General features: G+C 36.4%; 5 protein-coding genes across 5 annotated transcripts; 1 reads left to right on the top strand and 4 right to left on the bottom strand.

The window, feature by feature from the left end:
* Positions 1–46,690: 46,690 nt before the first annotated feature.
* LOC113326307 (EPIDERMAL PATTERNING FACTOR-like protein 2) lies at positions 46,691–47,209 on the top strand. Its single transcript, XM_026574059.1, has 2 exons — positions 46,691–46,781; positions 46,932–47,209. The coding sequence occupies exons 1-2, from the start codon at positions 46,691–46,693 to the stop codon at positions 47,207–47,209; spliced, it is 369 nt and encodes a 122-aa protein (XP_026429844.1).
* Positions 47,210–47,345: 136 nt separating this feature from the next.
* Positions 47,346–48,530, bottom strand: LOC113326306 (subtilisin-like protease SBT1.4). The gene is made up of 2 exons (XM_026574058.1): positions 47,924–48,530; positions 47,346–47,854 (listed from the first exon to the last, which is right to left on the bottom strand). Exons 1-2 carry the CDS (start codon positions 48,528–48,530, stop codon positions 47,346–47,348), a joined length of 1,116 nt encoding a protein of 371 aa, XP_026429843.1.
* A 42-nt stretch (positions 48,531–48,572) lies between these two features.
* Positions 48,573–49,433, bottom strand: LOC113326304 (subtilisin-like protease SBT1.4). Its single transcript, XM_026574057.1, has one exon. It carries the CDS (start codon positions 49,431–49,433, stop codon positions 48,573–48,575), a length of 861 nt encoding a protein of 286 aa, XP_026429842.1.
* A 7,283-nt stretch (positions 49,434–56,716) lies between these two features.
* LOC113326544 (mulatexin-like) lies at positions 56,717–57,903 on the bottom strand. Its single transcript, XM_026574252.1, has 2 exons — positions 57,787–57,903; positions 56,717–57,360 (listed from the first exon to the last, which is right to left on the bottom strand). The coding sequence occupies exons 1-2, from the start codon at positions 57,860–57,862 to the stop codon at positions 56,918–56,920; spliced, it is 519 nt and encodes a 172-aa protein (XP_026430037.1). The 5' UTR covers positions 57,863–57,903; the 3' UTR covers positions 56,717–56,917.
* A 1,808-nt stretch (positions 57,904–59,711) lies between these two features.
* Positions 59,712–64,249, bottom strand: LOC113326303 (subtilisin-like protease SBT1.4). The gene is made up of 4 exons (XM_026574056.1): positions 64,220–64,249; positions 60,848–61,874; positions 60,243–60,742; positions 59,712–59,774 (listed from the first exon to the last, which is right to left on the bottom strand). The coding sequence occupies exons 1-4, from the start codon at positions 64,247–64,249 to the stop codon at positions 59,712–59,714; spliced, it is 1,620 nt and encodes a 539-aa protein (XP_026429841.1).
* Between the last annotated feature and the right edge of the window lie 7,840 nt (positions 64,250–72,089).

Here is a 72,089-nt window from a genome sequence, read left to right as displayed (position 1 = left end):
TAATTGGTCTCAAAATCATCCCCAGTAAATGAGGAGTAAATTCTTCTTGAGGGATTTACTGTTTAGTCCAGAAAACCCGACCCGGGTTACTGGCTAGTCCAGCGCCAAAAAATATTTACTCCCTAATCCAAAAAAGTTTTGAAAAGAGTAAATTTACTCTACTAACCCTAGTATATAACATTACGTATAATAATACATATGTTACTACATATGTATACTAGTAGTAATTAGTAGTAACTAGTATGTAGTATGTAGTATGTAGTAATAACATATGTAAAATGTAATATACTAGTAGTAACTAGTATGTAGTATGTAGTAATAACATATGTAGTATGTAGTGTACTAGTAGTAACTAGTATACTAGTAGTAATATGTTATGTATTGATACTACATATTGATATGTAGTATGTTATGTATTGATACTACATATTGACATGTATGTTATATATTGATATGTAGTATGTTTGATATGTAGTATGTTATTTATTTATAATAACAATAGATTTTGTGCCTGAAGCACAATCAAAGTTGATTTTTACATGAGGCTGAGTAGGAGGGGACCAAACAGTCTCTGCAGAATCGATAAGGTCTTGCTCAAAGGGGACATCCGTAGCCTCTTGATAACTGATATCTCGGTTAAACCAATAAGAAGCCTCCTGTAGCATTTTATGCATACTCACTATTCCTTTGTTGAAAATAATATTGTTCCTGGTCTTTCAAATACTCCAAAATAAGGAGACTCCCAGTTTTAGCTTGAGTTACTCTCCACCTTCTGATAACCAGCTCTTTATGAAGTAATGAATTGGGAGGTTTAAGCTTTCTTCAATTCTAAGAGTTAAAGGAGAAGCAAATAGAAGATCTTGAGAGACGAGACAACAAAGAAATAAGTGTTCCAAGGTATCAATTGCACCATTGCACATTCTGCATTTTACATTAACTTCTCTGCAGTACTTCCTCATTCTACTCCCCACAGCGATGCCGTTGTTGAGCACTCTCCATACAAACAGGTGGATGTTAGGAGGGATGACTTTCACCTGCCAAAACTTCTTCTAAGAAAATTCTTCAACATTACCATTAATAGATGACGAAGGAGCTTTGTCACAAAGTGTCTTGATGAAGGATTTAGCCGAAAAGACTCCATTAGGGTGGTGCATCCATAGTAGCTTGTCCTCGCTTTCTTCTCCAACGTTGCTGGGTAAATGTATGTTCATGATTTTCTAAGCTTCATGAGAGGGAAATCATTGTTGCAGTTTGTTGATGTTCCACCTGGTGGGGTTATGAAGAGTGAGGTCACTTACCATTACTGGACTATCTGCAGTTTGAGAATTAAGAGTAGGTCTCTTATTATAGAGATTAGGTATCCAAGGATCATTCTTTATGTTAATCTTCACTCCATTACCAACATCCCAACAACATCCTTCTTTCATATCACTCCTGCACTCAAGCATGGCAGACCAAGTAGAAAGTGGACCTATATATCCTTCACTAGTAGCTGGGAAAAAGAAGTATATAGCTTTGATGCAAGTTGCAAGTTGCAAGATCCCTTGGCTAGGGGTGGGTCTAAGCTACTTCAGTTGAAAGAACATATAGGAAGAAGAATAAAAATCAAATGGTTAACATCTTGGTTAGCAACAATAAAAAGATCACAATTGACTGGAAAAAATTCAAGCAAAAAGTATAATATATTGGTTCGTTCAATAAAAAATAAAATGGTTAACATTTTGGTTCCTTAGAATTTAAGGAGGGATATATAATATATTCAAGCAAAAAGTATTGAGCCATTTATAGACCATAGAATTCAATTTTGCTTACATATGATGGGTAATCGCCTTACAAATAAGCCACAGTGCTTGTTCAAAAAATTCAAACCGTACCACTATTAGCAGCCATGGATAATCGACTTGCAAATATGGTGTATAGATGTATGTAATTAACCTTAACATCGGGTTTAATTGGTCTCAAAATCAGCCCCAGTAAATGTGGAGTAAATTCTTCTTGAGGGATTTAATGTTTAGTCCAGAAAACCCGACCCGGGTTACTGGTTAGTCCAGCGCTAAAAACTATTTACTCCCTAATCCAAAAAAGTTTTGCAAAGAGTAAATTTACTCTACTAACCCTAGTATATAACATTACGTATAATAATACATATGTAGTATACTTGTATACTAGTAGTAATTAGTAGTAACTAGTATGTAGTAATAACATATGTAGTATGTAATATACTAGTAGTAACTAGTATGTAGTATGTAGTAATAACATATGTAGTATGTAGTATACTAGTAGTAACTAGTATACTAGTATACTAGTAGTAATATGTTATGTATTGATACTACATATTGATATGTAGTATGTTATGAATTGATACTACATATTGACATGTAGTATGTTATATATTGATATGTAGTATATTTGATATGTAGTATGTTATATATTGATAATAACAATAGATTTTGTACCTGCAGCACAATCAAAGTTGATTTTTACATGTTGCTGAGTAGGAGGGGACCAAACAGTCTCTGCAGAATCGATAAGGTCTTGCTCAGTAGGGACATCCGTAGCCTCTTGATAACTGATATCTCGGTTAAACCAATAATAAGCCTCCTATAGCATTTTATGCATACTCACTATTCCTTTGTTGAAAATAATATTGTTCCTGGTCTTTCAAATACTCCAAAATAAGGAGACTCCCAGTTTTAGCTTGAGTTACTCTCCACCTTCTGATAACCAACTCTTTATGAAGTAATGAATTGGGAGGTTTAAGCTTTCTTCAATTCTAAGAGTTAAAGGAGAAGCAAATAGAAGATCTTGAGAGACGAGACAATAAAGAAATAAGTGTTCCAGGGTTTCAATTGCACCATTGCACATTCTGCATTCTACATTAACTTTTCTGCAGTACTTCCTCATTCTACTCCCCACAAGGATGCCATTGTTGAGCACTCTCCATACAAACAGGTCGATGTTAGGAGGGATGACTTTCACCTGCCAAAACTTCTTCTAAGAAAATTCTTCAACATTACCATTATTAGATGACGAAGGAGCTTTGTCACAAAGTGTCTAGATGAAGGATTTAGCCGAAAAGACTCCATTAGGGTGGTGCATCCATAGTAGCTTGTCCTCGCTTTCTTCTCCAACGTTGCTGGGTAAATGTATGTTCATGATTTTCTAAGCTTCATGAGAGGGAAATCATTGTTGCAGTTTGTTGATGTTCCACCTGGTGGGGTTATGAAGAGTGAGGTCAGTTACCATTACTGGACTATTTGCAGTTTGAGAATTAAGAGTAGGTCTCTTATTATGGAGATTAGGTATCCAAGGATCATTCTTTATGTTAATCTTCACTCCATTACCAACATCCCAACAACATCCTTCTTTCATATCACTCCTGCACTCAAGCATGGCAGACCAAGTAGAAAGTGAACCTATATATCCTTCACTAGTGGCTGGGAAAAAGAAGTATATAGCTTTGATGCAAGTTGCAAGTTGCAAGATCCCTTGGCTAGGGGTGGGTCTAAGCTACTTCATTTGAAAGAACATATAGGAAGAAGAATACAAATCAAATGGTTAACATCTTGTTTAGCAAGAATAAAAAGATCACAATTGACTGGAAAAAATTCAAGCAAAAATTATAATATATTGGTTCGTTCAATAAAAAATCAAATGGTTAACATTTTGGTTCCTTAGAATTTAAGGAGGGATATATAATATATTCAAGCAAAAAGTATTGAGCCATTTATAGACCATAGAATTCAATTTTGCTTACATATGATGGGTAATCGCCTTACAAATAAGCCACAGTGCTTGTTCAAAAAATTCAAACCGTACCACTATTAGCAGCCATGGATAATCGACTTGCAAATATGGTGTATAGATGTATGTAATTAACCTTAACATCGGGTTTAATTGGTCTCAAAATCAGCCCCAGTAAATGAGGAGTAAATTCTTCTTGAGGGATTTAATGTTTAGTCCAGAAAACCCGACCCGGGTTACTGGTTAGTCCAGCGCTAAAAACTATTTACTCCCTAATCCAAAAAAGTTTTGAAAAGAGTAAATTTACTCTACTAACCCTAGAATATAACATTACGTATAATAATACATATGTATACTAGTAGTATTTAGTAGTAACTAGTATGTAGTATGTAGTAATAACATATGTAAAATGTAATATACTAATAGTAACTAGTATGTAGTATGTAGTAATAACATATGTAGTATGTAGTGTACTAGTAGTAACTAGTATACTAGTAGTAATATGTTATGTATTGATACTACATACTGATATGTAGTATGTTATGTATTGATACTACATATTGACATGTAGTATGTTATATATTGATATGTAGTATGTTTGATATGTATTATGTTATATATTGATAATAACAATAGATTTTGTGCCTGCAGCACAATCAAAGTTGATTTTTACATGTGGTTGAGTAGGAGGGGACCAAACAGTCTCTGCAGAATCGATAAGGTCTTGCTCGGTAGGGACATCCGTAGCCTCTTGATAAATGATATCTCGGTTAAACCAATAAGAAGCCTCCTGTAGCATTTTATGCATACTCACTATTCCTTTGTTGAAAATAATATTGTTCCTGGTCTTTCAAATACTCCAAAATAAGGAGACTCACAGTTTTAGCTTGAGTTACTCTCCACCTTCTGATAACCAGCTCTTTATGAAGTAATGAATTGGGAGGTTTAAGCTTTCTTCAATTCTAAGAGTTAAAGGAAAAGAAAATAGAAGATCTTGAGAGACGAGACAATACAGAAATAAGTGTTCCAGGGTTTCAATTGCACCATTGCACATTCTGCATTCTAAATTAACTTCTCTGCAGTACTTCCTCATTCTACTCCCCACAGCGATGCCATTGTTGAGCACTCTCCATACAAACAGGTGGATGTTAGGAGGGATGACTTTCACCTGCCAAAACTTCTTCTAAGAAAATTCTTCAACATTACCATTATTAGATTACGTAGGAGCTTTGTCACAAAGTGTCTTGATGAAGGATTTAGCCGAAAAGACTCCATTAGGGTGGTGCATCCATAGTAGCTTGTCCTCGCTTTCTTCTCCAACGTTGCTGGGTAAATGTATGTTCATGATTTTCTCAGCTTCATGAGAGGGAAACCATTGTTGCAGTTTGTTGATGTTCCACCTGGTGGGGTTATGAAGAGTGAGGTCACTTACTATTACTGGACTATCTGCAGTTTGAGAATTAAGAGTAGGTCTCTTATTATGGAGATTAGGTATCCAGTGATCATTCTTTATGTTAATCTTCACTCCATTACCAACAGCCCAACAACATCCTTCTTTCATATCATTCCTGCACTCAAGCATGGCAGACCAAGTAGAAAGTGGACCTATATATCCTTCACTAGTGGCTGGGAAAAAGAAGTATATAGATTTGATGCAAGTTGCAAGATCCCTTGGCTAGGGGTGGGTCTAAGCTACTTCAGTTGAAAGAACACATAGGAAGAAGAATACAAATCAAATGGTTAACATCTTGTTTAGCAACAATAAAAAGATCACAATTGACTGGAAAAAATTCAAGCAAAAAGTATAATATATTGGTTCGTTCAATAAAAAATCAAATGGTTAACATTTTGGTTCCTTAGAATTTAAGGAGGGATATATAATATATTCAAGCAAAAAGTATTGAGCCATTTATAGACCATAGAATTCAATTTTGCTTACATATGATGGGTAATCGCCTTACAAATAAGCCACAGTGCTTGTTCAAAAAATTCAAACCGTACCACTATTAGCAGCCATGGATAATCGACTTGCAAATATGGTGTATAGATGTATGTAATTAACCTTAACATCGGGTTTAATTGGTCTCAAAATCAGCCCCAGTAAATGAGGAGTAAATTCTTCTTGAGGGATTTAATGTTTAGTCCAGAAAACCCGACCCGGGTTACTGGTTAGTCCAGCGCTAAAAACTATTTACTCCCTAATCCAAAAAAGTTTTGAAAAGAGTAAATTTACTCTACTAACCCTAGTATATAACATTACGTATAATAATACATATGTATACTAGTAGTAATTAGTAGTAACTAGTATGTAGTATGTAGTAATAACATATGTAGTATGTAGTGTACTAGTAGTAACTAGTATACTAGTAGTAATATGTTATGTATTGATACTACATATTGATATGTAGTATGTTATGTATTGATACTACATATTGACATGTAGTATGTTATATATTGATATGTAGTATGTTTGATATGTAGTATGTTATATATTGATAATAACAATAGATTTTGTGCCTGCAGCACAATCAAAGTTGATTTTTACATGTGGTTGAGTAGGAGGGGACCAAACAGTCTCTGCAGAATCGATAAGGTCTTGCTCGGTAGGGACATCCGTAGCCTCTTGATAAATGATATCTCGGTTAAACCAATAAGAAGCCTCCTGTAGCATTTTATGCATACTCACTATTCCTTTGTTGAAAATAATATTGTTCCTGGTCTTTCAAATACTCCAAAATAAGGAGACTCACAGTTTTAGCTTGAGTTACTCTCCACCTTCTGATAACCAGCTCTTTATGAAGTAATGAATTGGGAGGTTTAAGCTTTCTTCAATTCTAAGAGTTAAAGGAAAAGAAAATAGAAGATCTTGAGAGACGAGACAATAAAGAAATAAGTGTTCCAGGGTTTCAATTGCACCATTGCACATTCTGCATTCTAAATTAACTTCTCTGCAGTACTTCCTCATTCTACTCCCCACAGCGATGCCATTGTTGAGCACTCTCCATACAAACAGGTGGATGTTAGGAGGGATGACTTTCACCTGCCAAAACTTCTTCTAAGAAAATTCTTCAACATTACCATTATTAGATTACGTAGGAGCTTTGTCACAAAGTGTCTTGATGAAGGATTTAGCCGAAAAGACTCCATTAGGGTGGTGCATCCATAGTAGCTTGTCCTCGCTTTCTTCTCCAACGTTGCTGGGTAAATGTATGTTCATGATTTTCTCAGCTTCATGAGAGGGAAACCATTGTTGCAGTTTGTTGATGTTCCACCTGGTGGGGTTATGAAGAGTGAGGTCACTTACCATTACTGGACTATCTGCAGTTTGAGAATTAAGAGTAGGTCTCTTATTATGGAGATTAGGTATCCAGTGATCATTCTTTATGTTAATCTTCACTCCATTACCAACAGCCCAACAACATCCTTCTTTCATATCATTCCTGCACTCAAGCATGGCAGACCAAGTAGAAAGTGGACCTATATATCCTTCACTAGTGGCTGGGAAAAAGAAGTATATAGATTTGATGCAAGTTGCAAGATCCCTTGGCTAGGGGTGGGTCTAAGCTACTTCAGTTGAAAGAACACATAGGAAGAAGAATACAAATCAAATGGTTAAAATCTTGTTTAGCAACAATAAAAAGATCACAATTGACTGGAAAAAATTCAAGCAAAAAATATAATATATTGGTTCGTTCAATAAAAAATCAAATGGTTAACATTTTGGTTCCTTAGAATTTAAGGAGGGATATATAATATATTCAAGCAAAAAGTATTGAGCCATTTATAGACCATAGAATTCAATTTTGCTTACATATGATGGGTAATCGCCTTACAAATAAGCCACAGTGCTTGTTCAAAAAATTCAAACCGTACCACTATTAGCAGCCATGGATAATCGACTTGCAAATATGGTGTATAGATGTATGTAATTAACCTTAACATCGGGTTTAATAAGTCTCAAAATCAGCCCCAGTAAATGAGGAGTAAATTCTTCTTGAGGGATTTAATGTTTAGTCCAGAAAACCCGACCCGGGTTACTGGTTAGTCCAGCACTAAAAACTATTTACTCCCTAATCCAAAAAAGTTTTGAAAAGAGTAAATTTACTCTACTAACCCTAGTATATAAAATTACGTATAATAATACATATGTATACTAGTAGTAATTAGTAGTAACTAGTATGTAGTATGTAGTAATAACATATGTAAAATGTAATATACTAATAGTAACTAGTATGTAGTATGTAGTAATAACATATGTAGTATGTAGTGTACTAGTAGTAACTAGTATACTAGTAATAATATGTTATGTATTGATACTACATATTGATATGTAGTATGTTATGTATTGATACTACATATTGACATGTAGTATGTTATATATTGATATGTAGTATGTTTGATATGTAGTATGTTATATATTGATAATAACAATAGATTTTGTGCCTACAGCACAATCAAAGTTGATTTTTACATGTGGTTGAGTAGGAGGGGACCAAACAGTCTCTGCAGAATCGATAAGGTCTTGCTCGGTAGGGACATCCGTAGCCTCTTGATAAATGATATCTCGGTTAAACCAATAAGAAGCCTCCTGTAGCATTTTATGCATACTCACTATTCCTTTGTTGAAAATAATATTGTTCCTGGTCTTTCAAATACTCCAAAATAAGGAGACTCACAGTTTTAGCTTGAGTTACTCTCCACCTTCTGATAACCAGCTCTTTATGAAGTAATGAATTGGGAGGTTTAAGCTTTCTTCAATTCTAAGAGTTAAAGGAAAAGAAAATAGAAGATCTTGAGAGACGAGACAATAAAGAAATAAGTGTTCCAGGGTTTCAATTGCACCATTGCACATTCTGCATTCTAAATTAACTTCTCTGCAGTACTTCCTCATTCTACTCCCCACAGCGATGCCATTGTTGAGCACTCTCCATACAAACAGGTGGATGTTAGGAGGGATGACTTTCACCTGCCAAAACTTCTTCTAAGAAAATTCTTCAACATTACCATTATTAGATTACGTAGGAGCTTTGTCACAAAGTGTCTTGATGAAGGATTTAGCCGAAAAGACTCCATTAGGGTGGTGCATCCATAGTAGCTTGTCCTCGCTTTCTTCTCCAACGTTGCTGGGTAAATGTATGTTCATGATTTTCTCAGCTTCATGAGAGGGAAACCATTGTTGCAGTTTGTTGATATTCCACCTGGTGGGGTTATGAAGAGTGAGGTCACTTACCATTACTGGACTATCTGCAGTTTGAGAATTAAGAGTAGGTCTCTTATTATGGAGATTAGGTATCCAGTGATCATTCTTTATGTTAATCTTCACTCCATTACCAACAGCCCAACAACATCCTTCTTTCATATCATTCCTGCACTCAAGCATGGCAGACCAAGTAGAAAGTGGACCTATATATCCTTCACTAGTGGCTGGGAAAAAGAAGTATATAGATTTGATGCAAGTTGCAAGATCCCTTGGCTAGGGGTGGGTCTAAGCTACTTCAGTTGAAAGAACACATAGGAAGAAGAATACAAATCAAATGGTTAACATCTTGTTTAGCAACAATAAAAAGATCACAATTGACTGGAAAAAATTCAAGCAAAAAGTATAATATATTGGTTCGTTCAATAAAAAATCAAATGGTTAACATTTTGGTTCCTTAGAATTTAAGGAGGGATATATAATATATTCAAGCAAAAAGTATTGAGCCATTTATAGACCATAGAATTCAATTTTGCTTACATAGGATGGGTAATCGCCTTACAAATAAGCCACAGTGCTTGTTCAAAAAATTCAAACCGTACCACTATTAGCAGCCATGGATAATCGACTTGCAAATATGGTGTATAGATGTATGTAATTAAACTTAACATCGGGTTTAATTGGTCTCAAAATCAGCCCCAGTAAATGAGGAGTAAGTTCTTCTTGAGGGATTTACTGTTTAGTCCAGAAAACCCGACCCGGGTTACTGGCTAGTCCAACGCTAAAAACTATTTACTCCCTAATCCAAAAAAGTTTTGAAAAGAGTAAATTTACTCTACTAACCCTAATATATAACCTTACGTATAATAATACATAAGTTACTACATATTACATATGTAGTATACTTGTATACTAGTAGTAATTAGTAGTAACTAGTGTGTAGTATGTTGTAATAACATATGTAGTATGTAATATACTAGTAGTAACTAGTATGTAGTAATAACATATGAAGTATGTAGTATACTAGTAGTAACTAGTATACTAGTAGTAATATGTTATGTATTGATACTACATATTGATATGTAGTATGTTATGTATTGATACTACATATTGACATGTAGTATGTTATATATTGATATGTAGTATGTTTGATATGTAGTATGTTATATATTGATACTACATATTGATATGTAGTATGTTATATATTAATATGTAGTATAGTATACTAGTAGTATATACTAGTAGTAACTAGTATACTAGTAGTATACTAGTAGTAATTAGTAGTAACTAGTATATATGTAGTAATAACATTTGTAGTATGTAATATACTAGTAGTAACTAGTATGTAATATGTAGTATGTAGTATACTAGTAGTAACTAGTATACTAGTAGTAATATGTTATATATTGATACTACATATTGATATGTAATATGTTATGTAGTGATATTACATATTGACATGTAGTATGTTATATATTGATATGTAGTATGTTTGATATGTAGTATGTTATATATTGATACTACATATTGATATGTAGTATGTTATGTATTGATACTACATATCAAAAAAAAATTGTTATGTATTGATACTACATATTTTACTACTAGTACTAGTTACTACTAGTTTACTAGTATACTAGTTTAGTATAGTAAAGTAGTTACATAATTTACTAGTAACAATAAGATTTTTTTGTTACTACTAGTATAGTACATATTAATATGTAGTATCACCGTATTGATACTACTAGTATGTAGTAACATACTACTAGTAACATTTACATTTGCTGATACTAATTAGACCTGGAAGGGTGTTTTAAGAATTTATAAAATACACTTTATAGTCTCCAAGAAGTTTTTGGACTAGAGAGTAAATAATCTAGTCCAAAAACATGTTTTTGGACTAGCGAGTAAATCTTTTCCACGGATGAACTAGCCATTAACTGGGTCTGTTAGAACTGGACTAGCCAGTAATTCCTACATTCTTCTTAGGTGGCAGGAGTATATAGCCAGTGGTGCTTAACGAAGGGATATGTAATTAATTATCATTATAAATAAACCACCCTAAACTAATTACTAATGCAATAAATAGCAACAAATGGGAGGAGTTAGTGTGCGTGACTGTGATCGGATTTGGATCTGAGTCACCACATGGTGGCAAGTGCACCTGTATATATCCTTTGCTAGTCGCGCCTTTTTGTCTAAATGATGCTATATATATTACATATATTTCATTTTGTTCCTTGAATGAAAATCGTTTTGCTTGCTGGTAATTGTGTACCGCACTACTGAATTGCAAATTGCAATTTGCAAAAACATCTGCCCCTTCACACCTCTAGAGGACCATCCAACATCAGTTGCACTTAATATGGTGGAAAGTGGACCCGTGTATCCTTTGCTAGTGACTGGGAAAAAAATACATGGAATTTATTAGCTGTCATCAACTACGTAAACCCCTATATAAAGGACCGAGTAATCTTGCATTGGGGGTCTTTGGGAGAGCTTAGTCAAGTAATTTAGGAGAGAGGCTGGGCAAAGAACACATGGAAAATTCATATAGGAAAAAAGAAAAACATTGAAAACCAAAAAACAATATAATAAGACCAAGGAAAAGTTGCATAAAGTTTCTTATATGGACATACGATAATAGGCAGCAAAATCAACCAAGATTTTCCACGAAACATATATATAAATAGAACCCTATTATTAAGGCTTTAAGAGGGTGAGAATTTGGGGCTTAAAATGATAGTTAAAACCACATCATGGATAGGGGGACCTAATCCATGTGAAAAGTCCAATTTATCCTTACACATAAATAAATCAAAATCACACTATTCATTAAAAAAATATTAATTATCTTCTCCTTCTACTTCATCAAATGTGATAAAAATGATAATCATGATGATCATAGAAAAAAAACTAAAACTATTATCTTCTCATTCTTCTTGTTTGAAAATCATGATGAAGATGATAATCATGATATCACCATGATAATGATGATCACAAAAATATTATCTTCTCCTCCTTCTCTTCTCATTCATAAATCAGGACAAAAATGATGATCAAAATTTCATCATGATGAAAATGATGTTCCTAAAAAGAAAAATAAAGGAAACCCATTATTTATTTTTGCTTGTAAATGACTAAGAAATCTGATTCGATTAAAATACGGGTAAAAAAAAATAGTTTTTGTAGCTGTTTACGGCTGGGAGTTTTTGCTATTACGGGTAAAAAAATAGAATTTCTAGCCTTCGAATAGATATACGGTTGGGAAGATTTTATTTCCCAGCCGTAATTAGTTGTTCACGGTTAGTGAGGTCTGTTTTTGGCTAAATTTTTCCATTCGTGGTAGTACAATCGTCCGGGTTTCCCAGCCGAAATTATCAGTCACGGCTAGGAAAAACTAGCCGTAACTTGTTCTGATAATAAGAAAAAAATCGCATGTTGAGCACAGTCAGATATTCCAAGCCGTAACATGAGTTTCGGCTAGGAAAAATGTTAGGAAAAATGTTAGGAAAACCTCACCGTAATTTTAACCTAGACGTAATACAGACATAGGTGATCCCGAAAGAGCTTACGAATTGAAGTTCTTTATTTCCCAGCCGTAAACTGTTGTTTACGGTTTAGAATCCTTCTATTCCTAACCGTAAACACTATTCACTGTTAGATCGAGTATTATATCCCAGTCGTAATTGTTGAAAAATCCAGATTTTGATCCTGATTTTGGAGGATTTGAATCAACAAAACTGAGATTGGGAGAGGTTTACAAGGCTTTTTTGACTATTTCTATGATGTTTTTCATTGGTTTTTCCAAAGTATTCAAAAAAAGTACTTCAAAATTATCCATCTCCATCTTCTAAATAAAAAGAAAAAAACTTGATTTTAAAAAACTTTAGTCGGATAATTAGTTTAGTTAATCATTCACTAATCATAATTAATTTAATTGATCATGATTAACACTAATTAAATCGAGAAAAAAATTAGGTATATATAAAATAGGATGATAAGGGGTAATAAGAATTACTATTTCATGACTCCATAAGCCCCCAAACTCCCACCCTTTTAAAGCCCCAATAATAGGGTTATATAAATATATTCGTTTGTTGTATATTTATACATATCAATAGGACTGGACAAATACTTTTACAATGACTAATTTTCTTACAAGTATATGGTTTCCTAACTTAACTCTATGAGACAAACCTCTTAAGTTGTTATACTTAGGACACAAGTACTTGGTTTCCCAAACCAGCTATATTTCCTAATCTAGACCTTGACCGACCTACCGACAATTGTCTCCATAGGATCATGCATTCATGCATGAGACGATCAATAGAAAAAATCACCTCCATATTGCAAGGTCGATTGAGCCATCATTGGATGCCTACGCATCCTCATTAGGAATCAAACCCGATTTAGTTCTCTCAATGGCCTTGCTAGAAGGCCTCCACCAGGTTTCTAAGAACCTCTACCCAAAAAGGGACTCTTACCAAACGGGAAGGTTGTCGATCAATTTCAAACAATGTCAAAACTTGATCCCAGATACTACTTTAGTCAACATATCAGCTGGATTGTTGTTGGTATCGATCTTCACAAGTATAATGTCTTGTTCTTCAAGAATTTCTCTCACAAATTGAAATCTTACGTCTATATGTTTGGTTCTAGCATGATGCACTATTCTTCTCCAAACAAATTGCACTTAGACTATCACAATGCACAAGAAGTTGGTCTCGTACAACTCATAAGTCATCTAGCAAACCTTGTAACCATATAACCTCTTTAAATGCCTCAGTGACTGCCACATACTCAACCTCCATAGTTGAAAGCGCCACCAAAGACTGCAAGATTGATCTCCAACTAACTGGTGCCCCTGATATGGTAAATACATACCTTGTAGTTGAAAGTCTCTTGTCCAAATCACTAAGACAGTCAGAATCCACATACCCAACACACAATTAATTTTTAATTCTATCCTTCATAAATTCCAAGCCAACATCAATTATACCATAAAGATACCTTAAAATCCATTTCAAAGCTTGCCAATGTCCCTCACCAGGACGATGCATATAACGGCAGACCATACTAACAACATGTGAAATGTCCAACCTCGTACATACCATTGTCTTGTAGACTGCTTCAGCATGTACAACGATCTCTTCAGTTTACAAACAATCTTATTTTCCAGCAAATTTGAACCCCCTCGGCTAATACATATAGATATCCTCTTATATATCATCATGCAAGAACACCGTCTTAATATCTAGCTGAGCCAGGACTAAATCATATTATGCTACCAAGGCCAATAAAATATGGATTGATGAGTGTTTTACCACCGGAGAGAACACCTCGTTGTAGTCAATCCCTTATCTTTGGGCATAATCTTTTTCAACTAACCTTTCTTTGTAGCGCACTTGATTCACCGAAGATCTTTCTTTCTTAGCATATACCACTTTGTACCAATGGCCTTCTTACCATTCGGAAGCTTTGTAAGAACTCATGTGTCATTCTTGTAAAAAGACTTCATCTCGTACTGCATTGCACATTCCAAATCTTTACACTCTGCACTACGTACAACTTATAAATAGGAAGTTGGAGTACCATCTTCAACAACTGGTAATGCATAAGAAACATAATCATCCATCCAACAAGTCTTCCTGATTGATATTCTCGGTTTGATGGTTGTTATGGTCTCCGTGACCGTAGCTTTTGTATCTTCTACTGAGTCTTGTTCTTCTTCCTTAATAGTGTCACTATCGTTTTGAACTTCAGTAGCTACTTCTCTTGCAGATTCAATGTCTTCAGCAGTATTCTGAACATATACAGACTTAGCTGGAAGTGGTGGAGTTGCATCAATCTCCACCTGTTGCAAAGGCTCACTAGTACTGGTGCTTCTGTTATCCACCTTCCGAGAACCCCAAAACTTTACCATAGATATAGACATCTCTACAAATAATCTACCATATGTTTTTATTTTCCAAAATTTACTGGTGGGAATAATCACCTCCATTTTTACCAATTTTGAATCGTGTTTTACTTAACACTCTATTCCATAGCTCTTTTTCATAGAGAATGTTGCTGGAGCTCTGCACAAAACTCACTCAATAATTGGACTGAGAAATGTTACCTGAGTTAATACATGGATTGGGCAGACACTTATTAGTCATAGTCATGCTCTATGACGGGAAATTTGGTTGATGTTTCTTCCGTCCTTCAAAAAACTTATATGTACCCAAGTGGACGAATCCGAGAGATCAAATACGTATGAGGAGTGTTCATGGCGAAGGCTAACGAAGTATTCGTAAAGTATTTTTCCCACTACGAGATATATACTCATTTAACGAGATAAGGGAACGTGTAAAGTTCTGATGAAGGATTAAAGAGACTGTACGAGAGGGTAGTTGAGCATTTAATGAACGATCAGAAGAGTCAAACTAATTATCAAAAGACTGACAACCTTCTTGACAAAGTATAACCAGGCGAGATAATAAGCGAAGATAAACCCCAAAGTAAGCGAAGAAGATTGATGAGAAAATAATATTTAGTGAAGAAGATTAATTATTGTCCAAGAAAAGGGTTTTGTAGCGAAGATTAATTTTCGAGCACAAATCGGGTTTCGCCGGCGAAGTCACAAGTTTTATTAGCTTTCATCCATTCCTACGAGGTCGAAAAACTTTATGAGATGTAATCCATTATCTAATCTGTATATAAGGGAGAAAAAAATAATGGAGTGCAGATTGAGTTCTTGAAATAACATTATGTGTGGAGGATTTGGAGAGGGTCCGAGAGTTTAGATTTGTATTTTAATTATTCTCTTGTAGTCTCTTACCATTCTATTGAAGTTGTTAAGGAAATATGTGTTTGTTACTTTGATGAACATTTTATATATACCATGGTACGGATTTGTGTTCGTTACTTGAAATAACATTATATATATACTATGATTCGGATTTGTGTCTCTAGATCTTGGTTATTGATTGTATTTGTTCTTTGGGCATATATATTGTTAAGGAAACATGTGTTTGTTACTTTGATGAACATTTTATATATATTATGGTACGGATTTGTGTTCGTTACTTGAAATAACATTATATATATACCATGGTTCGGATTTGTGTCTCTAGATCTTGGTTATTGGTTGTATCTGTTCTTTGGGCATATATAGTTGTAGGAATATAGATGTAGGATTTCATACATCTATAGTCAATTTTAATAGAAGAATGCTAGCTATTTAGAGTTTGATTTCCTTTTTTAAATATACATGGATAATGGGTTGATGTGTAAAAAGAAGTTTTTATTATTAACCTGCATATGTACTTTTCCATTCTATTTTATTTTAGCAATATTGGCTATAAGTTTGAAAACTTATGCAATTTTATTTTTGTATGCAAAAACTCTTAACTAATCGCTCGAAAGGACAATCTAAAAATCCTGTTCTCCTATTTTCTTACTCAGTGGGCCAAAAAGTATCCCCATGCTAATTTCTAAAACATGTGGAACCCGCCGTCATGTGAAAGGGCCGTTTTTAAATAGTATTTCTTATCGGATATGAACCATAAAGATACTTGGGTCTTCATGCCAGGGGATGCTATTGCTAATTTGAAACATTGCTAGTTTATATCCAATGTGATCGACTATTGTCTACATTTGGAGATGCTAATGTCCAACACCCGGTTTGAATTTGGTGGAGATGCTGTCATATTATGGCCGGTAAGAATGCTATTTCACCTCTTATCCTCCTGATGTCTTACCTGCTCTGTAATGGATGACAGGGTGAGTAGTTATTATGTTTGAAAGTAAGAATGTAACGTCCAATCGATGACAAATGGCTGTAACGTGCAAAAACAATAAGGTACAGCAAGTAGCACAGAAATCGGTAACCGTTTGTTTGTTTATGTGATCACCATTCTGGCAATTGGCCAGTCAAAGCTAGTAAGTTCCTCTATTTTTTTCTGGTATTTCTAAGAGACTTTTATAAACCAACTTAAAAAGTCAGTTCATCAGTTTCCAAAAAGTCATAAAAGGTTGGAAATCCACATACATGCATATAGTTTTCAAACTGTTGCTTCACTTCCCCCGATAGGGTAAGACTTTGAAACCTCAAGTTATAGTCCTATTGGTGAAGAATCAAACCCTATCTGTTACCTGTTTTGGATATTGTCTCTTTACTGTTGACATTGCCTAACATTGTCTCAGTATCTCACATCAACTTTCCTCATTTTACTAGTACTTTTTTTCTTTGTATATATATATACTGTATTTGGGTAGTACTAGTGTCTATAGTTCATCTATGTTCTTCCTCCTCATTTCACTACTTCTTTCTATTCAGATTGATGGCAAGTGAAAGCAACAGACTTTGGGCAGTTTGTATGGCAACTATCATCTGTGTCCTTTCATTACTACTGTCTAAACTAAGTAAGCAACATTTTATTTTTATTTTCGAAGTATAAAAGAAACTTTAAATGTATTTATTAGAAATTAATTTCATTTATATTCATGCCAAAATTGAATTTATGAAAGTGGTTTATCTATTTCTGGTTGGTTTCATGTATTAGTGCACATTTTTACTTGATGATCTTTATACAGATGGGTTAGCCGGGGAGGAAAGGAAACTGATGATGTTGGGTTCAAGGCCTCCTCAATGTGTTAATAAGTGCTTTAGTTGCAGGCCTTGTACTGCAACTTTGGTGATTCCTCCGCATCATAGTGAGTCAAAGAGTATTCGGTCTAATTTAATGGCTTCATCCCCATCATCCTTATTATTATCTAAACAAGATGATGATACTTATTATCTTCTCTCATGGAAATGTAGATGTAAAAATAAAATATATCAACCTTAATTATGATTTGTTAATAAGAAAATAGTACTTTTTGATTTGATTTTATCCGTTTGGGACTCTATAATGGAATGGAATCATAATGAATTGCTAAAAATGAGAATTACAATTTATTAAACGTTATATTCTGTGGATGGAAAATATTTCAGCAAGTTATCAAGAGAGAGCTGTTGCAGTTAATCAGAATTGAAAAAAGTATGGTCCTAAAATACTTAGTCCTTTTGAAAATCGTACAGCATACCGTTCAGTACTCATCCTTTACCTTACAAAAGAAAAGGTATATACAAACACAAGAACAAGAACAGAATGGTGCTTCTGATCTGCTCTTTCATTCAAGTGGTCCGATCCATCAAACTCATACATATTAGTCGACAGTCTTAGGAACCACAGCTAGTTAAAAGCACTGAAGGAAAAAAAAAAACATGTTTTTGGGCAAACGAAACTTTTTTAAAGCATACAAAATGATTGAACTAATTAGGGTGGAGTGATAAGGGGTATCTAAAAATGGGTAAATTACTTAGTTACCCTCGATTAATTTATTAATATAATTATTTTGAAAAAAGTTAATATTTTTATTTTTTTAATTTTCTTTTTTAATTTTTTTTTATAAATATTTTTTTCTCGTATTTTATAAAAAAGTTTTAGAAAAAATCAAAAAAATAATAGCGATTAAACAAAGCTTTTGGTTGGTAACCTAGCAACAAGCTAGGCTCCAACACCTCTTTGAATAGCAACACCTAATCTATGAAAAATAAAATTGTCAAAACCACTACTAGCATCATTGCTAACTAAACAATTTTTCAGACGCTTGAAAAAACACAAAGTATCTTCACCAAGTTCCCCTAAAGTAGAAAAGGCTAGGACACCCAAATCATGGCCATGTGAAACACACTTGTCCAAATATTTAGTGTGCTTACGTGAAACAACACTAGATATAGCCTTTCCCGGGACAAAAGATCTAACACCTTCGCCAGTGTAGGGTGATACTTCTGTGACATCCATACAAACACCTTGTCCATTCTCCCAGTTGAGCACGAGAATATTATTTTTTAAAGAGTATTCTTTATGTCTTTTAGGGTTATAAACACAATAATTTATTACTCCCTCCGTTCCACTTAAGATGATGTTTTTGGAGATTTCACGTAGATTAAGAAATGGAGAGAGATATGAAGATATTCCGTCTATATCTTTAAGAAAAGTCTTCAAACATTAATTGTTATTAGTGCATTAAAAAAAAACTTATAGTTCCAAGACAAAATTTTAGGATGTTATTGGTAGTTTTATGTAAATATATGAAAACCTTCAAGTATTGTGGAACAAAAAAATAACCCTAAAACATCATATAAAATGGAACAGAGGGAGTATTATTTTTTGTACAAAAATCAAGTAAGCTTTGTCAATCAAGTAGAATTGAACAAAATAAATACTTTTATAAGAAGAAACCCGAGGAGGATCAAAAAGTTATTTTTCAAGAAAAAATTTATAACATGTAAGCATTTTTTATCAAATAAACCAGATAACAACTATTTATATATTTTTTATTTAGTAAAATGAATTGGTATTAAAATGCAAAGGGTTGTTAAAAGGATTGATGACATAATCTTAAAGATATTGTCATTAATCCAAGTTTGATTTAGCTTATGTTGTTTTGGTTTGGGTCATCAAAAATAAAATAATATAACACCATAAAACAATTTGACAAGCAACATTTAATTTCAGTAATTACTTTTAAAATAACCGCATTTTAGTTCAACTTTAAAAAATATTTATATCAAACTTCTAGGTTCATAAGTTCTTATACGTGGAATTTATTCTAACAAGATTTTGAAACTTTCTATATGTTTTTATTAAATATTTACTATAACTCTATGTTAGTCTCATGCCGTGCTGTTACGATACGAGTTATTTCTAGTAATATAATGTGACCATACATGCAACTGTCTAAATACTACGTACTAAATCGAATAACATAGGTAATATAGGGTGCAAAAAACGTCTTCACCAGTGTGGTCAATCTTGACTGAGATGGTCGAGCTCCAACCTTATGGTTTGATGAGATTTTTGCTAAAAAAAATGAATTAAAAAATATTTTTATCATAGGGAAAGCCGGTTTGTTTAATGGGGAGAATTTTGAGGGAAAAGCTAATATTCCAGAACTGTCTATACGGGTGACTATTTAATGACATCGAGGCTTTATAAATTATTTATATGACCAAATTATCCTCTAGCCAAGATCGCATCTACACGGGAATTTTAGCCATCATTTCCAAGTTACTCGTGCTTCACAGAAAAATAATAATATTGGAGTACATTTCTAAATCGAGTCGGTACTCATCTTGAATTGCCAGGTACTCAATTAATCAACATTCACAAACCCCCACTTAAAAGTTGATCAACAGGAGAATTAGATTATTTGCATCTTCTTAATGGATTTGTGTATAGCATAGCACAACTCCGGGGAGGAATCAATAAATACAATGACATATAGCTAGAAGTTAAGAGTTATTATTACACTGACAAATAACTAGAACTTAAGAGTTATTGACATACAAATGTCATATAGCTAGAAGTTATATATATATATATATATATATATGAAAGTTTGTCCATCCATTATAATTACTTGTCAATCCCATTCTAGGTGGTAAACTGACAAATCTGTTAATATATCAGTCTGCTGTTTGTTATTGGCTGATTAAAAGATATGTTTGTAATGATTTTTGTTAGTGGAGAAGTGGGAACTTTCTTAGGTTCTTTTCACTCTCTGTTTTCATTAACTTAGAAGATGATAATAGTTTCTTTTTCTTTACTTGGTCAATATAAGACCCAAACAAAGAATTACATGTGAACTACTCTTGTCCATACAACTTCTACTACAAACTAAAACATATGTGATCCAGTGTCATGATAATAAATCTCTGGAGCATGACATTACTGGAACATTACATTAACTCTTGGGAAATTTACTCCTAGTAGTTCACGGAAATGTTGAAATTTACTTTTGGGAAGTGTCTTGGTGAATATGTCCGCCAATTGGTCTTCCGTATTGCAATACTTGAATTTTATCTCACCATCTACAACCGCTTCTCGAATGAAATGGTACTTGAGTTTAATGTGCCTTGCTCTACAATGCTCCACCGAATTCTTGGACATAGCTATTGCTGATTTGTTGTCACAAAAAATTGTGGTGCTTTCTTCTTGCTTCTCTTGAATGTCTTCCATGATTCATCTTAGCCATACAACATGATATGTAGTTATTGATGCCGAAATGTACTCCGCTTCCGCCGTGGATTGAGCTACGGTTTCTTGCTTCTTCGATGCTCATGTTAATATACCCGAACCAAGAGAAAAAGCATACCCCGATGTACTCTTCATGTGATCAATACATCCTCCCAAGTCGCTATCACAATAGCCAACTAATTTGGCATCCAAGTTTCTTGTAGATGACTAGGTGAACTCATGAACCTAGAAAGCATACTTGAAGCAAACATGATGTCGGGTCTTGTATGTGTAAGATACAACAAGTTTCCAATAAGACCTCTATAGTAAGTCTCATCAACCTTTCTTCCTCCATCATCTTTCTTGAGTTTCTCATTCACTAAAATTGGTTTGATGTGGGGTTACAACCAAGCATACCAAATTTCTTCAACACCTTTTCGGCATACTTGATTTGAGAAATGAACACTGCATCTTCACTTTGGTGAACTTCAATACCAAGGAAGTACTTGAGCAAACCCATGTCGCTCATCTCATATTTCGTCATCATTTCTCTCTTGAATTGCTCAATCATATGGGCATCATTACCCGTAAATATAAGATCATCAATATACAAAGCAACGATGAGAATAGACGTACCTTGTGTCTTCACATATAGTGTAGGCTCACTTTTGATTTTGTTGAAATTTTGCCTTTTGAAGTATCTATCTATCTCACTATACCAAGCTCTTGGTGCTTGCTTAAGGCCATACAAATCTTTCTTCAATTTGTACACCTTATCTTCTTCTCCTTCCACCATAAAACCTTGTGGTTGTTCTACATAGGCTTCTTCATGGAGTTCTGCATTCAAAAATGCCGATTTGACATCAAGTTTATAAAGTAACCAACCTTTTTGAGATGCCATAGCAATCACGGCTATAACGGTGTCAAGACGAGCAACCAGTGCAAAAGTCTCATTGTAGTCGATGTCGGGTTGTTGTGAGTATCTCTTTGCCACCAACCTTGCTTTGTTCCTTTGAACCGATCCGTCCGCATTGTACTTCACCTTGTAGATCCACTTAACAACAATGACTTCTTTGTCACTTGGCCTTGCTACTTTCTCCCATGTATCATTCTCGCCAATGACAAAAAATTCTTCTTCCATAGCTTTTATCCAAATCGGTTCTTTTGATGCTTCTTCAAAATTTTCCGGTTCAACCGCACAAAAGTTATCTTTCATACACTTCACTCAACTTTCTCATCTTCTTTGGTGGTGATGTTGATGATGTTGATGCACTAGTACTTGGAGACATACTTAGAGATGCTCCTTGTCTTGTATTTGGTGGTGTTTGAGGTAGTTCTTCCTCATTTTCTTCACCTTCTTAAACTTCATTTGTTGCTGAATTTTCTTATTCTTCATCAACAATAATGGTTCTCTTCTCAATTTTACCTTGTTACCAATTCCATGGAGCTCCTTCATCAAATAACACATCACGGCTTGTAATCATTATGCTGCTCTTAAAGCTATACAACTTATAACCTTTTGATTGGAGGCTATAGCCAAGGATTATACACTTCTCACTTGATTCACCAAGCTTCGTTATCTTCACCTTTGGAATTTGAGAATAACACATACTACCAAAAACTTTAAGATGTCTTACCGATGGTTTTCTTCCACCCCATGCTTCAATTGGAGTTTTTTCCCATACGACTTTTGTTGGACACCTATTCATCAAGTAGAAGGCGGTGTTTACGGATTCGACCCAAAAAACTTTAGGCATACCCTTCTCATGAAGCATGGACTTCACCATATCTATCACGGTTTGGTTCTTTCTCTCGGAAACACCATTTTGTTGAGGAGTATAACCCACGGTTAGTTGCCTTTCCAAGCCTTCATCTTCAAAAAATTTATCAAAATCTTTGTTGTTGTATTCTTTGCCTCTATCACTTCTCAAAACTTTGATGTAGTGACCACTTTGCTTTTCAACAAGGCTCTTGAACTTCTTGAAGATGCTAAAAACTTCGTATTGTTGCCTCATGAAGTACACCCAAGTCATACAACTAAAATCATCAATAAATAAGATAAAGTATCTATTACCTTCATGAGTTGGTGTCTTCATTGGTCCACACACATCGGTATGTACCAAACCAAGAAGTTCTTTTGCTCTCCATGCTACACCTTTTGGGAATGGTTGGCGATGTTGTTTCCCAAGTGCACAACCTTCACATACTCCATTCATGTGTTTGATATGTTGTGGAATTCCTTGCACCATATTCTTTTTGGAAAGCACCTTGAGACTACTGAAATTCAAATACCTAAGTCTTTTATTCCATAACCATGTTTCATCAATGGTTTCCATCCTCAATGCAACATTCGTTTGCTTTTCAAACACAATTGGAAAGCTTCTATTCTTCACCATCTTGATACTCTTCATCACTTGTCTCTTGTTCTTGTTCTTCTTGTCATAAATGGTACAATATCCATCTTCAAAATGAACCGCATACCCAAGCTCCACAAGTTTCCCAACACTAAGCAAATTTTGTGCCAAATCGGAAACATATAACACATCTCTAATGTATTTTGCTCCATTGATAGTTTGCACGAAAATTGTACCTCTTCCGTTAGCTTGAACCATGTTTCCATCCCCCATCTTCACTAGAGAATTTATGGATGTATCCATATCAACAAACAAGCTTTTCACACCGGACATATGAGTTGTACAACCACTATCCACAAACCACACTTCACTTTTGGAAGTCTCCACAACACTTTGACAAGAATAAAACAAATTTTGTTTTTCTTCTTTCTCTTCCACTCTACCGGCTTGTTCATCTCCTTTGTATCTACAATCCTCCTACAAATCTCCATACTTCTTGCAATGATGACATTGAGGTTTCCCTTTGTTCCAAAAATTCTTCTCCAAATGACCATTCTTCTTGCAAAAATTGCATTTTGGCACTTGTTGAGAATCACTCTTTGTGTAGTTGTTGGAATTAGCTCTTTCTTTCTTCCATTTTCCATTTCCTTTGAAGTTAGATGAAGCATCACCCTTGTACTCATTTTTCTTCTTTGAGTTCAAGTTCATCTTTGATTGAAATGCACTTTCAATCGACTTCTCGGCGTGTCGAGACACCCTTTCTTCATAGACTTTCAATTGAGCCCATAACTCTTGCGACTCCAATGTAGAAAGATCTTTTATTGCTTCCAAAACCGCCACAATGGGTTCAAATTTTTCCGGTAAGCAATTTAAAATCTTCTCACAAATTCTTTTTTCTTCTAGCTTTTCACCACACATCAATATTTGATTAACAATTTCAATGACTCTAGAAGAAAACTCATTCAATGTTTCATTATCTTTCATATGTAGATTTTCAAAATCTCTTCTATATGATTGAAGTTTCAACTCTCTTACCTTCTTGTTTCCTCCATACTACTTTTGAAGAATATCCCAAGCTTCTTTAGCTTTAGGAAAATGAATTTCTCTTGGTAGAATAGTGTCTCCAACTCCTTGTTGAATGTACATGGATGCTTTAGCATTCTTCTTCCTACTCTCCTTAAGTGTATCCTCTTTTTCTTATTCTAGAGTTGATGTATCTTCAATTTCATCATACCCATTTTGAACAATCTCACAAACATCTTGAGACATGAATAAGGTCTTCATCTTGATGGACCAAAAATCATAATTTTCTCCATGAAAAATTGGGATTGAAGGTTGTTGAATATAAAGGTTTGAGTTGCTAGAACTTGCCATTGATTGGGTTGATGATTGATTGAAGAAATTGGGTTTTTTCTTTTCTAGATCTAGTTTTTGAGAACTTTGAATCTTGCTGATTTTTTGATTGATAGGGTATTGATTGAATTTTTTTCTACTACCAAGATCAGATTCGATTGATCTTGGCTCTGATGCCAACTGTTGTTTGTTTTGGGTGATTAAAAGATATGTTTGTGATGATTTTTGTTAATGGAGAAGTGGGAACTCTCTTAGATTTTTCTCACTCTTTGTTTTCATTAACTTAGAAGATGATAATAATTTCTCTTTCTTTACTTGGTCAATATAAGACCCAAGCAAAGAATTACACGTGGACTATTCTTGTCCATACAACTACTACTGGAAACTAAAACAAATGCGATCCACAATAAATTTCTTGAGCATGACATTACTGGAACATTACATTAACTCTCAACACAGTCCCATTGGACTTTCGCTTACAAGAGGGAATTCGAAAACAACCGATAGATCAAGATCAAATCACCGGCATTTTTTTGATACCAACACCAATTCATCAATAAAAAATAATACGGATTCAAACCAACTAAAATGAGTAGATGGTGCCTAGCCACTTTTATTGAACAAAAAATACAAATTCAAGCAAACAAACTAAATTTAAACAGACACCGAGGTAAAACAGAAATAGGTGGTCCAAACTATATATCGACCCAATACATATTGGTAAATAATCTTAGTCGGCCACAGCTTATTCAAATCACTGAATGCAAAATAATAACAACACTTAACGATAGTAATTAATCACTAGGCTGACTAGTCAAACAACTTAATCAAGCTGCCGCCGTACTCACCAGACAACAACATTCGCAAGTCACATAAGTAGGAGATATTATGCATCCTACGGAGGTCCCCGGCAAATTTTCCCAAGCTGTACATACTGAACTACAATATTCTTCGCAGAAACCGCAATCACGGGCACCGTAGGTTCTATAAATATCCCCGGCATTACATTTGTTCTTAGGAGGTGGAGGTGGTGATGGGGGTGGAGGTGAAGGTGGAGGAGGAAGTGGTGGAAGACGTGGAGGACTGGGTGATGGTGGAGGTGGTAGCCTGCAGCAACAATCGCAGTCGTAAAACACACATTTCTCTAGACACTGTTTCACTTCTCGTCTTGCATTTATTTTCACAACCTTTTATACATTTGCGGCAGCCGCTCAAGGAAGACTTAGCAGGAGCTAGGAATGATAGGTCTGTATCGCCGTCTTGGCATTTACTCGTTATAACAGGCAATGGTGGTGGGTGAGGTGCACCACAGCAACCTAGGCATACCGTTCTCCTTTGTGGTGAGTGATCAAGGTCCCACCAGTTGCACTTAATCTTCGACACTGTTCTGCCTTTTGAGTTGCATAAGGTTTGGATATTACCGGGGCACTGCTTGCATGCCATTCCACCGTCTTGAATCGTGTGTGTCTTATTAACTCCCACAGAAACTTCGGCTGAAGGATCGCAGGAAAATGATGCTGAAGGTGAAGGTTGTGGAGGTGGAGGAGGGGATGGTGATGGTGGTGGAGGTGAAGGTGGTGGTGGGGATGGTGATGGCGGTGGAGGTGAAGGTGGTGGTGGGGATGGTGATGGTGGTGGAGGGGGTAACCTGCAGCAACAATAGCAGCCATAATAATAGGTGCCCTTAGGCTCAGCAGTAGAAAGGAACCGACATGTTTCCCTAATCACGGTTCCGTTTCTTGCGTCACAATTAGTTTTACAACCCTTTTGGCATACACCACAGTTCGAACCAGAGGTCATAGGAGATCCGAATGTTACATCTACATCGCCGGCATCACATTTGGCCGTTATAACTGGCAGTGGGGGTGGATGGGGTGCTCCACAACAACCTACACACACCGTTGTCCTCTGATTCCGACCGAGGTCCCACCAGTTACAGTCGATCTTAGATACGGGTCTTCCTTTCGAGTTACATAAGGTTTGGATATTACTCCAGCAATCCCTGCATAACTCTCCCGTATCTCCAACTGTTGTCTTGTTTCCTCCCACACAGGGACGGAGCTACGTAGAGTTTAGGGATGCCCCCCCCCTGTTTTTTCGTAAATTCATTAAGGATCCTTTAAAAATTTTACTAATTAACAGAAAAATCTCTTAGTCAGCCCCCCCTAAATATGTGTTTTTGTAAATTAGCCTCCCTTGAAAAAGAATTCTGACTCCGTCCCTGCTCCCACATAAACCTCCGTTGAAAGATCACATGACAAAGCTGCTGCCGCCAACGATGGCATCTCTACATAATGACAAAAATATAATTAGTAGAACAAACATTGAACGCTCTTACAAAACAAGAAGAGAAAATAAGAAAAAGGAACATAGAATACTGCTACTACTCACGTATCATCAATGAAAATCCTACTATGCCGAAAAACAAAAATGTGAAATATGTTTTGGTAAACTCCATCATGATCACTACAGGTGAGTTTCTTTCAAAAGTTGTGTGTTTATGGAGATTGAGATCGTATGTGTTTTTATAGCAAAAAAACTCTAGATCTACCTTACATTCATGATATAGATAAATCTATGCAGCAATATACTGTCCTACTAAATCAATCAACAGTCCCCGTCTATGAATCATCCGTCCCCGTAACATATAGGAAACTCATTTATTTGGACCCAACTCAACTAGCTAGATTATTATCTTTCCGAAAGGATTATCTTATCGTGAAAGAGATCGATTGGCGGAACCCATCAACTAGCCTTATAGTGGGTCTCAACTTCCTTGACAGAACACATGGGGAGTTGAAAACTGCCATTATTTTCCCTACCCGAAAGAAAGCACAAAGTTGATTGAATGTTTACTCTACTCTACTAATGCAGCATGTGTTTCTCGTTGGAATAGACTACAAGATAATAAAATTACGTCGGAAAACGCTCTCCCGGCCTAAAGAGTTTGACGTGTTAATTTTACGCGAATGGTCTTGGTGATTGCATTGTGTTTGCGGCTACGACGGGGTGAGGGGTGTCCTCTCGGAGAATTTCTTTTCTTTTTTGTATAATTTGAAAACCTAATTCAGATTTATTTGAATTTGAATAGACGTCTTTGTGAATAGCTACCATTGGTACCTGTTGCAATAACAAATCATAATTAAGGTTGATATATTTTATTTCCACATTTACATTTCCATGATAGAAGATAATAATGATCATTATCATCAATATTTTGTTCCGATATTAAGGATGAAGGCGATGACTCCATTAAATTATAATGAATACTCTTTGTGTCATGTACCTGGATGTACAATGACAGGATAATTACTTGATTCAAAGAATCAAGTTTCTCTGTTCTTGTGAACCGCCTAAAATCGACTAAACGATTCAATTTGATTATAATTTGGTTAAGATTTTCATTACAGACTCTAGCCTTACAAAGCTAGGTTTCCCAAGCTAATCAAACGTCCATCATGCCACCACACGGTTACATCTCAGCCATCAATAACTCTAATTAACTACTAACTATAATTATAACTACTAACAAGAATATGATATGGGATATCCTCTTCTAACCATAGCAGGTATATGACATTCCCCACTTCTTGGAAACATTCTTGTCCTCAAGGATGGGAACTGAGCTGCCAAGTCTTCTAACCATAACAGGTACATCTTGGAAGCCAGATGTGGGTGCACCTTACACAATGAGAGGACGCAACTGGTTCACCATTTTGTTGACTTCAAAAACAGACGCTGCATCCTTAGGCTGTACAATAACTGTCATAAAGTTCTGCACCGCATCTGTAAGTACTATGAAAAAAGGGGCAGCTGAAACAGTAACCGGAAATGGTGCAGTCCTATGTAATTGTCCACCCTGGCCAGGAAACTGATCTTCGATAGTTGCACAAGAACTAGCACCATTGTCAACAGAATGAATGCCGCCCATCCATCAGCCTAGTACCACAATCCATCAAACGGCCATCCAAAAATGCCCTCTCTGCCAAAAATCTGACAACTAGATAACGCCAAACTCACCTTTAAATGCTTACATACAGCAATATAAATCTCCACTTCACCTGCGGGTACTATAAGAAAAGTATGAGCACAAATTTCCTTGAGAAACGATCTCGGTGGAAACCCATTTAAACTTCCAGCTAGACCACGGATATGCACTAGTATACAACCAAGCTGGATGTCAGTATTTGTTGCAAACTGCCAGCTCAAAAAGACTACCGACAGCAACATATGTGGTATTTGAATCACAGTGTGCATGAGCTTTCGTCCCATCATCCTGATAAGCCCACGAACGATATAGCGATACTGCACCTCAGGATCATTGTAAAACCACAACACAAGATGAGAATGAATACCAGGTTGCGACTGACAGACCCCATGATAGGTTACAGTTATAGCACTAGATGAAATGACATCGAGGATGTATATAGAGCATTGGCAATGAACTGTAATCACCGCATGGATTAAGAGAAAAAAATATTGAGCTCCCCTTCTACCAGGCAGTTGATCAGACCAATGATGTGCCTTTCTAATTCTCCCCACTGTTGTCCACATAAGTGTCAATAGAAGAACTAGCACCATTCGTGTATGAAAATTTCACCGATAACATACCACCAACACCACTATCACCACAGTCACCAGTTGTAACAAATACCAGCAGATATGAATTCATAAACAACAGTTCAGATTGATACCCGTACATAAGAGTTAGTCGCTGAACAAGCACTTGATTATGAAGAATGAGAGAACAAGTATCTTTCTGGTAATTAGAAGAACTTACAGCAAACCAAAAGCAAACCCACAATTGTTCAAATTCTTTGCCACGGTCATATACTAATCGAGTATAAACAAAATGCAGAGTAAAGCAACTCCGGAGAACAAACTGCATTATCCAGTTAAACCTGGTGACGTGGTTCAGCAACAACATTTTAAAAAATAATGCATGTATTTGCCTAATAGCATCCATCCCAGTCAACATACATAGTACAAATCTATTTCTCTCTGGCATAGTAGCAAGCAGATTCATCTCATCATTAAATTCGAAATTATTAACGCATAAAGGATCAATTGAATGATTACCCCTAATATCTGATTCAGACCCAAAGCTAAGAATCAGTCGCAGAAGGTTACCTCGATCAAAAAGTCTACGAGCAGAAACGAAGTCAAGGAAGAGATATTGATCAGCTATTAAATTGTAACTTAGCCTATCCAGCTGAAGTGGCAAGAGAAAATCATCTCCAATTTCACTACCCTTAACATATACATGTATCCTTGAATGTATAGACGAAGATTCAGATTGGTACTCTAAGCTTGTAATTGACGGAGAAATCAATTTCCCATTATAAGTAAGCATTAGAATTGATCTATCAAGACCCTTACCACGATCGAATAAGGAACAGGTATAAACAAAATAAGTATATAAACAAACAACACCAACATTCCAGCTCCACAAAACAGTCTCAAGCATTCTATCCAACAAAATTGTCTCGCTCTCTGACATTTGAACAAATACCTTCCTCTTACCATGAGTATCAACATATTTAACACATACAAGAGCAATCGAATTGATAAACCAAAATTCTGAATTATATCCCATGCTAAGAAGGAACTGAAGAATTATATCCCATGCTAAGAAGGAACTGAAGAATGAATTGAGTGTAAGAAATTGATGAAATGGCAGCACACTTACCCCGATCGAATAACAAGCGAGGATCAGCAAGTCGGACGAGATGTTTATGAATTGTGTGCTCACAACATACATTATCCAGTAGAAGCATTTTAACAAATAGCTGCCAGGTGATACTCCAAACACTACCATTAGTCAACATACCAACAATTTGATCTCTTAATCAGGAGTCTGGCCAGTACCCATTATTGGAATTCCGCTCATGTACAGAATATCTATCAAATTCGTCCTTTAAAATGGAGTAAACATATAGAGCAAAAGAACATGAAGTACCTGAATTAAAACCAAATTCATAAATTCCAGGTAAGTAAGAAAAACGTTTAGTGAGTTTGAAATATTTTCCACGATCAAACAATAACCGAGTATAAGCAGGAAGAAGAGCAAAACGATTCTTACTAAGTACTTTGTTGTTACCACTGACGAACTCCTTCGAGATTTGGAGTTTTTCGCAACTACCTTCATTACTCATAACTTTTGTAGTTTGAAAATTCACCTCATCAGGTAAATCTTCCTCTTCATCGAAGAAAAACGAAGGAATGAGCAATTTGCAATCGAGACAATCATCATCTTCTTCGGTTTCAACAAAGAGAAATTTAGGAATCAACTCCAAATCGATAGAATCATCTTCGTCGTCAATATCAGTAGGAACGGATTCGATTTCCTCATACGGAGAGACTATGAAATCACCAATTGAATTAGCAGAGTCTTCAATGTTTGGTGTCGATCTTAAAAACCCATGTGAACCATTAATTAAATCAGTCTTAGCTCCAGAAATTGAATCGGGATCCAAAGTTGAATCTGGAGTAGCATCTGGAATAGAACTTGGAGTAATAACTCGACTGAATTTAGGTACATATTCGTCAATGAAACCCTCCTCCTTCGTAGCTTCCGTATTCACAACTCGATGAACTTGACGGAATGCTAATGGTGGTATTTTAATTTCATCCCACCTAAACCTGGTGAAGTTGATTTGAGACTCTATTTGCCAAAGATTATAGTTTCGACTGAATGAACGTTTCTCGTTAAGAAGAACTTCATCAAAAATTCTCGGGTTTGAGAACTTCGGCAGTTCGCGGACTTGGCTCACGCCATTCTTCCGGTTCTCTTGATAAACAAAGTTCGCAAACTTTGGTTCAAGGAATAGGACTTATACATAAATGTGTTTCCACAACAATGCTTTTGTCCACCATTGGTTATGTAATCTAAACTCTCATTTCAATCTTTGAAACATTCTGAGAGGATGTTATATTGTTGTTACAACATTTCTCGTCAAAGCAATTTTCAAGATGATTGAAACATATCATGACTTTCGTCACATGGTAAAGATTAACTTGATCGAAGCGAAAAACTTACCAACACATATTTCGAGATATATATAGGAGAGGTATACTCGGCTCGAAATACCAAATTTGTATAATCAAAGTCTATATATATAGCATACGACTTCTTGTCTCAAAGAGTAGGAGATAGAGTAGATATAATTTTGAGTGATAGATAATTTCAAGTCTTCACATACCTTTTTGCGAGAAGTTCCACCGGTTCTTTGAGTAGTTCTTCTACTTGTATGATGAATCGCCATGAAGTCCTTGAGCTCAACTACACTTTCTATCCTAGTCCGAGACTTAGCTATAATAGACTAGAAATCAAGACTTATATTTTTTATCACTAACATTGACAAACATGCTTGAGATAGCAACGCATGCGACTTCGACCGAGCAATGCTCTAACACAATCAATGTTAGCTTGGTAACAAAACATTCAATATTCACCGTTAGATGAAAACCTGATTTAGATTCAAGCTAATATATTTCAACCGTTAGATCGAAAAACCTAGATTTTTACACACAAATGAAATGTACAATTTTAGGTTTGTGGAACCGTACCCAAACATGTACATTTGTTGGTTCAATAGTAGTTACCAAATGGTTATCCATATGAGCACTTTCATATCAACCAATCTCTTCTTCACCATAACTAGTTCAAATGACTCAAATGAACTAGTTAGAGAGTTGTTCAATTACAAGGAAATCTTATGTAACTACACAAGAAAAAATTAAAGCAAAAACGATTTGATTCACTCGAATCGGTTTATGAACTTTATAGCCACGGCTTGCAAACTTGCATTCCTTAGTTTATATAAAGTAGATATAGTAGATATACTTTGGAGTGATAGATAAGTTCAAGTCTCCACATACCTTTTAGTCGATGAAGATCCACCGGTTCCTTGAGTAGTCCTTCGGCTTGTATGATGATCTCCATGGAGTTCTTGATCTCAACTACACTTTCTATCCTAGTCTGAGACCTTAGCTGTAGTAGACTAGAAATCAAGACTTATAGTTTTGATCACTAACATTGACAAACATGCTTGAGATAGCAGCGCATGCGAGGTCGACCGAGCAATGCTCTAACAATCTCACCCTTTGTCAATTTTAGTGAAACTATTAATACATATGGAATAAAAAAATAAATACATAAACTTTTGTAGCTCCTATTCTACATGCCTAATCTTGAACATTACTCGAAACCTTCGTCACTTCCAAGTACTCCAATGATCCCAAAGGTTGTAAGTTTAGCATCATCGTTGTTGAAAATCCGTAGCTATAACAATGAGTAAACAAAGTTCTCGATCATAGTTATACAGTGTCCTAGTATCATTACACAATATCAAAGTCGAAGCTAAATGCATTCATCAAGGAGTTTATAAAGATACAAGATAACCCCTATAATATTCCACAGCCGCACTCCCCAAAAAGATTTGGCAATTAAACACAAGTTCAAAAGAACTATCCCCCATTTGATGTCATTCCCGAAAGAACAACAAGAGCGACCTTAATTTCGAAAGAAAAAAAAGTATTTCTTTGGACATAACAAATCACATACGAGTATGAATTTGAATCCAGGAATACTTAATTAAATTAACCAAAAGAGAACCTATGATTAATTTAATCGGAAGTGCTCAACATAAGTGATCTTATGGAGACTCAAAAAATGCTCAATTAGATTAATCGCAAGAGAACCCAATATACTCGGAATACACAACCAAATTAACCACAACAAGTGATGATTTTGATTGTCATGATCGACATAAGATAACTTACGGAGCAACAACTAAATTAATCAAGTATAACCAATTCAATTGGGTATGCTCAATATTTAAGGGTTCTCATGGAGCAACAACTAAGTTAATCATAAGGAAATAATCAACTCAATTGTTAGTGCTCAACACAAGAAAACTTACGGAGCCTCACAATAATACCTAAAATATTATGGATCAGGAAAGATCAATATTGTGGAATACACAAGGATTCATTCTATTTTTCATCGCTATTTGCACAATGACATACAATAGACATAATCCTTGTAAACAAAGATTTTAACCTATCTACTATCAATATATGACATAATAGGCTTAACTTTTGTAATTGTCAAAAGTCCATTCATTCTTTTATCAATACGTGAATATCGACTTACGAAAGACTTTACTTTTGACAAGGTATGGGACAATCATAGTTCACGGACGCAAACACACATAATATAAAAAACATTGCAATATATAAAACCATAAAGATTAATACTGCAAAAATCATCTTCCAATTTTTTTTTTAGAATTTAAACAAATAAACCTAAAAACATGAAGATGAAAACGTTGGACATAGCTATGTGTAAACACAATAATGGCTATTCCAAACTCTGGTTATTCTTCTAAATAAAACAAGAAAATAGAAGATTTACTAGGAAAATAAAATCAACAATCTAAAAAAAAAAAAGACTCATATGCCAAAGCCGAGCACGAACTGAAGTCAAATAGACGGTTCCAGATCCTCATGAGTCTTGAGGTCTTTGAGCTTGTGAATGACAACATCCTCTGCAACTTTGGAGAGAATATCCTAAGTGGGAAGTTCTTTAACACGGGTTTTCATGCGAACAAGGTCAGAATTAATCTTTTTCAACTCAGTTCTTACCACATCAAGACACTTCATTGTATCAACAAGTTGCTGCTTTGCATCCTCGAAGTTTTTTAGGAAATCAAGAACAACATCAGACGAAATCTCTTCAACCTCCTCAATATCCGAATTGGAATCAGGAGATTGAGGAAAAGATCCTTCAACTTCAACAAAGGTACCCTTCTCTTTACCGAATTCGAAATATACCACATTATCAACGAAGTCTTTAGGTAAATCCCAAGAACAGGGAGGAAACTCCATTGATAACAGGAAACCTAGAGTGAGAATATCCAACTCAATAGGATAGGTATATAAACACGTTTCGAGAGACTTAGGGTTTACAAGATTGGTTTTTGAGAGAATCCCAAAAACCGTACGTGTACCCGTAAGAAGAGGGTCCATAAAGTTTCTCCCAAAAATTATTTGGAAACAATACTTTGTTGATCGAGAAAAGTCCATTCTTTTATTTTTCAAAAAAATTTGAAGGCATAAAGCCAAAAAAAATAAAACACTAAACAAGGACAGACTTACAACAAATACTTATGTGAAGGTGCTTTCTGACGATCCATCTAAGGACCATAAGAGATTAGCTAGATAATCAGAGACACCTTTCAAATAAGTATACCTAATCATTTCTCACTTATCTAGGATTTCACAAGTGAGATTTCAACCTTGTGATTATTTGACACAAGTATGAGCCATTAGCTCATTAAATGAAAATTGCACTTGGTTATCTACGAAATGTTGGAGGAAAACCATTATGACGAGCAGGGTAATCATAAAATTTTCCCTTACAAAAATATGACTCAGAGAATTGATTCTTACCTGAAGGAAATCAGATTCTTCCTGATACCCTTGTTATATCAAATGCATTATTAAATCCCCTTTTAAAGATGGAAAGATTCTGATCTTCTGACATTTGTTCTGAGTCAGAACATTTAAGGAACTCGTAGAACTAACTTTCCTGGTAGGATACATAAGGTGAGTACTGAAACCAATTGGTTTAGACATATGAAAGTCAGTTATTCCTTTGAGTATTATGTCAAAGGTGGGTTGAAGATGAACAAGAGAATTGTTACTCAATCTAGAGTTTCTCAATTTCCTGATGGGTCCTTTTGAATCACAAAAAGGACATACTTTCTGAATGTTAGAAAGTACTAATTTAAAATTCTATGCAGATTTCCTCATTTCATGTGATGTGCACCATTTCCTCAGTCACAGTAGTTAGAGAGTTGTTCAATTTCAAGGAAATCTTATCTAACTACACAAGTCACAATTGAAGCAAAAACGATTTGATTCACCCGAATCGATTTATGAACTTTATAGCCACGTTTTTCAAACTTGCATTCCTTAGTTTATATAAACATGAGTTCACAAACAATCGCCTTTAGATATAACCTAACTCAAGTTCGCGGACTGGGTTCGCGGACTTAAGTTCCCGGAAGGAGTTCTCAAACTCCAGCAGATATTCTCGGGTCGAGAACTTCCGCCAGTTCGCAGACTGGGTTCGCGGACTGAGTTCACGGCTCTATTTCCGGTTCTCTTGATCAACAAAGTTCGCAAACTTCGGTTCAAGGAATAAGGACTTATACATATATGTGTTTCCACAACAATGTTTATATCCACCATTGGTCATATAATCTAAACTCTCATTTCAATCATTAAAACATTCTTCTATAATGTTATGATAGTCGTTAGACATAAAGAATCGACTATCGTCATCAAAGCCATTTTCAAAGTGATTGAAACATAACATGAATTTCTTCACTAGGTAAAGATAAGTTTGGACAAAGTGAAAGCTTACCAACACATATTTCTAGAAATAGATAGGCGAGATAAACTTGGCTCGAAATAGCAAATGTGTATAATCGAAGTCTATATAGCACAACGACTTTTGTCTCAAGATAGGAGATAGAGTAGATATACTTTTGAGTGATAGATAAGTTGAAGTCTCCAAATACCTTTTAGTCGATGAAGATCCACCGGTTCCTGGAGTAGATCTTCTTCTTATATGATGATCTCCATGGAGTTCTTGAGCTCAACTACACTTTTTATCCTAGTCCGAGACCTTAGCTATAGTAGACTAGAAATAAAGACTTATAGTTTTCATCACTAACATTGACAAACATGCTTGAGATATCAACGCATGCGAGGTCGACCGAGCAATGCTCTAATACAAAGTACAATATCCATGGATTCAACAGGGCGGTGACTGGTAGGCCCGAAGGGGTGTATAAAATTAAGCGCAAGAAAACGGGGGCCTACAGTAATACCGCAAGTGCACGGTCGTCGGTTGTAGCTCGTGCAAGTACGGGTCGATCCACAGAGATCGGGTGTGTTTTGGAAGTGATTTAGCTAATTGGGTTCCTAGATTTGCTTTGGGCTTAGAAGCCTTTTGGCTTAAATTGGGCTTGAGTACTAATGGGTTTGTTCACAATAAAATGAACTGAGCTTGGGCTCAGTTAGTCTTTGAAATGCAAATGGGCTTAGGCCTTAAACTTAGGCTTTTGATTAAGCCTGAATTGGATTGGGCCTTAATAATGAACTTGGGCTTTGGTTTTGGTCTTCTGATGAGCCCAAGTTGTGCTCTGGGCTTTTGGTTTTAGAAACTGGGCTTGGTTACTGAGGACTGGGTCTTAGGCTTCACTGAAGTGAATTGGGCTCAGTTGGATTGGCCTTTGCTTGGCTGCAGGAGCAGCAAGTTCTGCACAGCAGCTGCAGGAGAAGAAGTGGCAGCAGCTTGGCAGCAGGCTTGGCAGCAACAACAGCAGCAGCAGCTTGGCAGAAGCCTTGGCAGAGGCAAAGAAGCAGCAGGCACCAGTAGCAGCAGTAGGGCAGCTGCACAGCAGGTAGTAGCAGCAGCAGGAGCAAGAGCTGCACAGCAAGGCCAAAAGCAACAGCAAAAGGAGAAGTGCTGCAGGGCAAGTGCAACAGCAACAGCAGCACAAGGAGTGGTAAACAGTGGCTCTAGGCCAAATTGGAAGCAAACCAGAGAAGCAACAGAGTTGCAGGGCAGGGAAGAAACAACAAGGCAAAAGCAATGGAAGAACTAAACAGCAAAAACAAAACAAAAGCAAAACAAAACAAGAATGAACCAAGGCCTAAGTCCAAGGGCAGGGGTGATAAAGAAACTGAAATGAAGCAAGGCTAGGCTAAGGCAAGAATACAGGCAATCATAAATAGAATGGGAAGAAAACTAGCTTGCTATGAGCACTAGTTTCTCCCAATGCTCAATCAGCACATTGCATACAAGCATACACAAGGAATGGAAAGAAAATCAGCTTGCTATAAGCACTGATTTCTTCCATTGCACAATTAGTTCAAAGCTTCACAGATGTATCTAGCCTAGCATTCCTTCAAATGTAACAGCACATTAAACACAACAGTGAACATGTAACAAACATCAACAGGAATGAAATGGGAATCAAAACATGAAATTAAACAAGCACATAACAAGATACATTTAACAGGATACTAACATGACAGGACATAAGCATAACAGGAATTAAACACAACATGAACTGAAATTGAGCTGTAACTGAAAATTGAAAATTAACAGAACTTGGAAGTTCTGGATGTAGGCTAATCCAAACATACATAACAATTAACACAAACATTAACAATAAACACAAACATAACAATTAACAGGACATTAAAATTAAACCTACTCAGACCCAAATTGGGGGTTAACTTGGCTAACCCAAGAACACCTTCTACACATAATACATATCCCCTATTTATACCCAGGACACCCAATTAGGGTTTACAAACCAAATCCCTAAATTTCCCCCAAAAACAGTAAAACTAGGGTTTTAAATTCATCTCACCAATCATGATGAAAGTTGTTTCTGACTTCGACCCACGTTGCTACATCTCCTTCTAGCCTTCCTGCACGCTTCGAATTCGTCTATAGACTCACTTATTTTACTGATTTCTCACCTAGGGTTTCAGAGAAAGGAATGGTGAGAAATCAGTGAAATAAGGGGCTAGAGAGAGGGGGAAAAAGGGAGGGTAGGTGATGGTGGTAGATATGGCGACGTTTGGTGGCTGTGGCAGGTATGGAAGTAGCAGGTGGAGGTGATGGTGGCGGTATGGGTGTTTCTGCAGAGGGTATGGAGGAGGAGAGGTCGATGGAAGAAGGGGAAGGGGATGTTTGGCGATGGGTATAGGGTTCGATGGCTAAGGTGTTGAGCGGGTGTATCAAGATGGGTGTACCGCGAGCTGAAACCGCTGGATATGGAGATGGTAGGTGGATCGGACGGCTAAGAAAGAAGCAGCTTGTATCGACCGTAGGATGTAAAATACAACGAAGTATACGGTGCGAGATTAGGTTAGGTGTTGTAGTGTTGAGCGGAATCATCGGGATTTGATGCACAGGCATAGGAGCGACCGTAGGATGCTGAAATGCTTCGATCTGACGGCTGAAATCCGAGACGGGCTTGGATATAGAAAATGGGTTTGGGTGAGGATTTTGGGCCTTGGGTATGCCAAGCCCATATCTTCTTTAAGAACAATTCTTCCTTCTTGAGCCCATTCCTAGCTTTTTGGTCTTCCGCACGTCACTCTTCGCGGCTTCCTTGCGTAATTCCTCCTGGCTTTTCACTACTTTTCTGCTCTTTTTGCTCCCAACTCATCCAATCTTTATTTATTACCTAAAAATGCAAAATTAAGTAAGAAAAATATTTATTCTTGAAAACAATGAAAATACAGAATATGGGATAAAATGTAGAATTAATGCACAAAAGATGAGTTAAATGCCAAGAAAAATATATAGAAATATGCACTTTTTTTTTTTTTTTGAGAACAAGGAAACACTTTTGATACATATACAAAAGGAAACAAAAATTACATGACACTTTGCAAGAGGTAGCCCTTTTTGATGCACCCAGTTAAATTCGATGGTTGTCTTTCTTAATGTAACCTCCACCTTCTATCCCAACCAACCAAAGAACAAGCTAGTCAAGTTTCGTTCAGTATTCTAAAGTGATTGGCAATCGTAACTTCCTATCAAACACCTTGAAGATCGAGGCCATACATGTATTGGTAGATCGTGCGCGTGCAAATTTCTTATCACTATGTGAATTGTGCTAGAATCAGGGTGCCTAAATATCTAGACTAAGACTCCTAATAAAAATACATATTTGCACAAGAGTCAACATTTCAAGGTAAATGAGCTCCATTTTTATGATTTTTTTTTTTTTTAATTTTTTTTTTTGAATTTTGATTTTAATTTTTTTGGAATTTTTCAATTTTTTCAAAAAGAAGAAGGAGTTCGTTTTCAATTATGGCATATTATCGTATCTACTCTATACCCCCAAACCTAAACTAAACATTGTCCTCAATGTTTCAAAATATGGAAAGAATTAAAATGCAACATATGGAAAGGGACATGCTGAGTAGAGTAAAAGGAGAGAGAATACCCGATTTCGGCGAAAGCAGAATTAAAACTCCGTTATTCAAGGCAAAAATCCAACATATTTCAGCCGAGATCATATTGGATTAGCAAAATATATACAAAGGAAAAAAGGGTTTTTAAAAAATTTTATCTACTGGATTATATACAAAAAATTCACCATACACAAAATCTAAAGAGTTGAGGATCAACCCAAAAGACAAAGTGTAAAGGTTTCAACAGCTTCACACAATAAAATAGGTAGAAACGCAAGTGAAACTGTGAAACAAAATGAGCTACCCCCAAACCTGGATTTTTCAACGGATAAAATTTTGGAAACAAAATCTCGCAGTTTTGGGGGTTCATCATGTACAAGGTCTAGCTCAAAGTGAACTGTGCTAGGGACGGGCAAACATGCTAATTCCAACTGTGGTTCCTCAAATGTATTATACTTAGAAGCAAAATAGTCCAAGAGGACTTGGGAAGCACACAGTTCCAAACCTAGGTTGGGCATTTCAGAAAATTGGTTTTACAATTTGGTACAAACCAAATCTAGGTTGGGTGGAAGGCCATCAGATTGTGACTCATGTAGGAGGATAGGCATCATTACTAATCAATCAAATCTCCTAAGTCTTCTACAAGTGTCACAACATGCTCACAATCATCAAACAAATTAGCAAGTTCACATCAGATCATCAACATCATCAACAATTCATTCTCATGCATGGCAAATCAGGAGAAATATCACAATGTGACCTAGGTAGAGAATCAGACACATCAAATTATTTTCATGCATATTAGTGTCTACAGAAGATTCAACTATTCCTATGTCATGTTCATCTTCACAGAATAATTGTACGAATCCCATGTCAATATCAAAATCATATGAATTACAATGAGTATTAGAAAAAACAACATTCATGAAGGTCGAGGGCGAGAAGCCATATGTTATTGAACCAACAGGTTCCACAATATTTTCATGTTCTTCTAACATCATCATAATCATCATAATCATCATCATGGTAGCATGCATATTGGTCCTCATTAAAAGTGGTGGTGTCGTTAGTCGATTCATGTTCCTCTAAATTAGGTTCATATTCAACATCATTTACATGAATGGGACTAGACACTTCATTAGGGACAACATACATTCCTCATGAATTTCCTCCTTTTGTAGGTGAAGCAAAATCTGATCTAAATATGCCTGAATTCGTGATGTAGATCTATCGAAGTTTTGCTCACTGAGTCTGAAAGCTTCTGTGGTGGAGTCTAAATTCATGGGAGTACAAAATTCTTCATGTTCAAATTGTGGTGATTGGTACATGTGTGCATGGTCATTAGGGTTTATAAAATTGATCGCAACCCTCAAAGGATTGATTATGGTCCCAATGACTACCATTCTCACAATTTATGGGCATTTCATACCTTGGATTTTCTCTAGATTGCCTAAAATTATGCAAAATATGACAATTCTCAACAGGGTGGTCTAAACTACCACATGCGGGACATGCATAGATTTTAGGTTGCCTAAGAAAATTAGATGTGACAGATTCCTCATGTGATTGCATTTCTAAAGCTGCGATTCGAGCTTCTAATTGATCCACAAGAGATTTGTGTGAGTGAGGCACTAGCAAAATGTTCATTTTCACGTTGTGGCGAATGATGCATGTGTGAATAGTCATTAGGGTTCATGTATTGAGCTCGGGACTTTGAAAATGTCCATAATAATTCCTATGACTATTGACATCATGGTCTATGGGAGGTTCATAACGTGAAGTTTGTCCACACGCAAGTTCTCTAAGGGATTCGTTGTATTCCCCAACTGTAGAAAGATCTAGACATGACTGGGCTCAAAGGCTAAGTAAAGAGTTTACAAAGCTCAAAATTTGGTTTTTAAGGGATTGGACTTTTTGGAAAAATTTGGTTTTGTTGGGAAAAATTTGGTTTTGGCGGGAGACATTTGGTTTTAATGGGAAAAAGAAAAATTTTGGTTTTTAATGTGGGAGCAGAATAAAATTTGGTTTTAAAATCTGGGAGCAAGTAAATTTTTTTTTTTTTTTTTTTGTAAGGTTAGGAGCCCAATGATTGGGGTATAAACCTATAGTCCAAAATAAAATGCAAGCCCACAAAAGAAAAGAAAAATAACAAACAAAAATTACAAGCATATAAAAGAAAAAAAAAGAAAAATAAAAATTATTACAAGCCCAAATAGAAAATAAAGAAAAAGAAAAATAAAATTATTACAGGCCCAAATATAAACACTTAAATACAAGCCCAGATAAATTTAATGAGGCCCAGTTGGGTTAGCTCATGGGTTAGGCTTACTTGATTTTGGAGGGAGCCCAAATTTGGGCTTTTTATCCCTTTTTAGTTGCACAGGCCCAGTTGGGCTTTAGGATCGTCCTAAGCAGCTCAGTTGGTTCAAGCCCAGCAGCAAAGGTGGAGCAGAGCCCAGCAGAATCTGCAGCGAAGCCCAGCTCAGTTGGTTCAAGCCCAGCTTAATTGGTTCAGAGCCCAGCAGCAGAGAGTTGGCACAAGTCCAGCAGCAGAGAGTTGGCACAAGCCCAGCAGCAAAGAAAGCAGGCTTTGGCTTTGGCTTTGGCAGCAGCTGCACAGCAACAGCAACAGCACCAGCAGAAACTGCAGCTTCACAGCAGCAGCACTTGCACTTGCAGCAGTGCAAGGTAGTGCACACCAACAGCAGAAAACAAGCAGCAGCAAACAAGCACTTGCACACCAACAGCAGCAAACAAGCACTTGCAGCAGTGCAAGGTAGTGAAGCAAAAACAAGACAGAAAACAGGAAACAAGCAGAAAACAAGCAAACTAAGGTAGAATAAAGAAAAAACCAAAATTCAAAAAAGAAACAACAACAGCGCCGCTAACCGAGTCCCCGGCAGCGGCGCCAAAAACTTGGTAGTTGTAACTGAAAATCCAAACTTGGTAGCTGTAACTAAGGTAGAACTGAAATTGAGCTGTAACTGAAAATTGAAAATTAACAGAACTTGGAAGTTCTGGATGTAGGCTAATCCAAACATACATAACAATTAACACAAACATTAACAATAAACACAAACATAACAATTAACAGGACATTAAAATTAAACCTACTCAGACCCAAATTGGGGGTTAACTTGGCTAACCCAAGAACACCTTCTACACATAATACATATCCCCTATTTATACCCAGGACACCTAATTAGGGTTTACAAACCAAATCCCTAAATTTCCCCCAAAAACAGTAAAACTAGGGTTTTAAATTCATCTCACCAATCATGATGAAAGTTGTTTCTGACTTCGACCCACGTTGCTACATCCCCTTCTAGCCTTCCTGCACGCTTCGAATTCGTCTATAGACTCACTTATTTTACTGATTTCTCACCTAGGGTTTCAGAGAAAGGAATGGTGAGAAATCAGTGAAATAAGGGGCTAGAGAGAGGGGGAAAAAGGGAGGGTAGGTGATGGTGGTAGATATGGCGACGTTTGGTGGCTGTGGCAGGTATGGAAGTAGCAGGTGGAGGTGATGGTGGCGGTATGGGTGTTTCTGCAGAGGGTATGGAGGAGGAGAGGTCGATGGAAGAAGGGGAAGGGGATGTTTGGCGATGGGTATAGGGTTCGATGGCTAAGGTGTTGAGCGGGTGTATCAAGATGGGTGTACCGCGAGCTGAAACCGCTGGATATGGAGATGGTAGGTGGATCGGACGGCTAAGAAAGAAGCAGCTTGTATCGACCGTAGGATGTAAAATACAACGAAGTATACGGTGCGAGATTAGGTTAGGTGTTGTAGTGTTGAGCGGAATCATCGGGATTTGATGCACAGGCATAGGAGCGACCGTAGGATGCTGAAATGCTTCGATCTGACGGCTGAAATCCGAGACGGGCTTGGATATAGAAAATGGGTTTGGGTGAGGATTTTGGGCCTTGGGTATGCCAAGCCCATATCTTCTTTAAGAACAATTCTTCCTTCTTGAGCCCATTCCTAGCTTTTTGGTCTTCCGCACATCACTCTTCGCGGCTTCCTTGCGTAATTCCTCCTGGCTTTTCACTACTTTTCTGCTCTTTTTGCTCCGCAACTCATCCAATCTTTATTTATTACCTAAAAATGCAAAATTAAGTAAGAAAAATATTTATTCTTGAAAACAATGAAAATACAGAATATGGGATAAAATGTAGAATTAATGCACAAAAGATGAGTTAAATGCCAAGAAAAATATATAGAAATATGCACTTTTTAGCACTCATCAGTGACAAAGCCTAAGGGAGAGATAATCATGCGAATAATTTTAGAAAATATAGAAACGCAGGTAACATTCTTTGTAGTGGACGTGGAATCACCCTACAACATGCTCATGGGATGACCATGGGTACATGGGATAAAAGGCGTAGCGTTGACCTTTCATCAGTGCACACGTTTTCCAATACCAAGTAGCATAGGAGAAATTAAAGGAGACACAAATAGCGCGAAATTATGCAGTCAAATAGACATGTGGAACTATGAAGGACGAGCAAAGAAGTGAAATGATCGATGGAGAGAAACGAAACAATCAAAAAAGTAGGAAAAAAATAAGGGTCTATATGATAAGATCAAAGGAAGAAAAAGGAATACCAAGTGAAATTACAGACAAAGAAGGAGAACCGATGCATGAAATTAAATAACCATCACCACTAGGAGAGCCAAAATAAAATTTCGCAGCGGCCGAGCCAACAAAGAAATAAACGTAAGAACAAAATAGGATCCAAAGATGTTAAAAATTGGAACCAATATGGAGAAAGAGCAGGAAGAAAAGCTAATAAGTTTGTTGCAGGAATATAAAGATGTTTCGCATGGAGCATGGAATAAATGCAAGGTACAAACCCATCAACTGCATGTCACAGGTTAGATATCAAGCCAAATATGAAGCCATTCAAACAAAGGATAAGGAAGATAGCAACTACGTACCATCCATAGATAGAAGAAGAGCTACAGAAGATGCTGGACCCGGGATTAATTAGAACAACAAAGTATCCAGTATGGATAGCAAATATGGTAGTTGTACCAAAGAAAAACAAAGGGATACAAACTTGCATCGACTTCAGTGACTTGAACAAAGCATGCCCAAAAGATAGCTTTCCCCTTCCCGAAATACCACAAATGGTGGAGTCAGCGACAGGATGCGAAAGATTATGTGTAATGGACGGATATTCATGATACAATCAAATAGCCCTAGCAGAAGAAGATCAAGAACACACAACATTCTTTGCACCACGAGGATTGTACTGCTATACCCGGATGCCGTTTGGATTGAAGAATGCAGGGGAAACATACTAAAGAATGGTGGAGAAAATATTTACAAAATGGGTACACACAACACTAGAAGTTTATGTGGGTGATATGTTAGTAAATAGCAAGAAGGCGGCTGATCATGTGGACAACTAGAAAGAAATATGTAAACAGATGCGGCAATTTAATATGAACATAAATACAACTAAATGTGTTTTTGGAGTTGCATCAGGAAAATTTCTAGGTTACATAGTATCAAATGAAGGAATAGAGGTGGTTCCGGAAAAAGTGCAAGCAGTGCGAGACATGTTGTTACCAGCAACAATAAAAGACGTGCAAAAGCTAAATGGATTATTAGCTTCACTGGGGAGATTCATTTCGCGTTCTTCAGAAAAATGCAAACATTTTTTTCAATATCCTAAAAAAGGGGACCAAATTTGAATGGACAGCAGAATGTGAATAGGCGTTACAAAGCATTAAAGATTATTTAGTAAATTTATCTATTTTGCAGAAAGCAGAGTCGGACGAAGAATTGCTAATATATCTAGCATCAACTCCATATGCTTTACGTGCGGTGTTACATCGCCTAGATGAAGGAGTGGAAAAACCAATTTATTACATAAGCAAGACCTACAGCTCAGCTGAGAGAAACTACACCAAGATTGAGAAACTGATTTTATCTCTAGTCTATGCAACACAAAAATTACGCACTTATTTTCAAGCACACAAAGGTGCAAAATACCGCACAACCAATAAGAGCACGAGAAAATCATTTTCGGGTCAAGCGAATGTAACATGCTCATCATACTTCTGTTGACGAATGCAATGACGTCACCAAGTCACACCAAACATGTGAAGATCAGCGCGACAATTGTAATTGCTGGCGCGATAATTATAAAGCAGGGCGATTCTATCGCCCTCCTAGATCCATAAATAAGGGCTTTATTAGATGTCCTCCACTATGTAATTCCTATAAAAGGGACAAGAGGCCATTGTAAAGAGGGAGATTATTTTGAGAGTTTTGAGTGAGAAATTTAGGAGACAGAAAGTTGTTTTGTTCTCCAAGTTAGGGTTTTCTCTTATCCCATTTGTATTTGTTCTAACCTTTAATAAAATATACTTTGAGATTTCATTATCATGTCTTATTTTTAACATTAAGAACATTAGGGTGTAGTTGCAGGATTTCCTGCAACTACATAGCATCCAATTGATGACAGAGTGCTATTACTTGCAAAACAAATAAGCATAGAAAATGTACATAGTCAGTTAGTTTGTTTGTTTGTTTATGTGATCGCTGATCACCATTCTGGTCAGTCAAAGCTAGTAAATTTATTTGACTGAAACCAACTTAAAAGTCAGTTCATCAGTTCCCCAAGTAGACTTACAAAGTTGGAAATCCACATACAAACAGATAGTTTTCAAACTGTTCCTGCACTTGCCCCAACGGGGTAAGACTTTGAAACCTCAACACATGGTTCTATTGGTGAAGAATCAAAACCCTATGTCCCTATCTGTTATCTATTTGGGATTCTGTCTCTTTTACTGTTGACATTGCTTAACATTGTCTCAATATATCCCATCAGCTTTCCTCGTTTTAATATTTCTTTCTTTACATATATACTGTATTTGAGTAGTACTAGTGTCTATAGTTCATCTGTGTTCTTGCTCTTCCATAGTACTTCGCTACTTCTAGAACGGACTGTTCTGATTGATGGCTTCACCACCAAGTGAAGGAAACAGGCTTACCGCCGTTTCTGTCGCAATTATCATCTTTGTCCTTTCATTACCACTGTCTAAACTAAGTAAGTAACATATTTTAGTTTCTGAATTATTTTTTAGGAAATAATTTCATTTATATTCATACCAAAAATTGGATTTTTTGAAAGTGGCTTATCTATTTCTGGTTGGTTTCATGTATTAGTGAACATTTTTACTTGATGATCTATACACAGATGGGTTAGCCCCGTATCCGTGTTCAGGTGTGACAGAAGTGGAGGAAAGGAAACTGATGATTTTGGGTTCAAGGCCTCCTCAATGTGTTAACAAGTGCTTTAGTTGCAGGCCTTGTACTGCAACTTTGGTTATTCCTCCGCATCATAGTGAGTCAAAGAGTATTCGGTCTAATTTAGTGGCTTCATCCCCATCATCCTTGTTAGCCAAACAAGATGATGATACTTATTATCTTCTCTCATGGAAATGTAGATGTGGAAATAAAATATATCATCCTTAATTATGTTTTCGTGTATCAAAAAAACAAACCTTAATTATGTTTTTATTAATGAGAAAAAGTATTTATCATTTGCTTGGGCTTTATAATGATAACGCCAAATAGTATCAATTACCCTAAGTTGAGAATTCAAATCAAATCAAATAGATGAAATTGAGCTGGTAGTACTAGTAGCCCATCTAAACGCAATGGGACTCTTCACAACATGTGCTCCATCAGACCACTCAATCGAACCGAATTCCTCTTTGGTGGTGTCCACAGGACCTGTTATAAGCGACTTGAATGTGACTTCATATGACAAGCTCGTTTTGCTTGAATCAAAGACAAGCACTGTTGGGGTAACACTGATTCTAACAAGTGGTGTTCGAGATCGAGCTTTAAGTTTGTAAACTGCAGCCGCAGAACTTCCAACATTTGTAACCACTCTCTTGTACTTGACAGTATCGGTTCCAGATTTTAAAACAACAGAAAATGAAGGATAGTTTAGATCACCAGGGCTAGATAACCCGATTGCCCCGCAATCCACCGTTCTACCCGTGACAAAAACTGAGATCTTAGCATCATCGTACCCAATTGAGCAAAGGAATGCTTCATAACCACTAGGAGCAATGTCATACACCAAACCTGGATTTAGAGCACGGTTCGGGTCTACATGTCCAGACCCATGTTGGAATGGTGTTCAGAATTTGCCATTAGCAGAATCAGTTATGTATTTACCTGAGTTGTCAACTTCATAAGCAGTAGTCATTAGAGCAGATTTGATTGCAGCTGGAGACCAATTAGGATAAGCACTTCGAAGCAGCGCAGCCAGTCCGCTGACGTGAGGGCATGCCATGGATGTACCGGACTGCATATTAAACCCTCCACTAGGCCAACCAGCAAGTATATTTACACCCGGTGCAATGATATCTGGCTTGAGAATCTCTGGAGTTATTCTGTTAGGACCGCGGCTAGAAAAGACTGCAACTTTAGGAGCTGGCACCGAAGAACCGACAGTTTCTTTGAATCTTAATGTAGCGGTGGATTTTCCTCCGGCTGTTGATGTTTCACCCATATAGGCTATGATCTTTTTGGCAGACTCCAGACTGATTTGAGCTGTTGGAATGGGATACGGTTTAAGGGATACAAATCCCCCTATTTCCCCTCTTTGTAATGAAAGCATTCCAATGCCACCAGCGTTTTGAATTAGAGCCGCTGTATTTCCTTCTGATGCATCATCCGCAAAACACATAACAATTTTACCGGCAACCTGTGAAGGATCTAATGCTCCTGAGCAATCCAGGTTATCCCTGAAAACTATAATTTCTTGGTTGATTAGTGGCATGTCGCCTGGATACACTGGAGCACCGGGAAGTACTTGACTCCATCATATGTAAGCGGCTAAAATATCAGAATCAACAGATCCAGGCGCAACACCAAAACCAACCTTGTAAGCGGCAATTCTAGCTCTAGTTGCCATTCCTTTAGCTTCTCCGACAGCATATGTACTGAACCCAGCATTCATAACGGAAGATCCAGCTGCAGTTGATGCACAATGTGTGCCATGTCCTAGTTTATCTCTCGGGGATCTCGTTTCAGTACCGTCCGCATCGACAGCATGACCAATTTTTGCTTCAATTCCTCTGTAAAAAGATCGAGCACCAATTAGTTTTCGATTACAAGATGACGCCGGAAAGTCAGGTCCATCCTCACAAGTACCTCTCCATCTTGCTGGTACAGGATTTAAACCTGAGTCATCAAAGCTTTTGTGTTCCGGCATGATTCCGGTATCGAGAACACCTATAATAACATCTTCACCGTAATTTGATGTCGGCCAAAGACCGAAACCATCATTTAGACCAAGAAACTGCGGACTACGAGTGGTGTAGAATTGGTGAATACGCTCAGGGATGACTGAGATAAATCCTGGTAGAGTTCGAAGATGTGAAGCTTGAGAAGGTGTTAGTCTAGCAGCGAAACCATGAATAGCATGGTCGTAAGTATAAATGGTTTCGCGACGAGTACCATTCCGATGAGATGAGGGTGAATAAGGTGGAAGAGATTGGAGCGTTGAAGTGTACCAATCATGATGAGAATTAAAAATCGGTGGTTTATCGGATTTAGAAACAAGAACAATGAAGGTAGACTCGGATTGTTCAGCTTCATGGGAAGTAGTAATACTTGATGGTATAATAGAGAGATTAATGATGAGAAGGAAAAATATCCATGAAGTTTTCATAGTTGACATTTTTTTTTTTGTTGTGCAAGGATTCTTCTTCTTCGTACTACATATAGTAAATTTGTCTTCATATTGATTTCAATTCTATAATTTTCTTTTTGGTTGTTGATTGAGCACCTACTGGGAGTGGGTATGAAAAAACTGTCATCATTTGTAATTGCAACAGTAGACATGGCGGAACACATGGGTCTGCCATGTTCAATGAAAAAGCCAGTATATCCAAAGAGTTTTTTTTATTAAAAAACAATCTTGTTTCGTGGAACACAAGGGGTTGTACACATTTTTCAGATGTGATGGAGGTATCTACGTCGTATGCTGCAGCTGCAGCTGCAGATCAAGAATTCGATCGTGGAAACGCATTCCCATGTCCTGATTAATAAATGGGAAAAATATAGTTTGTTCCTTTTTGAGATGGGCCCATGTCTGTTTGGTCCTTTTGGAAAATGTCCTGATTAATTTTTATTTATTTTCTTGTAGCAGTTTATTCGTCAAAATGAATTCCTGTTAATTTCTACTTATTTTTTTAGAAAACATATAATTCAGAGTTCCTTCCAGAAATGAACTCCATATAAAAAGCTAAAAAAACAGAGTTCATTTCAGAAATGAACTCCATATAAGAAGCAAAAAAAACAGAGTTCATTTCAGAAATGAACTCCATATAAAAACAGAGTTCATTCCAGGAATGAACTCCATATAAAAAGCTAAAAAAACAGTGTCATTCCATGAATGAACTCCATATCAAAACAGAGTTCATTTATACAAAAACAGAGTTCATTCCAAAAATGAAATTCATTTCAGTAATGAAGTTCATTCCAAAAATGAAATTCATTTCAGTAATGAAATTCATTCCAGGAATGAAGTTCATCTTAAGCAGCAGCAGCAAAAACAACAAAACGCATAAATCTTCATCTTCAACAGCAGCAACAGATTTCTAGGGTTTGACGAGTTCATCTTCATCATCATCTCCAATCGTAACAACATCAAGAAACCAAAAACCTAATTAAATCTTCAACAACAGCAGATCTATTTTGAGTTCGTCTTCATCTTCATCTTCATCACCAACTCGAGCAACAAACATCAAAACGATGAAGAAGATGAAAGAAAATCAAGAACAGAGATCCGAGATGAAGATTTAAGATTATATTCGTTTATTCATTGTTTTTTTCTTCTTCATCATACACAGCAGCAGAAACTTCAACAAACAATCGTCTTCATCATCAAAACAACAACAACATCTTCAAAACTGAGTTCGTCTTCAACATTATCTTCATCTTCGTCGTTTTCATCATCTTTATATGATTCATCGTCTTCATCATCTCTGCAAATCGTATTCATCATCTCTGAAAATCCAAACCCTAGAAAAAAACACAAATCTTCATTGTTTCTTTGCAGCAGCAGAAAAAAAGAAGAGAGAAACTAGATCTGAAAATAAAGAAGAGAGAGAAAGTAAATCTGAGAGTGAGATATTTTCTATTAAATTTTTATATATATATGGTCACCTTAGGACCAAACTATTATTTTCTAGGACCAAACAATAATATAAGGGTATTTCTACCACTACAAGATGACATTTACATCATCCATGACATCACCCTAGGACCAAACTATAATTTTTAGGACCAAACTATAATTTATATTACCAAATAGGACCAAACAGACAATTGACTTGGTCAATTGGACTAGATTCTCTCTAATATATTATTTGTAGGACCAATTGGTATTTCCTACTTAATAAATAGTGGCGGCCTAGTTTGGGGCCTATAGATTTCCTCACCCTCCTAGACCTGTGTTGTAAAAGGCGTCCCGAACGTTTACCTAGGCGCTCTAGGCGCACAAGGCATCCCTTGGGCGCCTAAGAAAAAAAGCGCCCAAGGCGCCAAAATTATGCCTACTTCCATTGTTTTCTAAATTTCGGGTGCTCGCCTTGGGCGCCTAAACATTGAGCTAGACTAAAGGGATAAGGGGTGTGTAAACTAGGTAAAAATACTAATTACCCTTTAAAGAAATCTTAATAATTTTAAAATAAATACAAAATTATAATCATTTCTACTAACAAATACAAAAAAATTTAATCAAAACCCATTTTTTTCTAAATTTCCATCAAAATCAAAAACTAAAATCTAATCACTAACAAAAATTGTATTCTCATTTATTTTTTTGGGTATTGAAGGGTTTTCGTCGACAAACAATTCAAGTGATTGAGTTAATCCCTTTTAAGAGAAACTCAATAATGATTTAACTCTAAATCTCTGAAATTTACTCATCAAATTTTTTGAAAATCAATCAAAGCCTGTTTATGTGTGCAGTAGATTAGTCCGATTGTACTTGATGTTTCAAGAAACCGGTTTTTATTGTACACCTACATAAACCGATTCTGGATTGATGTCTTCGTGTTTTATGAACATCAACCACAATCTGTTTATGCTAATGCATATATCAACCGATTCATTAACAATTTTTGAATTTTATCATAAACCCTGAGATTTTTTATCTTTATATTGTAGAGCATGAAAATACGAAATGAACGCAAAAAGAATGAGTACATTCCGACATCGTACGAAGAAATTATGAGCAAAACAGTCGAAGAAATGGTCAGATTCAAAATCGGTTTATGTGGACATTAACATAAACCGATTCTCGTGGAAAAAAATCACAAAAAAACTCTTGAATTTTAGAATCGGTTTATGTTCTAAGTCTCATAAACCGATTCTAAAAATCGGTATATGAGACCATGAACATAGACCGATTCTGGGTTGAATTTTTTCACAAAAGAAATAGATCAAAAAAATTTCATGTTTTCACGATGAAGTAACATTAATTGATTTCTAAGTTAACATGATTAAACATCAATTAATCACCCGATTAACACTAATTAATCAGGGATTAATTAGCCATTAATAAAATAGTGAGATAAGGGTTTTACATTTTACTTCATGATGACCCTTTTTTGTCTTATAATCATAGGCCCCAAATAATTCTTATAGACCCCAAACTAGGAAGGTAATAATAACGGCTTCTGAAGAGTTTAAGACTTATAATAATGATGCAGTGTTAGAAAAAACAACAAGGCTATTTATTGCCTTATTCTTGGTCCTTGCAACTAAATATTTTGAGCTCATTTCTTCTGCTGATGTTATGAATAATTGTCATTCAACTTTCTTTAAGATGTAATAGTTGTGTTTTGAAAGTCTGGTTTGTTTATAGACCATTACTTTTTCTTTTGAGCTTAACCTGTTTGTGGGTTTTGCTTTTTTCTTTCTTCTTGTTTCTGCTAGGGGTGCTATAAAACTTTTAAATGTCTCATCTTGAAAAATAGACATTCGTTATATACCTTTTGAACTACCCTTAAGAGAATATTATTTCGGATTTGTGACTGACGAGTAAATAATTGAGAGTATCATTGGAAGCGAGGAAAGTGATGATGTGGAAATTGAAGATGAAATTGTAGTTATAGATCCACCTTCACGTAAAGAAGCTGTGAAAACATTACATATTTTTTTATTACATCGTCAAACGACAACACCAAAAACTCTTCTAATGTTAAGAAAAATATAGGATGATATTCAATGTGACATCAATTTCAAAAAAATCATGTGATAGTTGAATTATTCTTAACCAAATTGACATGAATGTACAACCAATTTTATGCAAATTAGAGAATTATTAATTTATATCAGAAGGGACCTATAAAAAGTCTGAATATTTTATTAATTTATAATTTAGCGAGTTATTAAATTAACATGTTGTCCCAACTCGGATTAATAAAATTTATTAATTTATTGTGGAGTAATCTGTATGGTTCTTTTGTATATATGTCGACGGACACTAGTGCTAGCAAACTCAATTTTCAAATTTTCTGGACAACAAATTGTTTGAGGACCAAAATAATCGGGACGTCTGAAAGGCGTCCCTTTAGTGTTCAAAAAAAAAAAACGTTGAGCCAAAATGTGGTCCGCAAGTGACGGTTTTCTTTCATTCCTTTTCTAAATAGGTTTGACAATTAAAGAGTTACCATACCCGACTATTGTTATGTCCCATCGGATTGATCGAAACTTCAATCTATCAACGATTATTACAATGTTAGAATGCATGTATTACTTTTGAACTGAAAGAAATTACGGCCGTTGGATGTGATTATCAACAAAACTGGGTCGTCCGGTGTGAAGCAGGTGATGTCGTTGCAGACACTTTTACAACAACTGTTACAAAAGAACTTTACTATAAATTTGGTGCTTATAATTGTTACAAAAGAACTCTCACGACTGTCACAAAACTGTCACAAAAAAGCAGCTCCTACCATTCCACTGAAGCGCTCCCAAACTAGCCTATTACCAAAAGTAGCCTATCACCAAAATTAGCCTACATGTTGCAACATCTTACTCACTTTAAAGAAGGAAAATCACTTAGAGGATTCTCTAACAAAATTTGCAAGAACCCATTCTCTTTGCGTTAGTTGGTTTAATAATGAGTCTGACTGGATTAAGTCTTTAATTCAGCAGGATAAAAACTATATGTAATATTCCGTTCTTTAAATGAATGATCTCTCATTTCCTATTAAAAATTAAAATTAAAATAAAAAAGGCACGCCGACGAACAACGCAACATCTTTTAAGTTTTACTTGGACCCACCTGGACTGTCAGATGAGATGACTAAAAATAGAAGGCCGTCGGATAGATTCCAAAAAAAAATATAGTTGTATGATAAATTTCCGTGTAAACTTTTAATTCTTTACCGTAGGATATTAGCAACTCCTTTTTTGTTGCTGAATTATGGCGAAGAAACCGCTGTAAATCTTAGGAACGGGAAATCATGCGTTCTAATAAATCCTATCAAACGGTAAAATGCACTTAGGAACGCGTTTGAACTTGCCCCTACAATTTCACATGCCTTAGGAACGCGTTTGAGTTCCAAATAAGTGTGACAAAATAACTATGGTTGAATGCCTTAGAAGATTTTTTTTTTTTGTACATTTAAGTCAACAATTAAATCTTAGCCTAGTGATTAGCCATTTTGGGCCTTGAGGGTGAGGTTTTAGGATCGAATCTCATCCCCTACTGATTGAGTATATATAACATTAGTGCGGGAGCGATGCCTTGGGGCCTTCGGAGGTCTATTGAATTTGAAAGGTATTTGGGACCTTGGGAGGTCTCTTTAACATTAGTCCGGGAGCGAGGCTTTGGGGCCTTAGGAGATCTACTGAATTTGAAATGTATTTGGGGTCTTGGGAGGTCTCTTGAATTTGGAAGTTATTTTTGGTTCTTTATGAAAAGATTTTTCAAAACGTTTCACTGTTCTTAATTACATTATTAATTGTGATAATTATGGTATAATTTATTTATCCATTCTTAACTGTTGAATGAAAATTTTATGGTAGCAATAAATACAATATAATCTCAATTAATTCACTTTTAATGCTTGAGATGTACTCCGTACTTATTATATAGGCTAAATCTTCATTTTTCCATGTACCACTATGTAGGCGGAGTGCAAATTTCAAAACCATTTTATACTTCTACTACCCTTATTTATTTGCTTGGGAATCATCACAATCGAGTATATGTCTCTAATATTGGGAATATAATTAAGGGTAAGATAGGAAAAAGCATAAAAATTATAAAATTAAAAAGTTTTATTAATCTAAGAGATTTTAACTATTCCGCCCATAAATGTGGTACAGACTACAGAGGGAGTAAAAATTAGCTTTTGAGAACAAAAAAGAACACAAGTTTTTACTATTGTTTTTCTAAGAATCAGAAGACCAAAAATTCTGAGCAAAATTAAAAAGAGTGAAAGTGATCAATCTCTCTTGTGGCGTGAGAGATTAAAGAGACTTTTTTCTCGGTTGTTTTATCCTTGGGACATTAAGATAAAAAATGAACTGCTTGCACAAAATTCAAGGCAGAGCCACGAAACGTCTTAAATAGAGTGACCTGATCGTGACTCAGCCGTTGCTTTGTGTTTTAATCCTTATTTTACATGTGTGAGATCGACAATTGTTCCTACAGTTTCAAAAACCTGCTCAGTAGCCTCGAGATCGATCGGCTTTATTGGTTTCAAAATCAACAGCCCTAATAAATGGGTGTTGCAGACTGATTTTTCTGTTGTTTTTTTTAAGCATGCAGACTGATTGATGCCTAGCCTGAGTTAAGATGCCAAAATGAGAAAAATATTTAAATGGAAAAATAGTTGTCTATGTTCGTCACGAGACGGTGCATAAAAAGGTCAAATCTCAAGATGATGATAGTAAAAGATTGTGTGACAGACACTTCGATAGTTCCTTGGGATGTGTATAACCATTAAATTTCTTGACTAATAGCATCCACGGACCCCGAATTTTTTCTTGGATATGGTTGGATTTTAATAGTCGATAATGCGGCCAAACCGCGGCAAATTTTTTTTCACATAATTATTAGTGGCCAAATAATGATCCATCCGTACAATACTAAATATCTAGGGAAATAAAAGTTAAAACGTACACAAATAACAGAAAATCAAAGTGATTACCAAAGAAGAAGAAAGTAGGAGTAGAAAGATAGTGAGTGGAAGAAGATTATTTATCTTAAACATGACTTAAATTTTGATCACCTTATAAAATGGACTAAAAATCACATACAATTAACTAAATACAACTAATATATAGACTAAACATGAAATATTACCTAAATTCCTATACTAAAAAAAATTTATCCAAAAATTAGAGACGGGCTATAGCCTCCTTTACCCCTTGCTAGGCCCGTCCCTGGGGTATGGTGTCAAATGACTCTTCACTGACAACTTCCGAGACGGAAAGAAATGTGAAAGAATAAATGTTTGAAACAAAAAAATATACTTATAGTGTAGCCATTGCTACAAAAATATGAACGTTGGTAAGAAACTTATGTTTACCATGAGATTTTATGCTGCTGTGTGAATTTGTTGCTAAAGTTTGGACAGATTTGAAAATCGTGGTCGAATCCATTCCGTTCAAATTGGATTGAGTTTGATCATTCTTTTTTTAAATTTGATTTAATAATCAAAGATTTTAAATCCTCAATTATTTTTAATCCCCGTCAACTCGACATGAACAGTTCATTTCGTCTTCAATGATTCAAATGAAACCAAAATTGAAAACCATGGTAAACCAAAATTAAAAACCGTGGTGTAAAACTAAAAACGTTAGGAACGGTTATACAGTTCCATAACGATAAAGTTCAAGAAATATAAAGATTTTAGTTGAAACTAGTTCCGGTCGGATTTATTGTATTTTTCAGTCAGCACCTAATCTACAACATAATGAAAGTGCAACTGTTAATGACATTGAACTTGATCTTTTTTTTATTCATACAATGAATTGCATACATAATTTCCAGTAGGAAAATTTGCAAAGGATCCTAAAACTTGATGCAATAATAAGCAAGCTATTTTTCTGCGGTAACGTGAGCCCATTATAAAACCACAAGTTACCTTTACAACAAAAAGTAAGCAAGGGCTAGCTGTGCAGATTTCGACCAGATCACAGTAATGTTTCTGTGAGTAGTAGTAATGAACCACGAGCAGAAGCTGATGATGCCGAGGTACTGGTAGCCTTGCAGCAACACTGGCAAAACAATGAAGAAGGATCTTCTCCCGGCGAGCATGATTTCTTTGCCACAGAAGTTCCTGATTGCGAACATTCTTTTATACATTCAGCATCACATAGGCCGCAGTCGGTTTCTTCAGAAAATGTAGTATATGTATAAGAGTCTCCGCCTTCGCATACCAACTCAGCTGGTGGAGGTGGAGGTGGAGATGGTTTTGGAGGTGGGGGTGATGGAGGAGGAGGAGAAGGAGATGGGGGTGATGGAGGAGGAGGTGAGGGTGGGGATGGGGATGGACATGGACATGGGGGTGCTTGACAACAACAACCGTCGGTCGTTATTTCTATATTTATGTTTACTGTTTGCGCCAATGCCATCTCTATACACAACAACAAAAAAACATGAACAAATTAAACTCCACAGTGTGTTAAACTTATTTTTTAACTAGCTAGAACAATTTAATCCCATCTGAATCAAATGACAAATAACCTGACAAGCAGGAAAACGAAAGAGAAATAATCTTAAGAAAGCATCCTTGATGATTATGATCTAAGTTGGAAACTAATGTTATCTCAATTTGTATCAGAGATCAATGTATATATATATATATATATATATAAACCGCACAATAATAATCACTTCGTAAAAACTTCATTGACCTTGATGATCAAAAAAGATTTTGCTCTCATCCAAAAAAAAACGAACAAGAAAAGAGTAAAGGTGTAAAAGCAAACGTACATAGAACAATTAGTAGTGAGAACAGACAATTATAAGAAAAGGATAGAACAAGAAAATTACTACTTACGTTCCAATAACGAAAATCCTACTATTGCAAACAGCAGAAAACCAACTGATGAGAATTTTCTTTGAATAAACTCCATCGCTATAATGAGTAACCACTACTATGTTTCTTACTTTCCTCTGAAGACTTGTTATTGTGATTGAAAGCAAATGTGTATTTATAATTGAATGCGATCTGAATTCCATGAATAGAATTTAAAAATGTAATTCAGATCTACAGTTATTATTACATAATATAAATTACTACGAACCGTCCCCAGAAGACAAGGACATTCATTTATTTAGTAGACGTGCAATTAACATGAGAAACCAGACAATGAGATTTACAAGTTCTAAATTAGAACATATAATGACATACAAAGTTGGTTTACCAGCAGCATATGTATCCTCCTTAGATATTTCTCACTCTTATTACAATTTGTTAACTTTCACAGTCTAGATTAGTATTTCTAGGAAGGATTATATCTCGAGGGATCTAGCCAGATGATCATCCCAACAACACCCAAGGTAAAAATGTAAAATCTGAATTGTTTGGTCTCATAGTCACCTAGCCTCAGTAAATGGATGCTAGAAATGCTGACAGGTGAGTGAGATTAAGATGCTAAAATTATAAAGGTAAAAAGAAAACGAAACATTATGCCGCACGTTCAATATATTTTAAAAAGACAAATCTTGATTTGTCAAACTGAATTGTTTGATTACCCATGTCTTCGGGCCTACAAATGTGCTAAAATGTCGAACTCGGGATGATAGACAAATCTTGATTTTTGGACCGCAATGTAACGAAGGGACACATGCTGCATGTTACCAGGTACCGAGAATTAATACTACTTCCTCCGTACCTATTATATACAGGGAGTTTAAAATTTTTGTAGTATGGATATCATACAATTTAATACTACTTCCAAAATTATTTTTTCCATATACACCCCTATTAATGATGCATGGATATCATATAATTTAATTTTACATGTGAGATAGAGATATATAAAATAATATTTATATTGGAATAAGGTAAGGATAAATTTGGAAAGTAGAAGGAAATTTATAAAAACTAAACATTTTCTTATTTTAATAGAATATTACTTCTCCGCCTATATAATAGGTACGAGGGAGGGAGTACATAATCCTCAATCAGGAACCATCCATCGGCACGATTTGATAATGATATTCAAATCAGGAGTTCCAAAGTCTCTCTCGATTAGAGTCATAATCATTAGACTAGAGGAAGATAAGAACGCCATAAAATGCGTGCCTTCTTAAATGAGAATCATAAATCTCACAATTTCACAATTCGAACCTTATATATATCATTCTTTTCTTTAATAAAATTCCAACGGGTAACCAGGGATTGCCATCGGGCGGGACAGATCGGTATGTGAAGGCGTGCCATCTTAAATTTCAAATCAGTTTTTTTGGATCAACCATCTGACTATGCCCATGTGAAGCACTAGAAACATGTGAACTACTGTTGGAGAAAAGATATTCTTGTTACTTATATTTCCTTAGTCTACTAGGTTTCCCAATTTACTAGGTCTTTCCTAAACTTAGTCTTACGTAAATATAGTTATTTCCTAGAATATCTCTATTGGTTGTAACCTATTTTGTTGTAAACTTCACTATATATATCAATGAGAATAAACAAAATATTCACTGTTGAAAAACCATAAATACTGTTTCCAAACTTTGATTTCTTCATGGTATCTTCGTGCTAGGTTTCTCTTTAGGTCCTCTTCTTCGCCTAAATATCCTTGCAAATCGAAGTTTCTTTCATCGTCAACAGCAAACAAAAAAAAAAAAAAAAAAAAAAAAAAAAAAAAAGCAACAGCAACGATTTCCTCCATCGTCAAGCAATAGGGTCGTTGCTCTCTCAGTCCAGCACCAGCGACGCCTCTTCACCATTCAAGCATCAGTGACGCTTCTCTATTCTCAGGCATCAACGACGTTTCCTACATCAGTTGACAGCATCCATGGGAGACATTCCTGATCACTCTGTTGACACCAGCAACAATAACAAAGGTTCTTCTGATACTAATCCTCACCTTCATCCACTGAAGAAACTTCCATAAGGTGACGGGACAAAAGATTTTCTTTCTTTCTTCTATTAAATGAATGGTACAGTAAGAATTATTTTGCAATAGTGTCATTCATTGACTTTCATGATCAAAATATCCATCTCATTATCGTGTGCACAATACTCAGCCTGTCAGAGATACTTGTTGGGTAATGGATGTGATTCATTCTATTTTTATTTACTTATTGCAAGATTCCACGATCATGTCCACAACGGCAGTAAATATTTATGAAATGAAATTTACTCAACTTAAGCCGTTAAACAACTAGAATAAAATTTGAAAAAAGAAGAAGCTAATCTAAGCAGAAGAAATCAAGCTAGTAGTAGCCCAGCTAAAAGCAATAGGACTTGTTACAACATGTTCTCCATCATACCATTCTACTGACCCGAATGCTTCCGTTTCTGTGGTACCCGGCATACTCGAACGTGATTTCATACGGCAAACTCTTCTTATTTGCAGTAAACACAAGTTTCGTTGGTGAAACACTGATCTTAACAGATGAGGTTCGAGATCTGATCTTGACCTTGTAAACAGCATCCGCTGAACTCCCAACATTTGTGAGCACTCTCTTATGCTTCACCTTACCTGTTTTTCCAGATTCGAAGATGACAGAAAATGAAGGATAGTTGAGATCACCAGGGCTGCTAGATACCCTAATTGAATCGCAATCAACCTTCTTATCCTTCACAAAAACTGAAATCTCTGTTGCATCGTACCCCATCCAGTAAAGGAAAGCTTCATAATCACTAGGTGTGATGTCGTATACTAAACCCGGATTTAACGCTTTGTTCGGGGCTACATGCCCAGATCCTTGTTGGAATGGGTTTGAAAATTTGCCACTGGAAATATCAGTAATATACTTACCTGAGTTGTCAACATTGTAGGCTGTAGTCATAAGAGCGGATTTGATTGCAGCCGGAGACCACTCAGGATAAACACTCCGAAGCAGACTTTACCTCAAACTCATGTGAGGGCATGCCATGGAAGTACCAGACTTTACCTCAAACTCATCTGTTGTACCTGCACCAAATCCAGTCCAAGCAGCCAATATATTTACGCCGGGTGCAATGATATCTGGTTTGAGAATTTCTGGTGTTATTTTATTTGGTCCACGGCCTGAAAATGCTGCAACTTTTGGAGATGGAAACAAAGAAGAACCAATCACAGTTCCCTGGATATTGATTGTAGCAGTAGGTAATCGGCTCCTCCTGATATAGTCTAAAATCTTAGAACCATAAGTGTCACTGACTTCGACTGCTGGAACCGATGAACGGGATTCAGAAGTCAGCAATTGTGCTGCCGGTTTGTTACCAATGACGATCATTCCAACACCACCGGCACTCTTAACTACTGTTCCTTGATCCCAAGCTGAATTTAAACCAGTACTGTCACAAACCACAAACTTTCCAGCAACTTCTGTCGAACTCAGTGATCCTCCTAAACAACATTGGCTGTTACTATTATCACCGTAATAAATTTCTGAGTAACCGGTCACTATTGCATCTGCAAAGAACGGTGAAACACCTGGAATAACTTGACCATCACCCAAAATGACATCGGCACGGAGCTCCCTATCCATAGTCGACGCTCCAACAGTCAATACCCATGGTGTTAGGTTTTTAATTGTTTTTGGATCAGGCCCATCATTTCCAGCGGAAGTAGAAACAAAAATTCCTTTCTGCATTAAACCAAAGGTTAGTAGCGCAAACGGGTCTCGAAGTTCTTTGTGCCCACCGTCATCTACTGACATGGACAACACATCAATTCCATCGGCCGCAGCTTGATCCCCAGCAGCTAGGATATCACTTAACGATCCACCTACATGACCCCAATGTATCTTGTAAGAAGCAATCCTAGCTCTGGTTGCCATTCCTTTTGCTTCTCCAACAGCATAATTATGAGACCCAGCTTTCTGAACGGCGGATCCAGCTGCAGTTCCTGCACAGTGTGTACCATGTCCATTGGTATCCAATGGCGATCTGGATTCTGTACCATCTTTATCGACCCTTAATGGCAACTGTAAGATGAAACTTAGCTTATATAAAGACAACTCTCTTTATTGATGTTTAGAAAATCTCTCAAAACTAAACACAAGCTCTAATCTTGCTCATATGATCAACCACAACTTTGGTGATCATATATATATAGAACTATGAATTCCTTTTCCTAGTCCTATTACCTTATTACATGTCTTTCCTTTTCTTAAAACTAAATGACTTCTAATTCCCTTAGGATTACATCAATTTCCTAATCTTGTCCTAACCAGCTTGTTAGTGACTTCTATGTTGAAGTTTAACCAATATTCTCCCCGTTAAGCTTCAACCTTACCCGTGACATATCTTGTACTCCAATCAATTGTCTCATTTCTTCAAACTTGATCCGAGCTAATGCCTTTGTCAATATATCTGCTTTCTGCTCAGTTACTGGTGTGTGTTCAACGTTAATGACCTCCTTCTCGATGCATTCTCGTATGAAATGATACCTTTTGTGAATGTGTTTCGTCTTCCCATGAAACACTGGATTTTTAGTGAGTGCAATTGCAGACTTATTATCAATCTTGATGAGAACTTTTTCAGGTTCTCTTCCTTTGATTTCACCCAACAGTTCTTGAAGCCATATTGATTGTTTAGCTGCTTCTGTTGCGGCCATAAACTAAGCTTCACAGGATGAGAGAGCTACTGTGTCTTGCTTCTGTGAGCACCATGTAATAGGTGCTTCTCCTAGACAAAATATATGACCAGTTGTACTTTTTCCATCATCTTGGTCAATATTATGACTGCTGTCACTATACCCAACAATTCCTTTTGATCCTCTTCGACCATACTTCAATCCACAGCTGATTGTTCCTCTTAGATATCTCAATATCTGCTTTATTACATCACCATGAGACTTGCGTGGACTCTGTATATAACGGCTTGCTACTCCCACAGATAAAGCCAAATCTGGTCTTGTGTGTAACAAGTATCTAAGGCATCCAACATTTCTTCTATAACTAATTGGATCAATCTCATCTTCTTCTTGTGCCTTTGAAACTTTAAGTCCAAACTCCATTGGTATCTTAGTTGGATTACAAGTTTCAAGTCCTGCTTCTTTCAGAATTCTCATTGCATAAGCTTCTTGTTTAATATGAATCCCATCTACTCCTTGATGGACTTCTATGCCAAGGTAATAAGTGAGTTTTTCGAGGTCTGACATCTCAAACTTTGATGAAATTTCTCTCTTGAACTCATTGATCACCTTAAGGGAGTTGCCAGTCAAAAATAGATCATCTACATAGACTGCAATCACAAGAAGCGTTCCCTTTTCTTCTCTTCTGTATACTGATGTTTCTTTAGAGCACTTAACAAATCTGATTTCTCTTAAGATTTGATCTAACTTTGTATTCCAGGCTCGAGGAGCTTGTCTTAGACCATATAGAGAATTTGATAACTTATAAACCTTATGCTCTTGTCCTTTTACTTCAAAACCTTTTGGTTGTTCAACATACACATCTTCTCGCAATTCACCATGTAAGAATGCTGTCTTAGCGTCTAAGTGGTGAATTTCCCATGAGTTTGATGCTGCTTCTGCTATTAAGAGACGAATTGTCTCTAGTCTAGCAACTGGTGCGAAAACTTCATCAAATTCTATGCCTGATTCTTGAACGTACCCCTTAGATACAAGTCTTGCCTTATATTTGTTAATAGTTCCATCAGCATTTCTTTTAACCTTGAAGATCCACTTGAGACGAATCACTTTTACCCCACCTGGCTTATCAACTAGAAACCAAGTCTTGTTTCTGTTGATTGAAATAATTTCTTCTCTACATGCTTGTGTCCATTTAGTCGAGACCTTTGCTTCCTGAAAATTCCTTGGTTCATCAATAACAGAAAGTAGCATAATCTCACATTCTTCTGCAGCTTGAAGAACATAATCCTCCAGATACTGTGGCTTTTGCATCTGTCTTGTTGATTTTCGCAGTGGAATGGGTTGAGTTATTTCATCGATCTCTTCTTCTTCTTCTTCTTCTACTTCTTCGTTATTCTCAGTGTTTTCATTATTCTCTTCTTCTTCTTGATTAACATCATTGTTTCCATTGGTATTGATGATTATGGGTCCTTCGCCTTCATCAATTACTTGACCCCATCTCATGTGAAACATTCCTGGATGCACAAGAGTCTGAGATCGATCATCCAGTTTCTTAAGAGTTGCAGAATCAACTTTTGCGTATGCTTTGCAACCAAACACTCTTAAATGATCTATGTTTGGTTTTCTCTTTCGCAAACTTTCATATGGAGTCATGTCTTTCAGAGCTTTCGTAGGTATCCTGTTTATTAGGTATGTGGAGTGTCGTACAGCTTCTCCCCATAGATAATTAGGTACCTGCATGGCTTTTAATGAACTTCTCGTCATCTCCATTAGAGTTCGGTTTCTTCTCTCCACCAATCCGTTTTGTTGTGGTGTAATAGGACCACATAAATCAGCATGAAGAAGCTCTAATAGCTTTGAGGCTCTGAATGTTGTTGCTTTTGGAAAACCTTGACGCGCTTGTTTCCCAACTAAACATGATTCACAGATCCTTGATTCATCATTTATCTGTGGTAATCCTCGAACCATCTTGTTCTGAAACATTGCCTTTAAACTTCTAAAGCTTATGTGTCCTAATCTTGCATGCCACTTCCATGTCTGATCTTCCAGTCTCATATTCAGACACAATGGGCTTCCAATCATGAGACTTATCTTGTAAAGTCTATTCTGTGAGCGTGAGACTCTAACTAAAAGTCTTCCACTTGGGTCATGAACTGTTAGATAATCTTGTCGCATTCTAACATCACATCCAACTTCTGTATCTTGTCCTAAACTTAGAATGTTGCTTTGTAAGTTTGGGATGAAGTAGATGTTTGTGACAAGCTTCTGTTCTCCGGTCTTGCTCTGAAATAGAATTGATCCTTTCCCTTCAATTTCTACAGAAGATCTATCCCCACACTTCACTTGTCCTTTGATTTTCTCATTGAGTTCAGAAAAGTAGTGTCTCTTACCAGTCATGTGATTGCTGGCTCCAATATCTAAATACCAGATTCCTTCTTCTCCATCCTTTGATTCGTAGTTATTTGGTATTAGGTTCCCTTCGTTTAAGAATACAACTTCGTGCATGAAAAGAGTTGTATCTGCTTCCCTTGTTTCATTCTTGTTTGCTTCTTCCATGTTTTGTATTCTTTCAGGGCATACAGAGGAGAAGTGTCCTGGTTTATCACATCTGTAACAAATAATGTTTGATCTATCCTTCTTTTCTTTCCCTTGGTTTTGATCATTCTGACTTGTTGTTCTATCTTGTGAGTTAAACCTTCCTCCCCTTCCTCGGCCTCTGTTTACTCTACCACCTCTTCCACGACCTCTTCCTCTTGTCGCATAGTTTTGTTGGTAAGAGTTTGTGTACAAGAGTTTTCCTTGAGTTTCTCCATTGTTTTCTTCATCAAGGATTCTCTCTTCATATTCTTTCAATCTTCCAATTATATCTTCATAGCTAGTCTTCTTTAAATCTAAGACTTGTTCGAGAGAATCTATGATATGAATATACTTGGATCTTGGTAAACTATTGAGAAACTTCTTTACCAGTTTATCTTCATCAATGGATTGTCCAAGTGACGCAGCTTTTGAGGCTATCTCTGATAGCTTTCCTGCAAAGCTATCAATAGTATCTGTTTCTTTCATCTTCACTCTTTCAAATTCAGACATTAAGGTTTGCAGATGGGCTTCTTTAACTCGATCTGCTCCGAGATTACGTGCCTTTATTGCATCCCAAATTTTCTTTGAATTTTCCTGTTCACCAACTTGTAGAACAAGACATTCTGGTATTACTTGAAAGAGTAATGCAATGGCAACATTGTTTTTGTCTGGGTCCAATGTAACAGGATCAATTGTTTCCCAAACTTTGTAGATTTTCATCACTACCTTCATTCTCATGGCCCATACTGTGTAGTTTGTGGTGTTGAGGATTGGAACTTGTATTGATGGTGGCGTGAACTGTTTTGCACCCACAATGGTGGTTTCGTTTTCCATGGATCAGAAACAAGCTCTGATACCAATTAATGGCAACTGCAAGATGAAACTTAGCTTATATAAAGACAACTCTCTTTATTGATGTTTGGAAAATCTCTCAAAACTAAACACAAGCTCTAGTCTTGCTCATATGATCAACCACAACTTTGGTGATCATATATATATAGAACTATGAATTCCTTTTCCTAGTCCTATTACCTTATTACATGTCTTTCCTTTTCTTAGAACTAGATGACTTCTAATTCCCTTAGGATTACATCAATTTCCTAATCTTGTCCTAACCAGCTTGTTAGTGACTTCTATGTTGAAGTTTAACCTACAACCCTGTGCCCGAGATCCTCCTCAAGACCTATATAAAATGCTCGAGCGCCAATGACCTTTCGATTACATGATGTTTCTTGAAAATCAGTTCCCTCCTCACAAGTACCCTTCCATCTTTTAGGAACAGGAGGTAAACCCGAATCGTTAAAACTCGGATGTTTGGGCCAGATACCGGAATCCAAAACACCAATAATGATGTCGTCGCCGTAATTTGAGGTAGGCCAGATGCCAAAACCATCATTTAGACCAAGAAACTGAGGAGAATGAGTGGTATGAAGCTGGAGTTGGTGAACACTATCAGGGATGATTGAGACGAAACCTGGTAGACTTCGGAGATGACCAACTTGAGAATGTGTTAATCTTGCTGCAAAACCATGAATAGCATGGTCATAAGTATAAACGATTTCGCGACAAGGACGACGGCTATGATAAGATGATGATGATGAAGGTGGAAGAGATTGGAGGGTTGCAGTATACCAATCATGATGGGTATTGAATATTGATGGCTTATGCGATTTAGATACAAACACTATGAAGATCTTTGATTGTTCATCATCATCATAACGAGAATAGGATGGATTGATTAATAGCAGAGAAACAAAGATAACCATCCATGACATTATTTTCTTGAACATTTATGTTCGGATGCTTACTTATTGCTATTGATAGTTACATACATGTATACATATTTATAAGTTAGATTCCCTTAACGTGGTTCTCCATGTATATGGAGTAATATATTATCTTTTTTTTTTTAGAAATGAACATACAATTTATCTAAGAATCAACAGTACCTGCATGAACATGACCCAGGAATCGTGCAAACTACCAACTATCAGCACGGACGATCTCAGTCTAGAAGTCAGACGACTAGAGTAATAAAGCGGTCCGACAATTGCCATAAAATGGCATGCCTTCTCTTCTTAAATGAAAATCTAAAATTTTAAAATTTGGATGTGTGAATACAGATATACTGCTAATGATCATAAAGAATGCCAACTACATTAACTAAACTTTGGATCTGTCATCCTTTTCATTAAATAGAACAAGGGTCATAGCCCCCCTAGATGTGAGGAGGTTAATGTAAATACTTAACCCAGGCTGGTTATGTCCATTGATGAAAATAGCTTACAGGATGGGCCGTGTAATAGATAAGCTATTTATAGAGCTGCTAGTAAGGGTGAGCATTTTATCCGTAGTCCGCGGATTTAACCGGGACCAACCGTATTTGTGCGGATGGATGCCCGGACCGTTCGTTAATGGGATGGACGCGGATGTAATTTTTGAAATCCAACAGATTACGGATTGGATCCGAATGCAACCTTGAAAATACGTTAGACATCCATACCCGTTAGACTAAGGGTATTCATATAGTTTCTAGAAAATATATGGATAGTTTAAGAATTTTTAGATGCTTGCTTGGAGTGTTGTCCATGACATTTCTATATTTATATACATATATAAAATATGTAGGTTCCATAAGAAGTCATCTATATGGACCGGTTTTCACCTCTTCCTTATCCAGTCCAATATACTATGGATTTCAAATTTGGTATCCGCATCCAATCCAATATCCAATGGATTTGCATCCAATGGAATTGGTATCCGCTCACCCCTAGCTGCTAGCAACTACTGTGGGAGCTTCAAGCCTTCAACCGGCATTTAAGAAAATTGATCTCTATAGCCCACAAAGCTCCTGTCACATTGTGCATTATATTAAACTACATCATCTAATATCCTAATTTCAGACAACATACTATTTTTTTGCTTACGTTCTGTGTTTGGATTGAGAAGAAATACCGACTAGAATTCGCACGTAAAGAAAGCCTTGTGGAAACGTAATATTGAAAGTAAACTTCAGATCTTTTTGAGTTTCAATTGGCATACCTGGCAGAAAGCCTTGTGGAATCCAGAACAATAGATGCAGTTTCGACACCCCTGAAAAAATTGACTGCAAGAACAGCATTTAAACAGCGAATACGTTGCAGTAATATAAAATTTAATGGTTCAAGACAGACAGTTACCAAGGGTTTTATCATAGTCTTTATCAGATATTATACACCAAAAAGCTTAAACATTGAGTGAACCTAATAGGATTTGATGGCGTCTTTCGAATTGCATAATTTAAATGTCACTAGGGTTTCTAGGATGATACCGAAATCTCACTGATGTGTCCAGTTTTTGGCTTCCAAAATCCACTGCTCCAGTCTTGCTATTTGTGGGTGCAAAATATCGCACACTTATTAATTATGCGAATTAATACGTTTAGTATTATGCGAACACGAATGCACGTTACATATCCAAGATGACGAATCTGATGATGTCACCTAGTCACACTAAAAGTATGAAGAGATATGTGGCAGTAAAGAGCACGTGCGGAAAACATCAGTGTGGACGTGCGTCGCTGAACGCGTCAGATCCGAAAATAGGGGTCTTATTAGCTGTCCTCCACTATGTAAACCCCTATACAAGGGACCAATCACCATTGTAAAGGGAGGGATCTTTTTGGTGAACTGAGAGAAGATATCCAGGAAAGAGAGAATTGTTTGTTTTCCAAGTTAGGGTTTACTCATATCATCGTTATATTTGTCTAAGTTTTCATAAAAGATTTAGAGCATTTCAACATGGTTTCTTAGTTTATCTCTTAGATTATCATAAGGGTGTAGTTACAGGATTTCCTGCAACTACATTTTGGCACTAGAAATCAGCTCGGATGATATAACCTGTTGGTGAATTTCGTTCAAAATATTCATAGTTTTTCATCGCTTTATCATCAATCTTTAAGACTTTTAGAAGTTTAGATCTGAAAAACGTTATTAAAAATTTTCGTTTCAGAAAAATAATTTTCAGTAGTAACATTTTCGGGTCTTTGAAAGGTACTTTTTCCTTTGTCAAGAAACGATATTGTAACAGGAACAAAAGATGGTGTGGAGAGCATCTGCATGAGAGAACGTGACACCAATTAGGAGGAACAGGAGAATCGTAGGACGAAGAAGAGGCGAAGTCGCTGAATCATCAAGGATGGGAGAAAGAAACAACCAACATCGACAAGTTAAATCCCAGATCCAGCAGGTGCATGAAGAAAACAAACACAAGAATTATGATGAGGTAAGCGTTCATACCACAGATACAGATACAGCGGAGGAAGACGGGTCAAGAACCGTGGAAGAAGGACCAATGGGAGATAATGAAGACGACATGACAATAGAGTAACTCAGGCAAAGAATAGCTGGACAGAGAATGAGAGAAGAAGAAGCGCGTGCGAATTTTACGCGTCAGAATGATGAGTTAAAAGAGGAAAACCAAAGGCTACAAGAGCAGAGATCACGGACCACATCAAGGACAACATGTGCGGGCTCAAGATCAAGAACAAGCAGGAGCACGTCCAGGCGAAATCGATCTGATCGTAGAGATGACGCAGGGAGCAACTTTTAAATAATAAATTTGTTGAGAATTTCCATGTAGGTGATAATATGCAGGAGGAGAGCGGTCACAACCTTAGGGAAAAACATCCAATTGATGACAGGTACGTACAAGAGGGCGAAAATGACCGCATAAGGAAATCAAAGAGGAAATCGACAAGATAGGCAAAGAGAACACAATTGAATCTATGATAATCAAGAACAGGAAGATGACATAGAGCAGGCGCGTATGATATTCCATGGAATAGAAATGTTGCGCAACGCGAACGTGAAGAAGAAGAGGAAAGGAATAATGACGCACAACTATATGCAAGAAATGAAAGAGAAAGACGCCAAAAAAGAAAAGAGAATACGCAGAAGAACACGAACTTCAAGAAGCGATAAGTCAAAGAAGACATGAAAAGAACAGGAAGATTGAAAAGACCTATGCAACAAGATGCAGATCAAACTATGAATGAAACAATACTAAGAGAGTTAGCAGAATAAAGAGAGATGATGATTGCACAAAGAGATGGAGGAAGACGACAATTACATGAAGCAATACAAGAGGCAGGGAAAACACCATTCGCGATACAGATACAACTGGCAGGAGTAACGGCTAAATGCACTTTACCTGTTTTTACTAATATTTTTGATGGAACCACATGTGCAGTGCAACATATAAAGGCGTACAACAGGTCTTTATTACAATGGAAAGATAAAGATGCGGTCCTATGTAAGTATTTTCCTTCCATTTTAACAGGAGAAGCTTTACAATGGTTTGAAGGATTACCAATGGTAACAATCAGATCATTCAATCATCTACAAAATATATTCTTAGGAGCATACATCAGCAACCACATGTTACGACCAGGAATAAAGAAGGTATTCAGCCTAAGGAGAAAAATCAACGAAAGCTTACGCAATCTAACTGCGTACGCGTTGGAGAACCATGTGTCACGATAGCTGGAAGAGTAGAAGAAAAGAATCTTATTCTAACTTTCATTAATGCACTTTTTCCAACAGATTTGTTATATACGCAGATATTCAGAATAAAGGACAGCATCACAATGGTACTCAAGATCAAAAAGATAACAAATAATAATAAGCAAGATAAATAAATCTAAGTTATCATGTGACACAATAGATTACGTGGTTCGACTATTTAGTCTACGTCCACGGGGAAATGAGTGATTGTTTATATTAAGTTTAGGTGGTTACAAGAGATCTTAAATGCTTCCTAAAGTAATAGAGAGAACTCAAGTTGTTGTATCTACTTACTTAAATTATAAAGATTAAAGAGGTATAAGCTTAATTTGTTGGTGAGGCTTGGTATTTATATCCCCTTCGACTCCAGGTATATCTTTGTTGTCTTGGAGTTCATCATTATCCTGATATACCTTTCGTACAAATGGTACCTTCGTTCACCGAATGTTTCCTCAAGTCAAACTCTACCACCTCAGCTGACCTACGTTCCTTCGGGAACTTCCCAGCCTCAGTACAGATTGTACCTTTGCTCGCCGCTAGCTTTCTCCTACCGGGTCCCTCCACGTCATCTCTCTCCACGTGCTTTGATTATGCGTGTAGATAAGAGATTTGTGCATTTAATGCTGATTAGATTTGTTATATAACTCTGTCCCTTCGCCAGCTGCCTCCCCTAGGCTAGGTTTTACTTTATCCATCTTGCCCGTAGAGACGTTTCTTCTTGGGGGAAGATAAAGTAGATCTACGAAGGTATCTTCTGCTGCTCAGTTTCCTCTTTACAACAAGGGCTATACAGTTATCTTGTATGCGACAGCCGAGATCGTGACACGTGCTCCGCGGAATATTGATATTCACAGTTTGCACCTTTTTTTTCATATTCTACCATCCGGTAGGATTGGAAGAAAAACGTTTCTTGTAATGCCACCATTTTTGCACGTACCGATTAGGTGGTCCCTACATGTCCATTCATGCAATAACTTCCCTTTGAATTTTGGGCCCTCCAAATTTTTTTGGATTATCTAGCCGCCTATAAGAAGAGAATAACCCTAAGTATTTCATTAACTCCCTTTGTTTTTGTGTGAACTGTCGCTCTCCATCCTCTTTCCAAGAGTTTTTCTTTGCCCACTATTGTGGTTCTTCACTCGATCTTTCTGAGGTTTTGCATTTTCACCACTTAATCATTATTCACAGGTTAGTAATTCTTCGTCTTTATTCTTGATTCTTCGTGTATTTGACTTGGGTTGATATTGATTTTTCCTTAACTGCCTCATTCCGAGCATCCTTGATGTTCTTGAATATTTGCATGTATTGTTTGTGGCCTTCAATGTATTCTCCTTGTCATTTGTGGAATTGGGTGTTAGTTTAACTACTTCATGTGTCGATCTTCCTTCATGACTGTTTTGGTTTCATGATTTTGGTGTTGATGTGAGATTGTGCTTCATTATATTTTGCGATTGGTTCTAACTGTTTCCTTTGATTGGTTTAGT

The sequence above is a fragment of the Papaver somniferum genome, unplaced genomic scaffold (assembly GCF_003573695.1).
Source record: "Papaver somniferum cultivar HN1 unplaced genomic scaffold, ASM357369v1 unplaced-scaffold_10, whole genome shotgun sequence".
Taxonomy (NCBI): Eukaryota; Viridiplantae; Streptophyta; class Magnoliopsida; order Ranunculales; family Papaveraceae; genus Papaver; species Papaver somniferum.
This window is presented reverse-complemented; position numbering and strand designations above follow the sequence as displayed.

Bases quoted from the DNA above. Each gene is read 5' to 3' on its own strand.
- LOC113326304 (XM_026574057.1), bottom strand. From the start codon at position 49,433: ATGTCAACTATGAAAACTTCATGGATATTTTTCCTTCTCATCATTAAT.
- LOC113326303 (XM_026574056.1), bottom strand. From the start codon at position 64,249: ATGACGAGAAGTTCATTAAAAGCCATGCAG. The intron at 61,875-64,219 runs GTACCTAATTAT...TTCATCTTACAG, and splicing joins GTTCATTAAAAGCCATGCAG to TTGCCATTAAGGGTCGATAA. The intron at 60,743-60,847 runs GTACTTCCATGG...TTATGACTACAG, and splicing joins TGAGTTTGAGGTAAAGTCTG to CCTACAATGTTGACAACTCA.
- LOC113326307 (XM_026574059.1), top strand. From the start codon at position 46,691: ATGGCTTCACCACCAAGTGAAGGAAACAGGCTTACCGCCGTTTCTGTC. The intron at 46,782-46,931 runs GTAAGTAACATA...ATCTATACACAG, and splicing joins ATTACCACTGTCTAAACTAA to ATGGGTTAGCCCCGTATCCG.
- LOC113326544 (XM_026574252.1), bottom strand. From the start codon at position 57,862: ATGGAGTTTATTCAAAGAAAATTCTCATCAGTTGGTTTTCTGCTGTTT. The intron at 57,361-57,786 runs GTAAGTAGTAAT...TGTTGTGTATAG, and splicing joins AGGATTTTCGTTATTGGAAC to AGATGGCATTGGCGCAAACA.
- LOC113326306 (XM_026574058.1), bottom strand. From the start codon at position 48,530: ATGCCACTAATCAACCAAGAAATTATAGTTTTCAGGGATAACCTGGAT. The intron at 47,855-47,923 runs GTAAATACATAA...CTGGACATGTAG, and splicing joins TTATGAAGTTGACAACTCAG to ACCCGAACCGTGCTCTAAAT.